We start from the raw sequence: 72,089 nt of genomic DNA on the forward strand, positions 1-72,089 counted from the left end.
TTATCATGGTTAAGAGGACGTGGCGAAGATTCAATACGACTACATACTGACTGCCAGACGCTACAACGCTACCTATGCGCACCGAATACCCCGTCCAGGTCATATGTTGGATATGCTATCGATAGTTGCAGGGATTTTATGTCTACTTTAAGTTTTTGCTCAGTCAATTTTGTTCCTAGACTACAGAATTTATTAGCACATACTTTAGCTACTTTAGCTTTAAATTCGACTACAACTATGTACTGGGACGATGTCCCACCAGACTCTATTTCAGTTTATCTATAAATACAACCACATTGGTTGACCTTCAAAAAAAAAAAAAAAAAAAAAAAAAAAAAAGAAGATACTTCATAAATTATTTTCAAAAAAAAAAAAAAAAAAAAAAAGATACTTCATAAATTGAGGTATTTGACATTTAGTGCAAGTGTTTCTATTCGTTGTCCCCTTGTACTAAATTTTTCAACAAAATTCTTACAAGTCATATAAAAAGAAATTTGGACCAGTTCCAAAATAAATTAAAGAGTTAATAACCAAAATGGTCCCTCGACTATGTCATAATTACCAATTTGGTCCTTAACTATCATTCTTACCTGATTAAGTCCTCAACTATGCAATGTTTACCTAATTTAGTCCTCAGTTAATTTACATGTTTGTTGACCGTTAAAATTGGGGACAAAAATGTAAATCTACCCGCTTTCTTCCTCCTTCCTCATTTAACATGCCATTAGCGGTGCCAAACCTTGCAACAAATGTTCATGGCTTTTATCCCAAGCTACTGCAACCATGCATGACATTCCGGCGACCTCAAGCTTACTCTTCACAACATCTATAGCAGATTTGTAGGCTGTGGAGATCCTCGCTCAACCAAATTTTGTATGAAGCTTTGGAGCCTAAATCTATTCCATTCCAGAAAATAGCATCACCTTGCGTTACGATTTTACGACTTATTAAATTTGGATCAGCAAAAGCTTTTACTGTCAAGAATTCTATGCATCTGGAGACAAAGGTGAAACACTCTGCATTAGGATGAACCTCTGATCTTCATAACTTTGAAGGGCTTTGATTGTGTCCACCCAGAAACTGAAAACTTCATTCAAGAAGTTCTCTGTCTGTGCAATGAGGTTTAATTCCGGCCTTATCCAAAATCTTCATTCTTTTGCGGTTGCTAGTGAGGATGTTTGAAATCACAATCAAATACACAAACTTTGGAAATATTGCGTAAAATAAAACTACTACCATGGGATTATTATTAGGAAACCAGCATGCTAAACTAAGAATATGTGCATTGGATTTCAATGAATAAAGCTCTACAAAAGGACGCATTTATATACACGTACTGATGAGACCCATCTGCCACATATTTTTAATTTGAATATATGAGTGAATTCCTCAAGAATTCTCTTGACTCTCTGATCTCAGTCTCTCTACCCTAGCAAATTACAAATTAAAGGTGAATAATAGAGTTTGTTTAACAGCATTTTGACTGAGACAAGAAGGATTGGAAGACTATTTATTTGGTTTTCAGATTTTCTTTTCATGCTAATACTTGTAGGATGAGCATTCTCATCTTTTACCCAGTACTCCGGCGTGACCCCAATTCCAATTGGTATTACACAATAAATTACTCTGAAGAAAATCAAGGAAAGCTCCAAGCCAATCGTCTCCAGTATTTCGACGACGACGGTAATCTCTTTCGAAAGGTTTATATAAGCTCCTCCTTGAAAGACCTGATTTGTTTTTTTTTTGTTTTTTTTTTTTTTTTGGAATAAGGGTCAAATAGGCCACTGAACGCACACAATAATGCAATTAGGCCATTGAACTCAAAAAAACAACAATTAAGTCCCTAAACTAACCCATTTCAAACAATTTGTTCAATTTGCAGGTTTTCCCCTTTCTAACAGGTCACCCAATTTAAAATATGTTTAAAAATATTTAAAAAAAAAATAATTAAAATAAACTAAAATTATTTATTAAAAAAAAAAAAAAAAAAAAAAAAAAAAAAAAAACTAACTAACTTCGTCTCCGCCGGAGACGAAGAAGGTATCATCATCTCCGGCCATGGAGACGAAGATCCGTTCTTCGTCTCTGGCCGGAGACGAAGATCCGTTCTTCATCTCTGGCCGGAGACGAAGATCCGTTCTTTGTCTCTGGCCGGAGACGAAGATCCGTTCTTCGTCTCTGGCCGGAGACGAAGATCCATTCTTCGTCTCCATGGCCGGAGACGAGAGACTCTTCGTCTCCGGCCATGGAGACGAGGAGACTCTTCGTCTTCGGCCAGAGACGAAGAAGGGATCTTCGTCTCCGGCCATGGAGACGAAGGGATCTTCGTCTCCGGCCATGGAGACGAAGGTCCCTTTGTCTCCATGGCCGGAGACGAAGATATGTTCTTCGTCTCCGGCGGAGACGAAGTTTAAGTTTTTTTTTTTTTTTTTTTTTTTTTTTTTTGTTTTTTTTGTTTTTGTTTAATAAATAATTTTAGTTTATTTGGATTAAATTTTTTTAAAAAAATTATTTTTAAAATATATTTTAAATTGAGTAACCTGTTAGAAAGGGGAAAACCTGTAAATTGGACAAATTGTTTGAAATGGGTTAGTTTAGGGACCTAATTGTTGCTTTTTTGAGTTCAATAGCCTAATTGCATTATTGTGGGCGGTTGGATGGCCTATTTGACCCTTATTCCTTTTTTTTTTTGCAGATACTCACAACGCAGAGACGACATTGCTATTCACAACCTTAGTACCCGACAGCATATTCCTCTCCCACCAAGCTGTCATCGTGTGCGGCGGCGCGACTCTGGGAGCTGCAAGATGAACGTTTTTGGATTGTTGGGTTTTGATTCAGTTTTGAGAAGATACAAGGTGTTGAAGTGGATAAAGTTTACTGCTAATGGCACTGCTAAATGAGGAAGGAGGGAGAAAGTTGGTAGATTTACATTTTTGTCCCTAATTTTAACGGTCAACAAACAGATAATTTAACAGAGGACTAAATTAGGTAAACATTGCATAGTTGAGGACTTAATCGAGTAAGAATGATAGTTGGGGACTAAATTGGTAATTACGACATAGTCAGGGGACCATTTTGGTTATTAACTCTAAATTAAACAATAATAGTATGTATGTATAAAAAGTTGGCTAATATACCTTGAGAGAAACAAAATCCAAATCAAGAGTAAAAATAGATCTCATTTTTAAGTTATTCAGGAGAAAATCACCCAAATCACATTTCACACAAGATTTGGGTGTCAAATTGACAAGTTTTAGAGCAATAATGTTAAAAATAACAGATAAATAAATAAAGAATAAATGAGAGATTCTCAAACATATATAGGAAATATATAAACAACAATTAGGGATGACAACAATGTGAAAAAGTGTCGGGGAATAAGGTCATGTTAAAATTATAGGTAAATAAACAACAGATAAATGAGAGGTAGTTCTCGAGCATAGGAAGTGTTGACAAACAACAATTTGGCATGGCAACGAGGTGTGAACGAATGTGGAATAAGGTAATGTTAAAACCACAGATAAATAAAATAGGGGTAGATGAGATAGGGGTAAATGAGAGATTCTCGAGCATAGAAAGTGTAAACAAACAATAATTTGGGATGACAACGAGGTATGGTGAGACAGGGATGGGGAATAAGGTCGTCTTCCTTGTCTTGGTCCAGAAATCACCCCCCATTCCTCTACACTGCCAAATTCCCTAGTGGGGATGGGGAATTGCTCACATCCTCGTCCTTGTGGGAATTTTTTTGGGGATGGAGATAACTTGCACCGGCTTTTTTACACATGTTCCAATTTTTTGAGTGTACTATAAAATAATACATTATTTAAAATATACAATTAATTTACAAAACTTATATATTTAAATTTGAAATGAGTCTAGCATCCCATTATCTCAAATACAACTTGAATTGACTCCAATGGAGATTTCTTGTTTTTTGTGACAATTTTAAATTTAGTCTCAGACTATCATTTTTGCTATTTAACACCCTACACTATCATATTTTGGACATTTTTGGTCCTTCCAATGAATTTTCCGGTGAAACCCTATTTTAGGTAATGTTATTTTCATCTCTTCAATTTTTTATTATTTTCGCAATGAGTTATTTCAGCGGAGGATCACTGTCTTTGGTGACAATTCCAAATTTAGTCATAGACAATTTTTTTTTTTTTTCATTTAACAACCCCGACTATCATATTTTGGACACTTTTGGTCATTCCGATGACTTTTTCAGGTGAAATCCTATTTTAGACAATGACATTTTTGTTTTTTCAATTTTTTTTTGTTTTTTTGCGCTAATTTTTTTTTTCTTCGTCTCTTCAATCGTGGATTGCACCATCTCCTTCACCCGTCTCTTGTCTTCATCTCCTTCAACCCGATTTCAAATCGTTCTTCGTCAATTGCGACACTGAGTATGTGAGGACCTCAAGGTGCGAGAGAATCATTTTGCAATACAATTGAAAAGCTCAGGATATCGTCATCTAGTCAACTTTAGTCGTCTGATCACTATTATTTTAGTCCATGATTCTATTAATCATATATTATAGCTGTAGAGCAAAAAAGAAAAGAAAAATAAGGAATGAAGTCTCTTCTTTGTCAAATAATGTATTTTCTCTAAATATAAGGTATATTTTTAATTAATATACTAAAAGTACATTCTTTGTATGAGAAAATTTCAATTTTAGTCACATGACTATAAGGGCTTTGTTAATTTCAGCACCTAATTTTCAAAAGTATCAATTTAGTACCTTGACTATGTAATTTTTATCAATTTTGGTCACTCCGGTCAAATTACCGGCCAAATTTGGCCAGAAAACCTTAATCCAACATTTAGTTTATAATATGATCAAAAGACCATTTTGCCCCTCAGATTATAGATTACGTGTTGGATTAAATTTTTCCGGCCAAATTTGACCGTCAATTTGGCTGAAATGACCAAAATTGACAAAAATTACATAGTCAAGGTAGTAAATTGACACTTTTAAAAGTCAGGTATTGAAATTAATAAAGCTCCTATAGTCATGTGACCAAAATTGAAATTATCTCTTCTTTGTATGCTGAATATACTTTATTTCATAGTATACATAATAATGTATTGAGTTCTACATAGACTCCCAAATCTTACTCCCTAAATTTTACTCATGATCTTGGAGTAAAAATTGAGAGTAAAAAATTAAAGTACACATAATATTTTTCTAATGTATTATCACTATTCAAATAATATACTTCAAAATAATGTATTTTACTGAATGAGTTAATACCATCCGAGGTCCTCCGAGTATAGTGATTTTGCCACGTTTAATCCTAAACTTTCAAATTGATCATCGGTGGTCCTTCGACTTTCAAATTTAATCATTCGTGGTCCAAGTTAACCAACCACTCATGGTCCTTCAACTATTAAATTTTAACCAACCATGGTCCTTTCAAAGCACCACGACTGGTTAAATTTCGAAACTTGAAGGACCATGGGTGGTTAACTTTGACCACGAATGGTTTAATTTGAAAGTATAGGACTAAACGTGGCAAAACCACTATACTCGGAGGATCTCAAATGGTATTAACTCTTTAATGAATTTATAATTTTATTTATAACCCACACCTGCACCAAGTTTTCATGTATTCTTCCAATTTCAAACTCAAAAGTCAAAATATCCGGTCAGTAGACAGTGGAACAGAGAAGGCGAGGGTTTCTGACACTTCTTCCCTAATCTCTTTTTTTTTCTTCCCAAATTCTTCGAAATCTCTTTTGTTTCCAACATCTAGTGAGCTGAATTGGAAAGGGGATCGAGCGATTTTATCTTTCGTTTCCAGTTTAATGGCGAGTTGTCGTCGAAGAAAATCCGAAGCGGATGCAGGAATGGATGCAATAAGTGAACTGCCAGCGGAAGTGAAGGAAAGGATTTTGGAGTGCTTGCCTATTCGAGACGCGGCCAGAACTGCTCTGCTCTCAACTCACTGGAATCATGTTTGGTTGCGGCATGCCCAGCTTGTGTTTGATAAGGACTTCTTCGAATGCTTCTCAAAGTACGAATGTGAGAAAGGTATGGCTCAGATTAGCACAATAAATGATATTCTCATGCTCCGTGCTGGACCCGTTAAGAAATTTACTTTTCACCTTCGCCACGCATCCGATCCTAAGCCCCAGCAGTCTGATTTAGATAGGTGGTGTCGTTATCTTTCCAGGAATGATGTACAGGAACTTAACTTGTTTATTTCGGGTAAACATAAGCTGCCATCTTGTATATTCTCTTGCTGGACAATTAAGCAACTGTTTCTGGGTGATTTCATTTTTGATTTGCCGATCCCTTGTTGTATATTTCCCAGCGTCACTTCATTAGTTTTCAAGATGGTTGAATTCAGTGATAATCTTAAAAGGAATTGTGTACAAAATTCCTAATCTTGAGGAGCTGTCTTTCAGTTGTTGTAAAGGGATCACTAATTTTGAGATCAGCAGTCCAAAACTTGAAAGCTTGAAGGTTATTGGTGCTCTGAGTTGGAGGCTTGATGAATCCAGATGGTTTACCCTTTATTTGAGAACAATTAAGACTCTTTGCTTGATTGCCAGTTTGTTGCCTGTGAGAATCTCTACTTTTGCATTCTTTTCCTTTATGCAAATTGATTGATTATTAGGATTGACAGAGTTCTTTCAATGCTCATATAATCTTTTTTTTTTTTCAAGTGTAAAGATGCAGAAATAGCAACAGTGACATTCCCAACGGCAATAAATTTGCGAGTGATTGAGCTGTATGATTTAAGTGTTGCATGTGCAGAGCAGCTTGCCTTTGTTTTGCAGTTGCTTCAACATTCCCCCAACCTATGCGAGCTGAAGATTACGGCATTAAATGCTGTACGACACGAAACCAATGGACTATATATTTGGCAATCATGATTGTTTCTTTTCTTCATGGTTGTATGTGTTATTCACTTGTTCATTTCTTGTTGTGTGATAGCAGTGTATGTGTGATATTACAACGGGTACAAGACTTTTGGAGGATCCAAACAGTTGCATTTTAAAGCAAGATCTGAAGATTCTTAACACAGTCATGATTGAAGGGTTTAGTGGATCTATACCCGAAAAGCTTTTTGTGAAAATGCTGCTCTCGAAATCCCCTGCACTAGAGAGATTTTTAATTATGGAATATGTTGATATTGATACCTCCGAAGCTGAGTTTTCCTCGTACATCTCCGAAAGCCTAAAGGAGTTGTTGCGTTTTCCTCGTGCATCTCCGAAAGCCCAGATTGTTTGCGTGGAACACGACGACACCGTGATTGGACTATTTGATTATATATGGTTTTAACCTTTTAGGAATTTAGTATGATGAAGCTCCATGGGTTCAGTTTGGATGCAACATAGATCTGCAATGCCATGTTTGTGGTGGAAGTTGAAATATTAATCTTGTAAGATGAGGATGGTACCTTGTTTCCTATGTTGTTCAGTAAGTATTATGTTGTTAAATATTTTGAATTACGAACAACTCAGTTGGTACTTACGTCGTGGTAGATTGAAGGTTATGATGGACTTAACTTTTATGAGGGTGAAGTATTTTGAATCCGCAAGCAGGAGACTCTCCAAGAATGTTTCTCTTTTTGCTTCTGTTAGTTGTACTAGATTTTTACATATGCAAGTGCTTCTTATGACTTCATTTATAATTACCCAAACTTGTTTATTATGTTTCAAAACAATTTTAAAATGTCACTAACAATAATTGATTTGTGTATTTACAGTAGGGAATTTATGTACTTACAATAGTAAATTTGTGTATTTATAGTAATAATTTATATATCTATGATAATGAATAATTAAGAAGGTAAAAATTTTGAATAAAGTCTACATTGCAAGGTGGACACTAGTCAATGGTAAAATTACAGGATAAAAGGAGATCTATACAATAGTTTAATTTGGGTCTTCTTTAAAATATTCAATAAATAAATAAAAAAAAGTACATCTAGACTTGACTTAAAATGTGACATGCATAAGATATTACGGCAAAAACATGTATTTAAATGCAAAAAAAAAAAAAAAAAAAAAAAAAAAAAAAAAAAAAACACATGTGTTTGGATTAAAATTATGAATGTTGTTGAATATATGCTTAAAAAAATTGATCAGATTAAATATAAACTAGATTATTCTAAAACTGTATCTTCTTTGAATTATATCATTTTACTTTTTCATATTTTCCTTTGAATTATATCATTTTACTTTCGCAGGGAGTGCACAATTGGTAACTAAAAGCTAAGTTTTAATGGATTAATGTATAATGTATAGGTTAAAGGCTAGACAAAACATAATGTTTTATATTACTTTTTTATTTTTTTTTCTCTCCATGACGTGAAATGCTCTCTCCCGAAGATCGTTCGGTCGCCGGCTTCCAATCGCCGGCGGTTCAAGAAGTCCTTGAACGCAATCCGAAAAAGACTAAGCGTGATGACCGACTACCAGACCTTACCACCGCTGACACCTTGCTGGAGTTCGTTCCGGAAACACCACTGGATGCACCGACGGAACACCCCAATGGTAATATCACTATGCCACCGCCGGGAAGCTATAGGCAGAGTCTGACGGGTTTCTTGAACCGCAAGAGCACAGAACCTTCTCCCCGGGACGAGGACGTCTCAGATGATGATGAACCAGTCGAAAACGATGATCCTGACTGTCCAAGAATCTTGGTGACTAAAGAGGAAAAGAAGAGGCTAAGACGCCCGTGGCGCAAAACTCTCATCATTCATCTTCTTGGGAGAACGGTAGACTACAACCTCCTTCTCCGGCGCCTGCAAACGCTATGGAAACTTGAATCCTCCTTGGAACTGATCGACCTTGTTCATGGATACTATCTAGCGAAATTTGAGTCTCAAAACGACTACGATCACGTCAAGTTAGGAGGTCCTTGGATGTTGCTAGACCACTATTTGATCGTCCAAGAATGGGAACCCAATTTCAAACCCAGGTCCAACGTAACAAGAAAGCTCTTAGCATGGATCCGCTTACCAACTTTGCCGATAGAGTACTTCGAGGAAGAATTCCTCATGAAGATTGGTCGCCAACTGGGCAAACCAATCAAAGAGGACGTGACAACATGTTTAGCGTCAAGAGGAACTTTTGCCCGTGTCTGCGTTGAGATCGATATCTCAAAACCATTGCGAGCTAAATTCACTCTGGCGGATGAAGTATACCCTGTTGAGTATGAAGGCATCCACATGATATGCTTCAAGTGTGGATTATATGGCCATAAGCAAGAACTCTGTGGCTTTGATGGGAGGACCCATGATCCTCTGAATTTGCCTGAAGCAGCAGAAGTTGCAGAGATGGAAACAGAGAATGCTCAGCAGAAAACAAGAAATACGCCCAGTCCCTACACTGACAAATTTGGCTCATGGATGATTGTCAAACGCAAGGAACGAAGGAATCCAAAGAAACCTGAGAGGAGGCCAGTCCAAGATTTGAGGACGGCCCCAGATCAACCGCGAGATCCCGACCCCAAACCCGTCTCCCACAACATCCCGCTCACTACCCGATTTGCACCACTGAATGACTTGACCGATGATGTGGTCATGGATAATCAACCCAGCTCGCCTAGATCCCAGAATCTTCAGACAATGGCCCCTGCGACAATCCATCCCCGAGTTCATATTAGCAACAAGGAACCTGAATCAAGCTTTCAACCAGACTTCCAACCAAAGGAAGTCAGATCTCCACAGTTCACCACCGCTAGAGGTCGAGATAGCAGAACCAGTACACCAAGACGAGCTGCTGCAGAGGAAGAACACGTGCTTGTCCGCGGTTCCTCTAGGGGGAGCATTATCAGATCCATTGTTCATCACAGTACTAGACCCCCGGAGCTAGGACCACCTCACCACACTACTGCCCCGATCTTGAACGTCCCTCCAGAAGATGGGGGAACATTTTTTGATTGTGACACACCAAAGGACACGATGGAAGAAGATAACCAGGGCGCGGCCAACTTTGGCTCTCAGGGGGATCTTCGCATGCTCTTTTGAGCATGCTTCTTTTTCTCTCTTTGTTTTTATGATAGTACTCTCATGGAATTGCCAAGGTGCGGCGTCACGAAAGTTTCACTGCACCCTTAAACAATTAATCCGAGATCACAAGCCTGATATCCTTTGTCTCTTCGAACCAAGGGTATCAGGCGAACATGCTGATAAAATTTGCGTTTCCATCGGCTTCGATGAATGGGCTAGGATTGAAGCATTTGGCTTCTCCGGGGGCATTTGGGTGTTCTGGAAAGCCACCTCTATGGTTGACATCCACTTCACCCATCCCCAGTTCATGTTGCTTAGGGTCTCACACCTGAATGAGCAGCATTGGTACCTGGTACCTATCACTGGTCTATGGTAGTCCAGACAATTCACTCAGAAGGGAGCTCTATGCTACTCTTTCCCAGGACTCTATAAATTTTCATGGGGATTGGCTTTCCATGGGGGACTACAATGCAGTTCTAAATAAAGATGAAGTATCAAAAAATAACTCTTTTTCCTCTACTCGCTGTGCAGACTTCGGCAATTGGATTTTCAGAGAAGGCCTCATTGATTTGGGTTTCGTAGGAGCAAAACTCACTTGGTGTAGAGGACTTGAGTCCTCCTCCTTCAAAGGTTCTCGGCTAGACCGCGCACTCTGCAACACTGGATGGAAATCTAGATTCCCAGATGCCGAGATCACTCACCTGCCAATGATTAGCTCCGACCATGCTCCTCTTCTGCTGAGAACTACTGCCAGAACTAATGGAAACAATGCTAAGAAATTCAGGTTCAATGCTATGTGGACCACCCACCTGGACTACCTGAACATGGTGAAAGATGTCTGGGACCCTGCGACTGGGATTGAAGCTAACAAGAGACAACTAGCACAAAAGTTTGAGTCCTGGAATCGTGACACTTTTGGCAACCTTTTCCAGCGAAAAAAGTGGGTTATTGCTGTTGGGAAAAATCCACCACCTGTGACAAATAAAATCACAGGACCGACAAGAGCGCAAATACGAGATGGTGCAAAACAGCCAAAATAAATAACAGACACAAGGGACACAAGATTTTCGTGGAAAACCCCAAAACCACGGGGAAAAACCACGGACCACCACCAACACAATATTCCACTATAACAAATCTTGGGTACAAATTTGCTAGCTACCACCCGAGCCAAACACCCTAAAAATCATCAAATACAACAACTAGGCCAAATACAATATATCACGTTCACAGGCCTAAAAAGGGATATCAACTCGTACTCAAAATATTCAACCACCATGAACAAGGTGAAAAGAATACAAATATTACGAGCTTACCCAAAACGATGATGCCTGGAACAAACACTGACCTCTACAAATATTTGATGAAGAAAAGTACCCCAAAGATCTCCGGCAAACTCACGGTAAATTCATCAGACGTGCGACAAAACCTGCCGACACACGCCGCCACCGTGCCACCAAACAAGCTAGGCAAACCCACGACAAAGTAGCACAAAAAGAAGAAGAAATAGATGTTGCTCCTTCAACTGCTGCATACGGCCGTGAAAAGGAAGAAGAAGAAAAATGAATTTTTCTTCTCTCTATGCCTACTGCTTGTGCCGAAAAGAAAATGAATAAATGTATAATGTAGAAGTTTATGGAAGTGTGTGGTGAAATGTGGTGGTGAGAAAACAAATGGGTTCACCCCCTTTTTATAAGCATACTGCCGACATGGGGAAAAGAGGGAAGAAAGCAGGGAAGTTATCTCATCATCTTTGTTCTCCAACTTCAACCCAAAAACTCTTCTCTCCAACTTCCACCCAAAAGCTCTTCTCTCAAACTTCCACCCAAAAACTCTTCACTCTAACTTCCACCCAAAAACTCTTCACTCTAACTTCCACCCTTCAACTTCTACCCAATAACCCATTCTCCAACCCAAACAATTGTCAGCAAACTTTCTCATCAAGCTAACAAATATTGCAGTGGAATAGACTTGGTCCAAAATGACCTATTTACCGCATAGGAGGGATGCCCCAACCCAACAAATCTCCCCCTCCCGACTATGTGGAGGATATCGCCGTCCCGGCGATACAGCAACAAACCTCAAGTGACCTAACTTCCATTGGTCCATACACATCAGAATGTATCAACTCTGATGCACATTCCTTTGTTGCCACATTCACTGAACCACCAGAAATAGAGCCTTGCAAAGAGTACAAGTTAGAAAACTTGTTACCTCGTGCAACAACCAGCGAGCCTTGAGCAATTTTCCACTGTCCATCACCAAAGAAACAGCAGAAACCATCATCATCAAGATTTCCAGTAGAAACAAGATTCAGTCTGATACCCGGTGCATGCTTTACATTTTTAAGTACCAGTTTCGTGCCATTGCTGGTCTCAAGACAAACTGTACCGGTACCAATCACCTTCACCTGACCATCATCACCCATTCTTAGCTCTCCAAAATCACCTGGAGTATATGAAGCAAAGAATTCCTTCCTTGGTGTAACATGGTAGGCTGCACCTGAATCCACAATCCAAGTTGTCTCATGGCAAGCAACATTGTTGGCATTCTCATCGCATACGACAAGTAAATCTCCTCCAACTATTGCAACTTGGTTCCCGGTGACATCATCATCATCTTGCTCCTTGTCTCTTTTCAACTTGAAGCAATGTTTCTTGATATGTCCTTTCCTGCCACAATAGTGACATTTAACATCTCTACCCTTCTGACCCTTTTGCTTGTTTCTCCCCCTATCTTCTGTAACTAAAATCTCTGACTGAGAAGTGGAGGTGTCTTAAGATCTTCTTCTGGCTTCTTCATTCAAGATACCACTCTTGACATACTCCATGGTCACAACACCGTTGGGAGCAGAATTGGTCAAAGAAACCCGAAATGTTTCCCAAGAATCAGGTAGAGTGTTAAGTAACCAAAGACCAAGTACCTCATCCTCAAATGTGATGCCCATGCTTGACAACTGATCAAGAACACCCTGGAAATCATTAACATGATCATTGATCAACGTACCTTCCCTGTATCTTAAATTCACCAACTGCTTCAACAAGAACAACTTGTTATTGCCTGTCTTGGAAGCATACAGGGTCTCAAGCTTATCCCACAGGCTCCTGGCATTTGTCTCATTAATAACATGGTTCAGAACATTGTCTTCGACCCATTGTCGAATATAACCACAAACTTGTTGGTTATCAAAGTCCCACTCCTCGTCTGACATATTTGTTGGCTTTGCACTCGCAAACACAGGTAGATGCAATTTCTTCACAAATAGGAGATCCTTCATATTGGCCTTCCAAATGTGAAAATTTCTACCGTTCAACAGGACCATATTTATCGTATTTGCCTCCATGTCAAATGTGCCCGACCAACAACCAGGGCTCTGATACCACTTTGTTGGGAAAAATCTCACCACATGTGACAAATAAAATCATAGGACCGACAAGAGCGCAAATACGAGATGGTGCAAAACAGCCAAAATAAATAACAGACACAAGGGACACAAGATTTTCGTGGAAAACCCCAAAACCACGGGGAAAAACCACGAACCACCACCAACACAATATTCCACTATAACAAATCTTGGGTACAAATTTGCTGGCTACCACCCGAGCCAAACACCCTAAAAATCATCAAATACAACAACTAGGCCAAATACAATATATCACGTTCACAGGCCTAAAAAGGGATATCAACTCGTACTCAAAATATTCAACCACCACGAACAAGGTGAAAAGAATACAAATATTACGAGCTTACCCAAAACGATGATGCCTGGAACAAACACTGACCTCTACAAATATTTGATGAAGAAAAGTACCCCAAAGATCTCCGGCAAACTCACGGTAAATTCATCAGACGTGCGACAAAACCTGCCGACACACGCCGCCACCGTGCCACCAAACAAGCTAGGCAAACCCATGACAAAGTAGCACAAAAAGAAGAAGAAATAGATGTTGCTCCTTCAACTGCTGCATACGGTCGTGAAAAGGAAGAAGAAGAAAAATGAATTTTTCTTCTCTCTATGCCTACTGCTTGTGCCGAAAAGAAAATGAATAAATGTATAATGTAGAAGTTTATGGAAGTGTGTGGTGAAATGTGGTGGTGAGAAAACAAATGGGTTCACCCCCTTTTTATAGGCATACTGCCGACATGGGGAAAAGAGGGAAGAAAGCAGGGAAGTTATCTCATCATCTTTGTTCTCCAACTTCAACCCAAAAACTCTTCTCTCCAACTTCCACCCAAAAGCTCTTCTCTCAAACTTCCACCCAAAAACTCTTCACTCTAACTTCCACCCAAAAACTCTTCACTCTAACTTCCACCCTTCAACTTCTACCCAATAACCCATTCTCCAACCCAAACAATTGTCAGCAAACTTTCTCATCAAGCTAACAAATATTGCAGTGGAATAGACTTGGTCCAAAATGACCTATTTACCACATAGGAGGGAAGCCCCAACCCAACAATTGCAAGGCTGAATGGTGTTCAGCGTGGTCTAGCAGCTAACGCTAGGTCTGATCTCATCAGATTGGGGAGAAAACTCCGCGATGAATACGAATTGATTTTGTATCAATAGGAAATGCTTTGGTTTCAAAGGTCTCGAGAGGATTGGATTTCTTCAGGTGATCGTAATACGAAGTTCTACCACGCTGCTACAGCCGTGAATAAATCTAGATCATCAATCAACTCACTGAAAGATGACCAAGGACATCCCTTTCCCAACGAAGAAGCAGCGCTTGATCATGTTAGTCAGTTCTTTAAGATGTTATTCACAGCAGATCCCTCCTGTCCAGAGAATGTTGATTTCATAGGAAAATTTCCCAGACTCAAAGAGTCTAACTGGCAACGACTTAACCAACCAGTTACTTATGAGGAAGTGAAGAAGGCAGTGTTCGACATGTCACCTTTTAAATCTCCCGGCCCGAATGGCTACCATGCGGGATTCTACCAACATGCTTGGCATGTGCTTGACCAAAATCTGGTTGATTATGTCGTGGAGTTCTTCGGCAATGGTGTGTTGCCGGAAGGAAGTAGTGATACGATAATCTCTTTGATCCCTAAAGTAACATCGCCGGAATCTGTTAAACAGCTTAGACCGATTGACCTCTGCAACACATCCTACAAATTAATTACAAAAGTCATGGCATCTAGATTGAGGCAAGTAATGCCCAAATTGATTAGCCCCGCTCAATCTAGTTTCATTCCAAGAAGGCAGACGACTGACAACATTATTATCTATCAAGAACTACTGAAATCCATGAACACGAAAAAAGGCAGCACTGGTTGGATGTTGATAAAAGTCGATCTTGAAAAAGCTTTTGACAGAATATCTTAGAACTTCATCAGATCGACGCTGCAAGTAATTGGTTTCAATCGGGATTGGATTAGGAACATCATACACTGTGTATCATCCTCCAAACTAGCTGTATCTTTCAACGGTAGATGCTCAGAATGGTTCAATCCCTCCCGAGGGCTTAGGCAAGGAGACCTGATCTCACCTCTGCTTTTTGTACTCTGCGTTGAAAGGCTGAGTCACCTCATTGATGATATGAAGAGTAAGGGTCTATGGGAGGGTATAAGAATATCAATGGATGCTCCTTGTCTCACGCACCTGTTCTTCGCAGATGACATGATTCTACTTGGCCAAGCCTCAACCTCCCAGGCCACCCTCATAAAACATTGCTTAGATTCCTTTTGCTTTCAATCTGGACAGCGAGTAAACTTACTCAAATCATCTCTTTACTTCTCTAAAAATACACCCTTGACTATTCAACAGGGGATCTCGAACCTCCTTGGCATTCCAATCGCAAATGAATTAGGCAAATATCTTGGTGTTCCATCCTTGCATTGCGGTATCAAAAAAGGAACCTTTAATGAACTCATAGGGAAGGTAAAAAACAAACTAGCTGGCTGGAAGATGAAAACGCTCTCCTTTGCAGGTAGAAGGATTCTCATTCAATCTGTCCTGACTGCTATTCCTCAATACTCCATGCAATCCACCCTTCTACCAGTAGGCGTTGTCAAAGAATTGGACAAATTGCTCCGTGCCTTTCTCTGGGGTGGCTCGGAAAATAATAGGAAATGCAACCTAGTTGCATGGGATTTGGTTACGCAAAGCAAAGAGCGAGGTGGTCTAGGAATCCGTAGATTGGAAGATATGAACATCGCACACCTTGCAAAACTGGGTTGGAGGATTCGATCAGGAAAAAATTGCTTATGGGCTAATATTCTAAGAGCAAAATACAACGTACACCCTTCGGATCCTTTGCTATGGAGATCGAAGGCCAACATGTCAAACGTGTGGAAGGGAATAATCAAGGCAGTTCCTCTGCTTGTCAAAGGCACTAGGATCGTAATCAGAAATGGCAAAAGGACTAAGTTTTGGATGGATGCATGGCTTGGTCACCGGCCTCTCTACGAGCTTTGCTCTCCTTGCTTACCACTGCCGGAACTCTACGCTTCTGTTGCAGACTACTGGCTTCTAGAGATTGGATGGGACTGGGAAAAATTGGCAGCAATCTTCCAGCTAGCCTCATAAGCCGTCTATCTGCTATTATTTTGAGCGAAGACACAGAGGATGAGGATTCCTGGGGCTGGGGGGACAACGGCTCTAATAAATTCTCAACAAAAGCTGCCTACGAGTTAAACACAGATTGTAGCCTGCCTATCACTAATCCAATCTGGAGCAGCATCCGGAGTCTCAAAATTCAAAGTAAAATTCTCACTTTTCTTTGGATGGCAAGGCACGACCGCATCATGACCAATGTTAACAGGAAAAAGCGTGGCCTTACGGACTCTGCAGTATGCTCGGCTTGTGGAAATAGTGAGGAAACAACAGAACACATACTCCGCTTCTGTCCAGAGACGAAACGGATCTGGCAAGACATCCTCCCGAGGCTAAAAAACGATCCAGGAACGACCTTTGATAAATGGTTCGATGACGGCATTAGAGGTCTGTCACCGGGTAATCGTATTCACACCTCACGTGTTTTCTTTGCAATTACAGCGTGGATGTTATGGATTTGGAGAAATGATAGGATATTCAACAACGTAAACACTGACATAAGGCAGAAGATCTTCCTTATCCATGCCAAAGTTGCTGAGGTTGGCAGAGCTTTTGGGAATATTGAGGGCATTCTGAATGGTGCAGCCCCTACCAAGTGGAAGCTTCTTAGATGGAATAAACCGCCATTGGGTTGGATCAAAATCAATATCAATGGGTGCTGCGACATTGCCACGTCCAGAGCCTCATGTGGAGGTTTGGCAAGAGATGACCAAGGCAAATGGATTAAGGGATTCACTCACGCCATCGGCCTATGTACACCAGAGGTGGCAGAAGCATGGGCTTTGCTTAAAGGAATTCAATTCACAAAGATGCTTGGGAGTTCTCAAACCTGCTTTGAAAGTGACTCAAAACACATTGTGGATGCCATTAACAATGGATATAAAGTCAGCAGTATTGCAGAGAATATTCTTCATGCATGCAAAAGGGAGCTTCAGTCGGCAGGCTCTTGGCACTTATCCCTCATTTCAAGAGATCAAAACCATCTGGCTGATAGTGTTGCTAAGCTTCATCCTGGCCTCCATCGGACGACAATCCTAGACAATCCCCCTGAGGATCTTATTAGTAGACTTGAAGACCATCAATTTGGCGTTCCGGTGTGGCGTCTTGCTGCCACTTAAACTTTGTACTTTTGGGTTACCCCCTTCCTTCTAGATTAAAAAAATAATGTTTTATATTAATCCTTTAAAATATATATACAGGAAACAAAATCGACTGCACAATCGGCCTAAAAAGCGGGCTAAACAGACCCAACCCAATGGGTTGAGTCAGTTTTGATAGCTCTAAATTTAAGGCTTTTATTTTCTACAGTATTAAATTTAAGGGGATATAAATTATATAATTTTATATTTTTGAAATATCACTTGGTATTCCAAGCATTGAAATTTACACATTTCAATGAAATTTAAGAGCAAAAGAAAGTATGGAGGCCAAAGGTACGCTGCATGGCAACATAACTCTCCATGTCTTTGTCGTTATGGTGTTCTTGACAACAGGTGTTCCCACCATATGACAAGAAATAGGGGATTTCTCAAAAAATATCTCTAAAGAGTATGTTGGTCAAGTCACATTCAGTGACAGTGAAAAAAGAAGAATATTCATTGGGCAAGTAAAACTAAAAGCTCTTTATGATGCTAGATTTGAGAACTTCAGCACAAACATGGTTTGTGCACTTTGAAATGATTTTTGGAGTAATTTTTTGTGTAAATTATGCTTTACTCTTTTTTTTTTCTTGAAAGTTTGTTATATATAAAGATGAAGAAGTTTTTTAACCATATTTATGGTTTATTAGTGATGTAAGATTTTTAGAAGAATGATGATGAATTTTTTGGAAAAAAAATGACTCAAATATGAACAAACAAATGTGTATTTCTAAAATTATGACACTGTTGAAAGTTGGACAAAAATATGAAAAACACATTTGGGAGATGTGTTTGATGTCAGAATTGGTCAAACACAAACGTAATTTGCGTTTGTGTGTTTTTTATTTATTTATTAAATTTGGTCGTCGGCAACTAGCAGCTTCTCCGCCGGCGACACCGGTCACCGGTTTCTCTAGCGAAGGAGAAGGCCACTGGTTGCCTTCTCCTTCGTTGGAGAAGCCATCGACTCGCCGATTTCTCCAGCGAAGGAGAAGGCCACCTCCTTCGTAGGAGTCGCCGGTGGAGAAGCCGCTGGTTGCTGGTGACCAAATTTAAAAAAAAAAAAAAAAAAAAAAAAAAAAAAAAAAAAAAAACAACCACAAACGCAAGTGGGACTTGTGTTTGTGTTTGACCAATTCTGACATCAAACGCATCTCCCAAATGTGTTTTTCATATTTTTGTCCAACTTTCACCAGCGTCATAATTTTGGAAATACACATTTGTTTGTTCATATTTCAGTCATTTTTCTGAATTTTTTGAGGAAGAAATTGAGCTAATCAAAGAAGATTATAGGCTATTTCTTGATCCTCGTATAGATGACACTGGAATTCAAGACTCTCAAGCTGCTAATACACAGTCAGATTCCAAGTATTCTCCTTCCAACATCGCACTAGCGTTTTGAGGTGTCTATGGGTAATCTTCTTACTGTTTTGGGTTATGCATACTTAATTTTTGCTACATGTCTTTTCTAGGGTACTATCGCTATCTTATGTGGGTAGTAGTAAAGTAGATATCTGGGTCTTTGCAAGCTTGTGGACAAAGTGACAATTTGTTTTGGTACTCAAAGTGATAACATTCTAGCATATATATCAAAATGATGTAAACACTCTTGTCAAAATTGGTCAGCAATCTACACAAGTCAAATACATCTCCATCCCAAAAACACACCCATATCACTCTTGGTGCTAAGCTATCTTGCTATTATCTTTGCACTGATAAGGACTTATAGTACTGCATGTGTATTTCTGGCTTCCCACATATGGTGGCCTTATTGCTCACGATAAAGATATTTGCAAGATCTTAATTAGGTGTGTATGACAGAATCGTAGGATATTTACCTTTGGTCTATGTTAATCAAAAGAGGGAGAAGTGTGACAATTCAGGGGGGAGCATTGAGTACTTTGTACTGAAAATTTTGTAAGAATTTTGTGTGAATCATGTCTTGGTTTGAGGGAGAGAACATTTGTAAAATCTCAGAGGGACACATGTACATATTTAGGGGAAGTTGTGTTGCTGTGATGAGAACTGATAGAATTATGTTGAATAAACTTGTAATTACAACTGTATAGACAAGGGGAATATATACAAGAGAAATCATAGGGAGACTATGATAGGTAGTCATATAATGACTCAAATACAAAGAGTCCTAATACTCACCCTCAAGCACATGGTAAACTTGTAACTTGTAGTTTGTCTCTAAGAAAAGAAAATCTAGGACTAGGCAATGCTTTGGTAAATATGTCTACAAGTTGATCTTTTGTTGAGATGAAATTGACTTGAATTTCTCTACCAGCAACTCTATCTCGCACAAAGTGATAATCTATCTCCACATGTTTGGTGCGTGCATGAAAGATGGGGTTGGCACACATATATGTAACTTCAGGATTATCACACCATAATTTGGGAATCGAAATACCTGGGACGTGAATCTCTCGTAGAAGGGACATGATCCAAATTACCTTAGCACACACACCTGTTAGAGCTTTATAATTTTATGTTGTACTTTTGTGCAAAAACTCAAGAAATTCGAGTTAGACATAATTTGTACTTTGTTGGAAAGTATAATTATTACAAAATATAAATGTTTGATATTAATTTGATAAATTTTAGAGATTTTGAGATAATATTTATGCATAATTTGGTACAATTGTCAGATGTTCTTTGCACAAAGTTTTTAAACTTTCGATATAATTATCACAAAATACATTTAGCTTTTTTTTTTTTTTTTCAGCAAAAAAAATGGTAGAGTGTGTAGTATACAAGCTACTTAGGTAAAGCTTAGTCCGACTTACGGCTTAGTTGGGGCCAATTGTATTTAATATAAAATTGCTAGAAAACAATTATATTTAAACTTTTAATTTTTTTAATTTAATACAAAACTTTGGTAGAGTTCCGTGCTAAAGAAAGAATTTTTTTTTTTTTAGTATTACTGACTCTATTACAATTTAGTATACTAGAACTCGAATCAATGATCTCCCATTTAAAATAGTCACTTCATGCAACTAGAACACAAGGTCTTTGGTTAAAAATGTAATTAATTATAAAAAATGTAAGCTGTTTTGTCCCTTAATTCACTATTTCACTCTACACGTAATATAATACCAAGAACAAACAATTAATTCACCTTAAACCCAACTACGTACATTCAAACCTAACTACAGTTAAAAGTTGTGATAGTACATTCAAGCCATTACACAAACCAATCACACAAACCATTACACAATACAGAACTTACGTACTAAGGAAACGGCATAAAATTAAGATTACTTTTATGTAAAAAAATTCTGCTTTTGAGGCACGAGGGAAACGTAAAAGTTCCTGCATAATTTTAAATTCTTCATTAGAGCGAATCCAACCTCGAACAATGACAACCTTCTTAATTCCTAGAAAAAAAAAGCAAGTAACACTTTAATAGACTGCATTTCAGGCCTCCACCCATTAAAATGGCTAAACTTCAAAGTGCGAAGCATTTTCAATGTTCGAGCCACACTGCTGAGTTCCTCCATAAGCACAAAATCCTCTGGATTTAACTTCAAATACTAATAACAGAACATAAACATAAATAAGCAATTAGTTCATAATACATAACAAATTTGCATTAAGAAATGCAACAATAATGGAATCAACCAGAATTTTATGGAACGTATCCATACATATAAAAATGAAGATTACCTGTAGACCCCATATATCAAGTTCGCATAATTTTGGGCATGCTTGCAGCAGATGTATGAATGCAGAATTATTTATATTTTTTGGCGGAAAGCTATAACTTGATATATGTAGCTTGAGGAGTTCAATGTTTAGTGTAGGTGCATTTCCCACTCTAGTAAGTTCTTCAATAAACATCTTGGAAATCAAGAGAAAATGCAATTAGATCAGTTCCTAAAAAATATTTTATAAAAACAGAATTAAACAAAAAAAGAGTCAGGCCAATTTACCTCAAAGCAACAAGTGGAACAATCCAAATTAAGACTTGATATAGTTCTCAAGTCCAAGTTAGGTGGCAGAACACCAAATCCTTTGTAATAAAAACAAAAAAACTTTGGCCAGGATGATTTTCAAACTACCAAGTTTTGGTGCAACAATGTTAAAATGAAATATGAAAGTGCATTCGACAAATGAGAGATCCTCAAGCATAGGAAGATAAACAACATAATCCGAACAATTTCTAGGCTTAAAGTTAACAAGGTCAAGACAAAGTGATGTAACATTCAGAAGTACAAGAGAGGCATTCATTAGTTCAACAGAGACATTAAAAAGTTTCAATCTCTTCAGCGTTGGGCAAGAAAATATGCAATTCGGCACCCTCCATCTTGTTTCTATATCTATACTACAAGAAATGTCAATTTCTTCAACACCATTCTGGGTGAGAAGAAGAAACCATTGATTCAAGTTGTCCGACATCAAATTAGCTATATACTCATAATCAAATTCTTCAAGGAAATGGGATACAGAATTACAGATACATCTCCGCAAAAGCAGAAGATAATTTTCTGAATAGGTCCATTGTGTTGAATGAGAATTTTGTTGATTACTTCAAAAATATGAGATTCCAACCTCCCACCTCCAGCATAGGGATATTTAAGACATATGTAATCAAAGAAATCAGGGTCAAAGTTAAGCTTTGTCAAACTAAACCATATATCCTTCCAAATGGAAGATAAAATTGTAGTTCTAGCAACTTCTTGAATCGACAAAAATCCCAAAATATTGTCAAAGTATATCAGCTGGGAGTTCACTAATTCTGTCTCTTTCTGCCATAATTCATATAACTGTGACAAACAAATATTGGAAAACGAAGAAATTAGAACATAGTTCTATAATATGAATTCAAAACAAACCTATTTTTGACATTCAAATTTTGTAGACCTATAACCACTAATTTAATCTGCAAAATATAATTTATAAAGCAGAGAACACTTAGATCCAACTACTAGCTAATACAATCTGTGATTGCACCCAAACTCAAATTATTGAAAGATGCAACTTCAACATTCCTACACTACGCCACATCACTTAGCAGTAAATTAAAAGATAAAATTAAAAAAGGAAACTTAAGGACTGGGAATAAACGGAGAAAGAAAATGGCTACTCTTCTGCAGTTCTGCGTACGCCGTACAGAGAAAGAAAATCGATGATGGAGTGAGGGAGGGAGGGAGCGTTCCATAGATTTCAACGAAGAAGAAGAAGACTTACCCAAATTCGCAGATTCGCAGGGGAGGGAGGGAGTGTTCTGCTGGATTCTGGAATCTGGAATGCTGGTCGCTACATTTAGGAATTAGGAATTAGGAATAGGGATTAGGGTTTTACTGTCTGTTTTAGTTGAATTTTGCATTTTTGCATTCGCCCATAAAATTTGTACATGACTTGTCAAGATAAATAGATTATTGTGGGATCTTGGTATATATTGCTTCCATTTTAATGAAATTGTAACTTTTTAAAAGGTCCAATAAATTAATTCATTTATATATAAACTCCCACAACCTCCTACTTAAGGGAATAAACTTGGTGTCATTAAACCACAAAGTCTTGGCGAGTTGAATTATTTAAAATAGAACAAATTGCAATTTTGGTCCTGTGACTATTAGGGTGCTGATAATTTGAGTACGTGACTTTCAAAACTCCCAATTTAAACCTTTAACTATGCAATTATTAGCAGATTTGGTCCTCCCGGCCAAATTGCCGGCCAATTTTGACCGGAAAAACATTTAATGTTTCGAATTAATTTCTGATGAGGGTAAAAACGTCATTGCTAGTGTATTTCACCACCGAAGTGACGGCGGCGAGCTCCGTGTCCGTGAGTTTGTTGTACACCAACTCGAACTCCTGCACGATTTCATTGATTAGCTCGATGCGGTCCATGTCCACGAGGATGTTGAGGAAGTTGACCACGTGCGGCTGGAGCTCAGACGACTTGGCGATCTCGGCAAATACCTCCCGCTTCTTCTCATCGCTCATGATAGGGTTAGTGAAGAAATCGAACACCGATTCCTCCGTGAAGACTTTCTCGATCTTCTCCAAGTCGCCCGTGGTTGTCTCCATAGTTCCGTTCGACTTGGCGACGACGCAGAACGCGACGGCGTAGCTTTCTGCAGGCGAGTCAACCATTTTGGCACCAAACACCCCGCCGCGAGAGAGTTTCTTCGAGGGGGCCCTGACGTTGAACTTCGGAAGCTTAAGGCCTCCGGAGAATGAGAGCTTCGCCGTTGGCGAGACGATGATTTGAGTCGACGGCGGGGAGCGCGACTGGATCACTGGAATGTGGTCGGAGTTTGTTGCAAAGCGCGACTGGAATGTGATCAGAGCGCGACTGGAATGTGATGATTAGTGGAAGAGTTTTGAGTGGGATTTGAAGGTGAGGAATGAGGAGCAATGGTTTTTTGATGGGAACGGAAGGTTCTCTACTGTCCCCCAAATAAATACACTAGCAATGATGTTTTTACCCTCATCAGAAATTAATTCGAAACATTAAATGTTTTTCCGGCCAAAATTGGCCGGTAATTTGACCGGGAAGACCAAATCTGCTAATAATTGCATAGTTAAAGGTTTAAATTGAGAGTTTTGAAAGTCACGTACTCAAATTATCAGTACCCTAATAGTCACAGGACCAAAAGTGCAATTTGTTGTTTAAAATATTTCAATTAGAGTTTAATGATATTATATATATATATATATATATATATATATATATATATATATATAATTAAATTCCCGTGCGGTTGTGCGATGAGTAGTGTGCGTGAGTTTTGTATAGGGGTGGGCACTTCAGTTCGGTTTATCCGAGTCGAACCGAACCGAATCGAACTAGTAATAGAAACTCGAACGGTTCGGGATTTTGTAATCCAAACGGTTTAGTACCAAATTGAACCGAAACCATACGGTTTGGCAAAAATCGAACCGAACCGAATGCTATATAAATTTTTTAATAAATAATAATAATAATAATAATAATAATAATAATAATAATAATAATAATAATAATAATAAGTAAATCCAAGTTCCTTGATGCTTGCTCCGCCGTTCAGCAATCGTTATGCTATGGAACCGTGTTCACCATCCATGGTAAACACGGTCCCAACGGTAACAGTGCACCGTTATCTTTTTTTTTTTTTTTTCCTTAATTAATCGCGCGACTTTTCTTATTCATTTTCACATTTTGCGGTTTCACTTCCTCATCGTGCAAGCTTCTTCAACATAACCTCATAAAAATAAAATTCATAATTTCATAACTGCACATTCATAATTGCATGGATTTATGAATGTGCAGTTATGAAATTATGAATTTTTTGTTATGAGGTTATGAATTTTCTGTTATGAGATTATGAATTTACAGCAAATTCATAATCTCATAACAGAAAAATCATAATTTAATAAATGTTTTTCTTTTATGCGATTATGAATTTTCTATTATGAGATTATGAATTTACAATACATTCATAATCTCATAACAGAAAATTCATAATCTAACCAAACGCGCGCCATTAACACCACATTAGCTAAAAAAAAATTTCCATAAAAACGGCGCCGTTTGGACCCGTGTTCACCATGAATGGTGAACACGTTTCCAAGGCATAATTTGCAGCCGTTCAGTTTTCATTCTTACTGGTACCGAACCTTAAAATTTTTATTTTATTTATTTATAGCTTGTTTTCTACATTGCACTTTTGTTGTTTGTCGCAATTGTTCTTTACCTCACAATTATATCTAACTTGAGTTATATTTACAATATTCAGTATTTTTCTTACTTTCATGTTTTTCTATAAATTTAATGTGCTTTACAGTCATTCTAATTTTGATTTCCAGTGCACTATAATTATTTTCTAGTACTGGAATATATTTCGAGTGCACTAGCAATGACAGATTGTGTCCAAAAATTAACAATATAGTAATTGACACTTGTTCTTTTAATATCAACTATACAGATAGATGATTATTCATCTTATCAATAAAAATATTCCAACTGAACCAACTGAAGAGTCGGTTTTGCAAAAACGTTAACTGATGTTTGGTAATTAGTACTTAGTATTGTGTTTGAACTTTGGATTGTTATTTTGTTGTATAATGTTTAGAGTTTGAATTTGGATTATGTGAATATGTATTGTTTGGTAGTATGTTCGAAAAATTAGGAAATGTTGAAATTTGGAGATCTTAAATCGAATCGAACACCGAACCGAATTAAATCTGAACCGAAACCGAACCATTTCAAACCGAACCGAAACCAAACCGAACCCTAATGTTAAACCGAATGGTTTAACTTTTTTAAAATCAAAAAATCGAAACCGAAACCCGAAACGCCCACATCTAGTTTTGTACTTAAGATGCGTGAAGCTTGTGCTTAAGCTGCGTGAGTTTTGTGCTTAAGGTGCGTGGGTGTATACTCAATGTGAGTAGTTGTGTGAAACTTAAGTTGCATGAGTTGTCTTTTAGATGATAACAAAGACATGGCCCAATTGCTAAGAAATGGAGTCAGAATCAACAGCCTGAAGCTCTATTATTGGGAACTACGGGCTCAAATGCAATTATCCCAATCGTGCCTAATCTTCGAAGGCTTAGTTCCATCAGAAGTGGAAGCTTTGTTAGCAACTATTTAAATGATGATGTGGAAGATCTGGAGATGTTGCTGGAGGTTTACTTCATGCAGTTGGAAGTAGGTATGACCACGGTTTCGGTTTCAGTTCAAAACCGTCGGTTCCGGTTCTGAAAATGATCGAATCAAAATCGAAACCTTAATATACAGTTCCGGTTCTGGTTCTTGAACTGACGGTTCCGGTTAGAACTGTCAGTTCTAACCGTGATTTTTTTTTTATTTTTTTAATAAAATTAATGTATGGTTGTGTTACACGCCAGCAAAGCCTGGCCCAAAGGCCAAGGCTTGGCCTTTGCGCCAGGCCAACTGGCGAAAGTGGCCAGTAGGCCACTGGCCTAGTGGCCTACTGGCCATTTTTTTTAAATAGCCAAACTTTGGCAGTTTGGCAAGTTTTTGATTTTTTTTTTTAGAATTTCACGGTTTCAAACCGGAACTGGCGGATCCGGTTTCTTAATTACCAAAACCTTAACCGAAACCAGAACCTTACGGACGATTCAGTTTCAATTCCGGTTGTACAGTGCACGGTTACGGTTCGAATCTCCGATTCGAACCGAACCGTGGTCACCCCTAGTTGGAAGACACCCGTAATAAGATATTATCTAGCAGCAATAGATATGTAGTTCTCTGTAATTATTATCTCAGGTGCGTGAGTTTTGTACTTAAGGTGCGTGAGTCTTGTGTTTATGATGCGTGAGTCTTGTGCTTAAGGTGCGTGAGTTTGTGTTTAATGTGAGTAGTTGTTGAAACTTAAGGTGCATGTGTTTTGTGCTTTAAGGTGCGTGAGTTTTGTGCTTAAGATGCGTGAGTTTTGTGCTTAAGGTGCGTGTGTTTATGTTCTGAATGTGTTTTGTTTGTGTGCTTAATGTGCTTCCAACCACACGGGAAGCCCTCACCCGCACCTGATTCCTTTTATATATATATATATATATATATATATATATATATATATATATATATATTAATTATTTGTATAAAATGAAAAAGAAAAAAATTAAGGATTTAAAATTTTAAATTAGGTCTACATGAAAAGGTGGACTTGGTCAATGGTATAACTACTGTATAAAAATAATCATTATTGTGTGGATCATGCTCCACATAAGTTGTGTGGATCATATTTTGTATACTATAAAATAATGTACATTTAGTACACAAATAATATACTTTTAGTATATATTAAAAATGTACATTATGTTCAGAGAAAGTACATTATTTGAATATTAAAATATATTATTTCTTTCCAAAAAATACATTATTTTATTTAATGTATATTAAAAATGTACTTTCTTTTATCGTTTATACAACATTGGTCTTGTTTGGCAATCAGCGGTTAGCGGTTAGCGTTTGCGGATTGTATTAGCGGTTAGCGTTTGCGGATTGTATTAGCGGTTAGCAAATAACGGATTATATTAGCGGGTTTGACCAGCAGATTGTATCAGCGGTTTGTAAAAAGATGTTTGGTAGAATTAGTTGTTTAGATTAGCGGTTAACATGTAAAATGACCAAAAGGGTATACATATAATAATAATATAATATAATATAATATAATATAATAATAATAATAATTTTTGAAATAATAATAATAATAAGAAGAAAAAAAAAATCAAAAATGATGTGGGATAAGAATCCAACATCGATAGTTTAGAAAATAAATGGCGTTGAGCTCCCTTTTGTTGAGCTCCCTTATAAAAGGGAGCTCAACGCCATTCAGTTTCTCTTGCCCATCCCACATCGGATGGGCAAGAGAACAGAAGCGTGAGGCTTCTTTATTTAAAGAAGCCTCAGGCTTCTTACAAGTTAGTTTAATTTTTTATTTATTTTTTAATATATAAAATGGAGGGTGTTTTGGGGAAGGATTTTCCTTCCCCAAAATGCTAACCCCAAATGCTGCTCTTAGCAGCATTTGGGATTTCAGTGGTTTGGAGCAAACCGCTGCTCCAAATCGTTGAGTAGTCAAACATGGTTTTTGGCGTTTTGATGGAAGTCAAAACGTCAAAATGGTAGATCCGTCAAAAATTTGACAGATTCGCCATTAACCAAACAAGGTCATTATGTGGACCATAGTTTACACAATAATTTGTCGTATAAAGGAGCTTTGTATAATAATTTAATTAGGTCCTCTTTAGAATATTTATTATCTTAGCATTGGCTCCTAAGTCCTAATACTAATTGTATTATTAATTTATTTTGTGAATAAATAGGAATGCTCCATATAAAATGAGACTCCACAAATTATTTGTGCTTTCGGAGGTGCACATACTCAATTCTTATCCCAAAGGTTGAATCCCCAACCCTAAGGACCCTCCAGACTCCGACCCGACAGAGCATGTGAGAGGATGTAAATCACGGTGACTCAATGGGTTAGTAGATAGGGCTAAATGCCGGTGCGCACAAGGAATCTGCCCACTTTAGACATAATTCCCACACTGTCGCCGCCAAAGTTCGAACCTTGGTCTCTTATCCCAAATACTGCCCAGTAAACCATTGAGCTAAGCCCGTGTGGGACACATACTCAATTCTTAAAACTGTGGGTGGCACGCCAAGTCGCCAAGTTATGGCAAATTACATCGTGCATCGTGGTGCATAATCGATTATGCACCGCGCATGAAAACGACGTCGTTTTGTTTAATGAAAAGAAACGACAATCGTTTCCCGCCGTTCCGCACCCTTCTGCAAAAAGTAACTCTGTTATTCAGTTTCATTTTGTATACACTGTAGTTTCAGTTCAACACAACTACAACTTCATTTCGATATAACTATAGTTTCATTCGATATTTATAGACTCAAATATGTGAAAATGTTATTTAATTTTATTTTATATATACTATAATTTTATTAAAATACAACTACATGATCATTTTGATATAATTACAGCTTCATTGTACAATATACACTCAAATATGTGAAATGTTATTCAGTTTCATTTCACCGCAACAACAATTTTATTTTGATATAACTGCAATTTCATTTGATAATATAAAAATAATACGTGAGGCAGTGTCGGTTTAAATATACTGTAGTGTCAGTTAGTAATTAACATACAAAAAAAATGCGAGCTCCGTTAAAACTAACGGCGCGCCGTGCACCGCGGCCCACGATATAACGACACCCAAGTTATGCCTAGACTTCCTATCCATGCAAATAATTTGTTATTTCAGAGATGCACGAGGGAAGTAATTAATTTTTAATTGTGTTTTATATTATGAATTTATGTGTTTTGTGTTATGAGTTTCTGTGTCTTGTGTTGTGAAATTCTATGCTTATGAACACAAATTAATAAGTAAATATATAACATGAGTATGTGTCTTGTGTTATGATTTTTTGTATCTTGTGTTATTAAATTCTGTACTTTACGAGTATGAATTATGTATCTCATCATTTCAATTCAGGGTCCATAATGCAATATGTCTGTGATGTGATTTTTGTATTTTGTATTATAAAATTATATACGTTACAAGTATGAGTACATGATATAATTTGCCAAAAAAAGAATAATGCCTCGCAGTATTCTGTTCTTCCAAACGCAAAACATCTAGGCAGAGTAGACAGTAGAGAAGGCAAGGGTTTCTAACACTTTTTCCCTAATCTATTATTTCCCAAATTAAACCAAATTTCTGTTGTTTCCAAAACCTTGTGGGCTAAATTGGAATGCAAATCGAGCGATTTTAACTTCAGTTTCCAGTTTAATGGCGAGTCGTCAGAGAAAATCCGAAGAGGATGCAGGAAGGGACGTAATAAGTGAACTGCCAGTGGAAGTGAAAGAAATGATTTTGGAGTGTTTGCCTACTCGAGACGTAGCCAGAACTGCTTTGCTCTCTACTCACTGGAATGAGGTTTGGTTGCGGCATGGGCGTCTTGTGTTTGATAAGGACTTCTTGGAATGCCTCTCAAAGTACGAAGGTGAGAAAGGTATGGCTCTGATTAACACAATAAATGATATTCTCATGCTTCGTACTGGACCCATTAAAAAATTTACTCTACAAGTTCACCGCACATCGGATCCTCAGCCCCAGCAGTGTGATTTAGATCGGTGGTGTCGTTTTCTTTTGAGAAATGGTGTACAGGAACTTAACTTGTATATTTCGCATAACCATAAGCTTCCATCTTGTATATTCTTGTGCCGGACAATCAAGCAACTAACTCTGGGTGGTTTCATTTTCGATTTGCCTGTCCCTAGTTGTATATTTCCCAGCGTAACTTCATTATTTTTGGAGAATGTTGAATTTAGTGATAATGTTAAAGAAATTGTCTACAGTGTTCCTAATCTTGAGGAGCTGATTTTCTGTGGTTGTAAAGGGATTACTAATTTTGAGATCAGTAGTACAAAACTTGAAAGATATATTGTTATTGGCTCTCTGTTTTGGATGAAGCTTGATGAATCTAGATGGTTCACGCGTTGTTTGAAAACAATTAAGACCCTTATCGTGGGTGCCCGTTTTTTGCTGGTGAGAATCTCTACTTGTCTTTTGCATTCTCTTTATGCAAATGGATTGATTATTAGGATTGAAACATTTCTTTCAATGCTCATATAATCTTTTTTCTTTTTTAAGTGTAAAGATGCAGAAATAGCGACAGTGACATTCCCTACAGCAATAAATTTGCAAGTGATTGAGTTGTATGATTTAAGTGTTTCATGTGCAGCGCAGTTTGCCTTTGTTTTGCAGTTGCTTCAAAATTCCCCCAACTTATGCCAGTTGAAGATTATGGCATTGGATTGTGTAAGACACTTGAAACCTAGGGACTTTTGCACTTGAAACCTAGGGACTATATATTTTGCAGTTGTTTTCTTTTACTTATTAATTTCCTCATGGTTATGGTTGTGTTGTAGCTATGTTCTTGTGATTTAACAACGGGCACACGACTTTTGGAGGAACAATACAACTGCATTATTAAGCAAGATCTGAAGATTCTTAACACAATCATAATTGTCGGGTTTAGTGGAGTTACACTTGAAATGCTTTTTGTGAAAATGCTGCTCTCGAAATCTCCTACACTAGAGAGAGTTGCTATTATGGAATATGTTGATACTGATATAGAAGATACCTCCGAAGATGTCAATAGCTGGTGAAAGGAATTGTTGTGTTTTCCTCGCGCATCTCCGGAAGCACAACTTGTTTGCAGTGAAATTGACGACTCAGTGTTCGAACTATTTGATTATATGTGGTTTTAGCCTTAGCTTGTAGGAATTTAGTATGATGAGGCTCCATGGGTTAAGTTTGGATGCAACCTAGAAATGTAATCAATGGTTGTGGTGGAAGTTGAAACCTTGTACCCAAGTATTATGTTGTAATTAAAGTATTTTGAATCTATAAGCACTAGATTCCAAGAATATGATGTTCTTATGATCTTTTTACTTATGTTAATTATACTAGATTTTACCTATGCAGGTCTTTTTTATGACTTCATTCAGAACTACTCCAAGCATGTTTCAAACTCATTTGTAGTGTGTAGGATACCAATATTAGGACTAGTATTATGACTACATAGAGTCCTAAAAGTAGTCCTAATAACCAAACTTGTTTAATATAGAGTAAATACCCAAAATGAAGGTGCATGGCCGCCGCTCTACCCTCTTCGTCTCAAAAATTACATATATATTCTCAGAGATAACGGTCAACAAACGGTCAAATAGACGGAGGACTTAATTGGGTCACAATTGAAAAGTTAAGGACTTAATTGGTTGAAATCAATAGTCGAGGACCAATTTGTGAATTTAGCTATAGTCGATGGACCATTTTGGGTATTTACTCTTTAATATATTCCAAAACAACTTTAAAAACGACACTAACAATAGTGAATTGGATTTGTTTAGTTATATTAGTAAATCTATGTATTTATAGAAATGAATTTATGCATTTGTAGCAAATTTATTTAAAGTAATGATTTTATATACTGGTTGATTTATTTGAAATAAATAAATAAATATCAATATGAGTCATTTATAAATAAAAAAAAATTTCTAACTTATACTTTCACACAATATAATAGTCATTATTTAGTATATATAAATGATGAAATTTTTTTTTAAAAAAAAAAAAAGAAAGAAAAGAAGACTAGTCTAACAATATGATTTATGAATTATAAGTTTATAACAGTATGATTTAAACTAGTCTAACCGTATGGTTAATTGTACTTTCAAATCTAATTAACCATTAACTAAAATTTTTAAAAATTCCATTAATCGAATCAAAATATTTCAATTAAAAAATGACTAATTAAAAATTTTCAGTTTCATCGGTTAGTCGTTTTTTTTTTCCCACTAAATTGTGTACACCCCTAATCGAGGTCTAGAAATCTTGCTTATGAATTTTAATTATTCTCATAATCTAATTAACTTTTGGGCCTCAATTTCTTGTACTCAATTGGCTTTAGACCTGGAGTCCATTCCGCTTACAGGTTTGGCAAATTACACAGTCCACATAGCTGTGTAGACCACAGTCCAAAACGACGTCGTTTTTACAACTAAAAAATTATGTTAGTAATAACGACGTTTATTCAGCCGTTATGTGTGAATAATGAACCTCCTGGGGTTAGATGATGCATTTATGAGTTAGAATAATGTACTTTATGAGTTATAAAAATGTATGTTGCAGAATTGGAGTTAAAAGGAAGAAGCAATGGAGAGGAAAAACTAGGTCGCGTGAAAATTTAAAAAAAAAAATTGCGACCCACGTCTCTAACTTAATGGCGTCATATCTTCATAAATGAGAGACGATATGATATCATTTTGAACTGTGGCCCGATCCACAAAGCTGTGTGGATTACAGTCCATTGCACAGAATAATGATTGCACAGGTTTAAACCAAGATGAAAATTGATGAGCAATCATCATTTAAACCCAAAAAGATGAATAACATTTCAGTTCCCTTCGGTTACTGTAATTGGCAAAGGCCCAAACCAAACATCAGAGTATAGGGGTTCCGTAATCGGCAAGTCATTAAGCTGTATGAGTTAAGTGTTTCATGCATGTAGAGAGGAACTTGCCTTTGTTTTGCAGTTGCTTCAAAACTCCCCCAACCTATGCAAGTTGAATATTGCGGCATCAGATGGTGTAATACACGAAACCTATGGACTATATATTTGGCAATCATATATGATTGTTTTCTTTTCAATTCTTTGTTAATTTCCTCATAGTTGTGTTATTCTTGTGATATAATAACGGGGTACAAGATTTTTGGAGGATCTAAATAATTACATTATTAAGTAAGATTTGAAGACATTTAACACAATCATCTCTCAAAATCTTCTATACTACAGAGACTTGTTATTATGGAATATGTTATTACTGTTATAGATACCTCCGAATATGTCAATTGCCTAAAGGAATTGTTATGTTTTTCTCTTACATCTCTAAAAGCACAAATTGTATGCACGGAAGATGACGACTCCGTGCTCGAATTATTTGATTACATATGTTTTTAATCTTGTCTGTATTTAGTATGATGAAGCTTCATAGGTTCAGTTTGGATGTAAAGGATGCACCTTGTATAGACTCCCAAGAATGTTCTTCTTTTTGCTAATGTTAATTGTACAAGATTTTACATATGCTCTTGTTTCTTATTATTTCATTTAGAACTACCCAAGCATGGTTCAAACTCATTTGTCCATTGTAGGATAATAAAGTTTAACAATTTTCAAAACAACTTTACAAATGACACAACAATAGTAAATGTATATACTTCCGATAGTAAATTTATGTATTTAGGGTGTGTTTGATTCATGGATTTACACACTAGGTGATGATATGGAAATAAATCAAAAGGAATATTGCAGTGATTTATGGAAATAAATAACAAGGAATATTGCAGTGATTATTGAGTCCTGTAGTATTATTCTGTATAGCTAGTTTTATTTTCTTTCCTTTGTTTTATTTCCTTTCCTTTTGAATAGTCTTTTGTATAGCTTTACCTTCATTATGTTCTTGTATATATTATGGACTTCACCAGTAATGAAAACTACCTTTTCTCCTAATATTCTTCCCACGCATAATAGTCTTGTAACCATATAGTGCTGTTTTCATCATGGCATCAGAGCTTGGTGACGACAAGGCGAACAAGGTTACGCCAAAGACTTCAGATGAGAGCAGCGAAGAAATAGAAAGGGCCCATCAAGATAAGGTGACATCTCATAATACTCCAGGAGGCATCACAGAAGGCCAATCCGGGCACCTGGATGTTATGTCACCTTATCTTTTGCATGCTTTGGAACCTCCGGAGCAGATTTATGTTACCGAACTTCTTCGAGATGGAAACTACGGAGAATGGGTAAACGACATGCGAGATGCTTTGTTTGCCAAAAACAAGATCGATTTTGTTGATGGATCCATACCCATGCCAAAACCCAATTCACCATATTTACAGCAGTGGATGCGTTGTAATGCCATGGTCAAAGGTTGGTTAAAGAGCGCCATGGACAAAGACATTAGAAACAGCGTAAGGTATGCCAATACTGCTAGGGACATTTGGGAGGACCTTGAAGAAAGATTTGGAAAAGGAAGTGCACCTAGAGCTTTTGAAATTAGGAGATCAGTTGTTTTGTTGAAACAAGAAAATACTTCTGTCTCATCCTACTATGCAAAACTGAAGAGCCTTTGGGATGAGATGATGGCCATTTCGCCATTGCCAAGATGTGTTTGCAGTGGATGCACTTGCAATATTTCAAAGCAACTTGTTGATATGATTTTCTCATGGGACTAGGTGAAGAATTTTCTACTGTTAAGTCACAAATCTCAGTGCCAAACCAACACCAAGTTTGGGCCGTGCATATCACATGGTTTCCGAAGATGGGCAACATAGACAAATCTCAGCAGCACACGAACCAATGGTTGAAGCTGCAGTATTTCAAATGCAAAAGGGAGTTAGTGAAAAGGATGCCAAAGGAAGGAGAGAAAGACCCATATGTGGGCATTGCAAAAAGACAGGACATACAGAAGACCAATGCTATGAAATAATAGGCTATCCTACAAATTGGCGAAAGGGTCCACGTGACAAGAAAGGATGGCAACATGTAAACCAGAAGATAGCGCCGAAGGCTGCTCAAGTTGATATAGACATGCATCCCCTTCAAAGTCTCACTCAAGCTCAATTAACAAAACTTGCTCACTTTCTAAACACAGATGGGGACAAATTGAGGCCGGTAGAGACAAATGAAAAATCATCATGCAACATGGCTGGTAAGATCAACAGTAAAAATTTGTGGGTGATAGATTCTGGAGCCACAGACCATATTGTTTGTGATGACAGTTTGCTAAATAAATTGGAGAGCAAATATGGTGAATTCCCTGTTACTATACCAAATGGAGACAAAGTGGCAGTCAGGAGCATAGGGGGAACTAAACTCCCCAATGGGATGCAAATAAGTCGTGTCTTGAACATACCTGATTTCAAATGCAATTTAGTTTCTGTTGGCAGGTTGACAAAAGACTTTGATTGTGCTCTGACTTTCTTTTCTGACTTCTGTATAATGCAGGACTTGCCTTCGAGGAAACTGATTAGAGTGGGTAGGATGCATGGTGGTCTTTATTACATGGAGCCGGAATATCGTGAGGGTATGACAATGTCTGTTAAGAGCAAAGATTCAAGTGTTTGGCATAGGAGGCTTGGGCATGCTTCTAGTATGATAATTCAAAAAATCAAGTCAGATTCTGTTACTTCTTGTGAGAATAATTTCTTTTGTGATTCATGCATACGTGCTAAACAAACTCGATTACCTTTTCCTATTAGTGCTATTAAAACTCAATCATGTTTTGATCTCATTCATTGTGATATTTGGGGTGGTTATAAAACACCTTCGTTTTCTGGAGCTCACTATTTCCTCACCATTGTAGATGATTTTAGTAGGGGTGTCTGGATATATTTAATGAAACACAAATCTGAAGTCAGACACCACTTAGTTTCATTTTGCAACATGGTTGTTACTCAATTCGGAAAAAGGGTTAAGACAATTCGAGCTGATAATGGTGCAGAATTCCTTTCAACTTATATGTTGGAATATTATAAAGAGCATGGTATTCTTTTACAAAGATCCTGTCCGGATACCCCACAACAGAATGGGGTCGTTGAAAGAAAGCACAAACATATCCTAGAGATAGCACGGGCGTTGCGATTTCAAGCCGGCTTGCCAATCGAGTTTTGGGGAGAATGCATCTTAACTGCAGTTTACATAATTAACAGATTGCCTTCTAAGGTTCTCAAGCACAAAACACCTTATGAAATCTTAATGCAAAAAATACCAAATTATGATCATCTACGGGTATTTGGTTGCTTGGTGTATGCACATAACCGAAAGGGTGACAAGTTTGATGAGAGAGCAAAGCCATGCGTTTTTGTAGGATACACCCGTGGGCAGAAGGGGTATCGAGTCTATGATCCAAATGACCAGGTTTTTCACATACTACGAGAGACTTGATTTTTTTTGAAGACAAGTTTCCTTATAAAAATCATGTTCTGGACTCGGAGTCACAAATTAAAAAAACATACTCACATTTAGTTGATGATGAGACTGAAGAAATCATGAAGATTGTACAAACCCAGGAAGCTGACTATAACAGAAGAATAGAACCTAGTATGCCTGCGGTAGAAATGGATTGTGGTGAGATAAGTGAGATTATTGAAATAGTAGATGGGAATAATGTCGAGGATCGAGGGAGTGTTGAGCCTTCTATGGTCATTCATGAAATGCAGCAGCGAAGAAGTCAACGTGAAAGACGCATGCCAAAATACTTGGAAAGTTATGAGACAACATTGCCACCCTCCATATCGCCATCACCACCTACCACTCCTTCAGTATCCTCAACGGTACATCCTATGTCACAGTATGTTTCATATAATAATTTTTGTTCTTCTCACCAAGCTTTCTTAGCAACCATCACTAGCCATGATGAGCCAAAAACCTTCAAACAGGCAGTTAACTACAAGCATTGGCGAGATGCAATGCAAAAGGAAATTGCGGCTCTAGAAGCAAATGGAACGTGGGACATTGTTGAACTTCCATCAAATAAAAGAGCCATTGATTCCAAATGGGTTTATAGAGTGAAGTTCAAGCCTGATGGAACGGTAGAACGATATAAAGCACGGCTCGTTGCAAAGGGTTTCACACAAATAGAAGGGATCGACTTCCATAAAACATTTGCCCCCGTTGCTAAACTAGTGACCTTGAGATGTCTACTCACAATTGCAGTAAAAAGAGGTTGGGAAATTCATCAACTTGACGTGAATAATGCATTTCTTCATGGTGACTTGCATGAGGAAATCTACATGAAATTGCCTGATGGTTTTGCAAAGCATGGTGAGACGAGAGTTTGCAAATTAAAGAAGTCCCTGTATGGATTGCGACAAGCTTCACGCAACTGGCACCAAAAATGCACTAAAGCACTCATCAGTGTTGGTTTTCACCACTCCAAAGCTGACCACTCTTTGTTTTTATACAATGATGGTACAAAATTTGTTGTCGCCTTGATATATGTGGATGATGTCATTCTTGCTGGGAATGACCCTGACAAGATTCACAAGATTAAATCCTTCTTGGACTCTGGATTTGGTATTAAGGATTTGGGACCTTTAAAGTACTTCCTTGGGATTGAAGTAGCACGAACTACGCAAGGTATGGTTTTGAGCCAACGAAAATACGCATTGGACATTCTTGGTGAAAGTGGTTTACATGGTTGCCGCCCTAGTGACTTCCCCATTGAACAAAACCACAGGTTACGGGCAGATAGTACAGGTTCTTTGGTTGATGCAGCTCACTATCGTAGATTGGTGGGACGCCTCTTATATCTCACAGTTACGCGTCCAGATATCACATATGCTATTAATACCCTTAGTCAATTTGTTGCTATGCCACGACAAGAGCACATGGACGCTGCCACCCGAGTCCTGCGTTACCTTAAAGGGGCACCAGGACGAGGTTTATTACTTCCTAAAGAAGGTAGTTTGAATCTCACAGATTATTGTGATGCTGATTGGGGAGGATGTCTTACTACGCATCGTTCGTGCACGTGTTATTACATTTGTCTTGGAGGTGCTCCAATTTCTTGGCGAACAAAGAAACAATCTGTGGTGTCCCGGTCATCTGCAGAAACAGAGTACAGGGCAATGGCAGTTACTGTAAGTGAGTTACTATGGTTGCGTTGGTTATTGTTTGAACTTGGTTCTCAACAAAAGCATGCAACACCTTTATTTTGTGACAATCAAGCAGCATTACATATTGAGGCAAATCCTGTTTATCATGAACGGACCAAACATGTGGAAATGGATTGCTATTTTGTTCGTGAGAGAATGCATTCCAATGAAATAGCTCCACGAAAAATACATACGAAGGTCCAACTTGCTGATTTATTCACCAAGGCGCTTGGAAAAGATAGGTTTCATCTTTTGCTTGGCAAGTTGGGCGTTGTGGATCTCCACACTCCAACTTGAGGGAGGCATGGTGATATGGAAATAAATCAAAAGGAATATTGCAGTGATTTATGGAAATAAATAACAAGGAATATTGCAGTGATTATTGAGTCCTGTAGTATTATTCTGTATAGCTAGTTTTATTTTCTTTCCTTTGTTTTATTTCCTTTCCTTTTGAATAGTCTTTTGTATAGCTTTACCTTCATTATGTTCTTGTATATATTATGGACTTCACAAGTAATGAAAACTACCTTTTCTCCTAATATTCTTCCCACGCATAATAATCTTGTAACCATATAGTGCTGTTTTCTTCTTCCATGCGAGTTTTCATCACTAGGAAGTAGGAATGAGAATCAAAATCACAATTAGTGTCTAGTTGACAACTTTATACAGAACCACAATTAGTAACCTTTTGAAACTTTAGAGAAGAACTGGAAAGAAAGAAGATGCATTTGCTAGTACAAAGGCTAGATTTTCACTTAAAAATGGAAGAATAACATGAATGACATTTTTTCCCTTCATTTACATGGTGCAAACTGAGCAAATTAATGGCTGGACCATCGTTGGTAACATTTTGAAACTCAAAGCACCACAGTTGGTAACATTTTGAAACTCGGATGGAAAATCAAAAATGATCAATTTTAAAATTTAGGACTATAAGTAGCAAAACCAGCATACTCGGAGGATCCGGAGATCACAGATAATATAAATAAATAAATATGTAAATATATAAGGTAAAATCTAGATGCAAAAAAAATTAGAGGAAATTTCAATTTTGGTCATATGACTATAGGGATCTTGTTAATTTTACTCCATGACTTTTAAAGTGTCAATTTAGTACCTTAACTATGCAATTTTTGTCAATTTTGATCACTCTGGTCAAATTACCGGTCAAATTCCGCCAAAAAATTTTAATTGTTAAAATAATGAGGGTATTTTGATCATTTCACGTCTCTTTTCTTCTTCCATGCGAGTTTTCATCACTAGGAAGTAGGAATGAGAATCAAAATCACAATTAGTGTCTAGTTGACAACTTTATACAGAACCACAATTAGTAACCTTTTGAAACTTTAGAGAAGAACTGGAAAGAAAGAAGATGCATTTGCTAGTACAAAGGCTAGATTTTCACTTAAAAATGGAAGAATAACATGAATGACATTTTTTCCCTTCATTTACATGGTGCAAACTGAGCAAATTAATGGCTGGACCATCGTTGGTAACATTTTGAAACTCAAAGCACCACAGTTGGTAACATTTTGAAACTCGGATGGAAAATCAAAAATGATCAATTTTAAAATTTAGGACTATAAGTAGCAAAACCAGCATACTCGGAGGATCCGGAGATCACAGATAATATAAATAAATAAATATGTAAATATATAAGGTAAAATCTAGATGCAAAAAAAATTAGAGGAAATTTCAATTTTGGTCATATGACTATAGGGATCTTGTTAATTTTACTCCATGACTTTTAAAGTGTCAATTTAGTACCTTAACTATGCAATTTTTGTCAATTTTGATCACTCTGGTCAAATTACCGGTCAAATTCCGCCGAAAAATTTTAATTGTTAAAATAATGAGGGTATTTTGATCATTTCACGTCTCTTTTCTTCTTCCATGCGAGTTCATCCCTTCCTCTCCCGTTTTCGGCGAATGCAATGAACTAAGAGGATGGGGAAAGGATGCTTGATGATATTAAAGATAGGGTTTACAGGGAGAAAGAACGCCGGAAACGGTAGAGAAAGGGATGGACTCGCTGGAGAAGAAGAAAAGAGGCGTGAAACGACCAAAATATCCTCATTATATTAGTTATTAAAATTTTCCGACGCAATTTGGCCGGAGTGACTAAAATTGACAAAAATTGTATAGTTAAGGTACTAAATTGACACTTTTAAAAGTCAGGGAGTAACAAGACCCCTATAGTCATATGACCAAAATTGAAATTTCCTCCAAAAAAAATAAGGTAAAATCTCTAAAACTAAAATGAAAACCCTAGACTCTAGTTCAATACTCAGCCTTCGCCCTTCAGCCCTGCGACTCATCTGTCTCTCTGTCTCTCCACCGCGACTCTCCACTCTCCACTCAGCTCCACCGGCGGCCGGCCTTAGTCTTCTCTGTCTGGCGTCTGCAACTCTGATTCGTTTCCTTTCGGCTTTCCTAACCCGCAAAGGCCCAGACCAAACATCAGAGGTCAGGGTTTCTCTGCTTTTCCCCAATCTTTGTTTTCTTCCCAACTCTTAGCTTCCGAATGTCCTTTTTATTTATGAAATATGGAATCTTGCAGTTGAACAATAGAATGATTTTAGGTTTCGATTTCGACCGACGCCTCATTGTTCTTTCAAATTAATGGCTCGGCGACTCAAAACCATACCGGATGCAAGTAGGGATTTAATAAGTGAGCTGCCCTTAGAGGTAAAGAACAGAACTTTGGGGTGTTTGCGCACCCCAGAGGCCGCCAGAACTGCTCTGCTCTCAAGGCACTGGAATGATGTTTGGTTGCAGCATGGGCGGCTTATGTTCGATTGGGAATTCTTGCAATGTGTTGAAGAGTGCTATGATGATGAAGGTAGAACTCTCGTGAACATAATCAATAATATCCTCTTTTTTCGTGATGGGCCGGTTAAGAAATTTACTCTACAGATTTCATGTGATGATCCTACGCCGCAGCAGTCTGATTTTGATAGGTGGTGTCTTTTTTTGTTAAGAAATGGTGTGGAGGAACTTAACATATGTTTAGATACTGATGTGCAGGAATATAAAATGCCATTTTGTTTACTCTCTTGTAGGACAATTAAGGAACTGAAAGTCCGAGGTCCCTCTATTGATTTGCCTGTAAATGCTTGTGGTATATTTTCCAATGTCACTTCATTAGCTTTCTACAATGTTGAATTTAAGTGTAGTGTGAATGGAATTGCTTCTAGTATTAGTATTCCTAAACATGAGAAACTGGCTTTCGGATGTTGTCAAGGGATCCATAAGTTTGAGATCAGTCCTCCAAAGCTTGAAATGTTGTCTGTTGTTAATTATATGTATGATGATGTGGTTGAGTCGAGATGGTTGGCGCCACATTTGAAAGCCATTAAGACTCTTTGGTTGTGTTTTGTTTTTGTGCAATCTTGGCATATGAATGCCTCCGAGGTGAGAAACTTCCAAAGGAAGTTGGAATGCTTCCCTCGTGCATCTCCAAATGCACAAATTGTCTGCACGGGCAATTACTATGCGTCTATGCGTGATGACTGGTTGGATACCCATGGTTTTATCCTTTTAGAACCTTAGTATTTTTAATCTCCATGGGTTCTATTTGGGTGCATGTAGCTTAGAAATGTAAGCAAAGGTTGTGTTGGAAGTTGAAATGTTTTCTAAGTTTAGCATGAGGTATTTGTAATCAGCAAGCAATGTGGGCAATTAAGAATGTTCATATATTTGCTTTTGTTAATAAATTACTTCAATTATGCTGGCTTCTTTTTTTTTTTGTTTTTTTTTTGTTTTTGTTTTTTTGTTTTTGTTTTTGTTTTGTTTTTTGTTTTTTTTTTTGTTTTTGTTTTTTTTTGTTTTTTTTTTTGTTTTTTTTTTGTGCGCGCGCGTATATTTGTTCATCTAACAATGTTATGGCATTTGATAGTCAGAAAAATTCATGCCAGGCCAATTACTATTTACTAGTCATTAAAGAATTTTCATATAAATGAGAGGTTCTCAAGCATAATATCATCAATCGAAAATTTCACTTGTAGGATCAAAATCAATACAATGAAATGACATTTGAAAATATGTAATGATTAATAGATATAGATCAACATATAGTAAAGATGCAATCTCTCCGGTGTAAGGTGCAACAAAATGTTACAAGTTTTCAGCGTTATACAATGGACTACTATCCTCCATATCCAAACGTGCCTTATCATCATCAAGAAATTCAAATTTCCAAATAGATCCATTGTGCTACATGACAATTTTATTGATTACATAAACCCCATCAAATGGCCACATGTACTTGAGTCGTGTAAGACTGGACCAAATATCTCCATCTAGTGGACAATACAACAGTTCTAGCATCTTCTTGGCAAAAATTCCAAAATATTATCAAGAATCTCTACCATAGAGGGACATCATATTCTTTCACTCTCCATTTTTGTGATGCAAGTATCCAACAATAATAGGAAAGGAGGAACTCCATATCCAATCGTTATACCCTGCACCACGGCGCACACAGTACTGTGCGCCCCGCGCCTCCTAAAACTACGTTGTTTTGATAAGTTATGTAGGTAGTTGACGTGATTATGTATATTATGGTATACAATTATGTGTATTTGTTTATACAATTATGTGTATTTGTTTTTACAATTATGTATATTTTTTTTTATACAATTATGTACATCCGAAACAGAAAATTTATATGTATTATGTTAAGAGTTTATGTGTATTATGTTAAAAGTTTATGTGTATTATGTATTAGGTTAGATTATGTGTATTATCTTTTATTTTTTTAAAAAAAAAGTATGTGTATTTTGTTATACAATTATATACATTCATGTATACAATTATGTGTATTCTAGTATAAAATTATGTATATTTTTGAACATGAGATTTTTTTTAAAAGAAAATTAACCGCCAACACAGGGTAACGAAATTTCAAAAAAAAAAAAAAAAAAAAAAAAAAAAAACTGAAACGATGTCGTTTTGCATCAGAGCGCACAAGGCAATGCGCGCCCTGGTGCACAATATAAATTGCCCTCCTTATCATCCCTCATTATTCTCAACCTACAAATCCACACCATATAAAATAAGCTAAAATGATAACCACAGGACATATTAAATACACTATAACTTTAAAAAAAAAAAAAATACACTATAAAAATTCAAAAAGCAAGTTCATAACAATACCAGAGAAAAATAAGATATTGCATCCCCTAGAAAGAGCTTTCTTCAATTTGGCATCATATCATGCCCTTCCATCATATGCAATAGTGTTTAGCTGCAGTCATGAAAGAACATATATTATCAGGATTGCCAACAACAAAGGTTAATTAATATGGAAGAACTAATTATGCATATTCTACTTAAAACTCAGTGGAAATAACATCTTAGCTTGATCTCACAACCTTATGACAAGTTAACAAAAATCATATGCATAAAAAATTTGGCTGCTTTAATTTATTGACTAATTGGAGGAATGGACTTTCAATAGCAAAGTAGAAGGAATGTAAGAAAAATATGCATACTATGGCCTTTGCAGTTTAAGATAAGCAAATGGTGCCAGATTTAATTACCTCTCAGAAAACTCTATAATTCATAAGAAAAACAAATTGCCTCAATAGACTGCCAATAGAAAAAGAAAGAGTCAGGAAAGAACATGCCATTCTTTTCAGTTTTCAGCATATATTTCCCTTGACTCTTAAAAAAAAAAAAATTTACTTTTAACCAATAAAACAATAAAAACAATTAAACTTTATTAAAATTTTATTTATTACATAGAATTTTAGTGCTTTTTAATATTTCTTTTTAAATTATAATATTCTTTAGTATTGATATTTCATTTGTAAAAGAGAAAATAGTCAAATAGACCCTTAAACTTTACTCAAAAGGGCAATTCGGCCATTGAACTTTAAAAAAATTCAATTAAACACTTGAACTTGTCATTTTGTGTCAAATAAGCTTAATTTACCTGTAACCAACAGGTTACCGGTAAATTATTGATGTTAATCACCGGAAATCACCATTGACTGCCGAAAATCACTGTTGACCGCGTCAAAAAAAAAAAAAAACACCGGAACTTGGCCATTTCCGGTCATCTTCTCTCGGAGAAGACGACGTCCGATCGTCTTCTCTAGGAGAAGACTACCGGACTGGTCGTCTTCTCCACTGGAGAAGGCGACTGCTAGCAGAGGTCACCTTCTCCGGTGGAGAAGGCCTTTTTTTTTTTTTTTTTTTTTAAATTTTTATCGTAGCCATAATTTTTTTATTCGCCGGAATTTTAAATGACCTGTTATTCTAGGCGAATAACCGGCTAATGGGTTTAGATGCCCCAAAATGACAAGTTCGAGTGTTTAATTGAATTTTTTTTTTAAGTTCAAGGGCTAATTGTCCTTTTGAGTAGAGTTTAAAAAATTTAATTTTAACATGTTTGTGTACGAAAAATATGGACACTGTACTACAATTGAAGATGACACACACACACACACAATATATATATATATATATATATATATATATATATATATAAAAGGAAGAAGGTATCAATTATATATTTTGCAAATTAAATACTAAAATTGAAAAGTCATAAACAATAAAGATAATAAAATTATAAATAGTTAATACCCATTTTGGTCCTTCAACTATTAGGTAATGCGTAATTTAGTCCCATACTATTAAAAGTACCCAATTTAGTCCTCTAACTTGTAAATCATATCCAATTTGGTCCTCCGTTACAATTGTCATCCATCCACTGTTATAGAGAGGGGCAAAAAGTCCTTTTATCTAATTGTCGAGGGACCAAAATGGGTATTAACTATTATTATCTAATAGTCGAGGGACCAAAATGGGTATTAACTATTATTATTATTATTATTATTAATAGTATTATTATTATTATTATTATTATTATTGATAGTGGGACAATGTCTCTTGCCACCGTATTACTTCTTATTATTTTAAAAACTAAAATGTACCATAAAAAATCATGCGCGGTCTTTCCTCCATTTTTTTCTCTCCTAGGACCTACAAAAAACCACTATCTCGAGTTCAAAATGCACTCTCTCTCTCCTTCTTCTCTATCCTCCAACTCATATTGGACCCCACAAAAAATCATAGATGGGGTTGCTCTTAGTTTAGTTTTGTATATCAAGACTAGGAGTGTGCAAATCGGTTAACCGAATCATTTTAACTGAAGTTTTTAAAACTTTAACCGTTAACCGAATCGAACTTTGTATTACTGAATTAACCGAATTGAAATTATTTCAATTAATCGGTCGGTTAAATCCTAAAAATAATACATATAATAATAAATCTAACTAAAATAATACATATAATAATAAATCCATAAGAAATATACAAAAACAATACCATAACAACATTACAAATTTATAGGAATTTTACATATTAGATTATTTATTTATATATTTAAAATTTTGGTTAATCGAAAATTTCGAACCAAATTAACCGTTAACCAAATCAAATCATCAAAAGATATCACTATGTTCCGAAAGGACTAAAGAGTGGTCAAGTGAGTGAAGCATTATTTGAAGATCATTATAGAGTTTGATTTTTGTCAGCACTCTCTCGAGTTTTGGGCACATATAAAATAATGATTGCAAAAATTTCTCTTCACAAAAAAAAAATAAATAAATAAATAAAGAGAAGGCATCTTGATAGTGGATTGATCGAGATCAGCCTAAAGGATGTTTCGTGAAAATCATTTTCCAAGAACAAAGACCACATTAAACAAATTAAAAATGGGAGAAATCTTAGAATACATCATATGATGTCGTAATGGATATGCCAACTCTAGGAAGCAAATAACAATTATAACTTATAAGGTTAGATTTAAGAGGATAATAATTAGTGTACTCTAATCATATATATTTATTTAACTAAAAGAAAAGAAATTGAGATTTCATTAATTTTTTTTAGTCAATTAACTCACTCCACATTTAAGGACAAACAGACTGATGGTGGTGGGAGGTAGGGGTGTAAACGAGTCGAGCCGAGCTCGAGCATGGGTATGCTCGAGCTCGAGCTCGTTAAATGCAGCTATGCTCGAGCTTGAGCTCGAGCTCGTAACTGGATGCTCGAGCTCGAGCTCGAACTCGATCTTGAGCTCGAGTTCGAGCTTGATTTTGAGCTCGAATTCGAGCTCGAGATTAGGCTCGAGCTCGGGTTCAAATGCGTGCTCGATCTTAACCTTGAATTTGACGGTTTAACCTATTTGATTTAAAATTTAAACTGCTCTGTTTTATCCATACATAAATAATACAAACTTCAAATCAAAACACTCAAAATAATTTCGCAACGAAGTAAAAGATAGTGAAGACACAAGTCTGTTTGTTCAAACTTCAAAACATTCAAAATAAGTTTGCAAATCACAACAAAACACAAGTCAACAGTAGTAGTCCTTGATTCCTTGTACATATATATTTCGTCCCGGATATGTTCAAAACAATAGGGCTTTTAAGTTTTGACTTTTGAGTTTTAAATTTTAATTATTATTTTTATATATTTTAATTATATAATATTATATATTATATTGTATATTATACGGCTCGCGAGCCGGCTCGACGAGCCACGAGCCTAGAGTATCTAGGCTCGGCTCGTGCTCGTTTATTTGACGAGCCGCTCGAGCTCGGCTCGAGCTCGATTTTGACCGAGCTCGAGCCGAGCGTTGACCGAGCCGCTCACGAGCGGCTCGCGAGCGGCTCGGCTCATTTACACCCCTAGTGGGAGGCATATGGTGGTGGACGCATTGTCCCAACAACAACAACAACAACAACAACAACAACAACAACAACAACAACAACAACAACAATAATAATAATAATAATAATAATAATATAATAGTTAATACCCATTTTAGTCCCTCGACTATTAGATAATACGGAGTAATAGTTAATACCCATTTTGGTCCCTCAACTATTAGATAAAAGGATGTTTTTGCCCTTCTCTATAATAGTGGATGGATGAAAATTGTAACGGAGGACCAAATTGGGTATGATTTTACAAGTTAGAGGACTAAATTGGGTACTTTTAATAGTATGAGACTAAATTGCGCATTACCGAATAGTCGATGGACCAAAATGGGTATTAACTCAATTATAAAATATCCATGTACTAAGTAAAATTTGAATAGAGTATATGGTCTAATGGTACCCGGGTTGGACTTCCATTTGGAAGGTTGTGAGTTTGAGCCTTAGTGGAGGCGTTATTGGTTCTTTGTGTTTCAGTAGGTTGAGAAAGTATATGAACATTTACTTCATTGTAATAGAGCCAGTAGCATTCAAAAAAAAAAATTTGAACTTCTTCTAGAAGTTAAATTTGTAACTCTTTTGAAGAGTTAGATTAGTATATTACAACGGTAAAAGTTAAGAACTAAAATAACTAACAATGAATAATTAAGGGATGAAAAATAATTTTTTTCAATTATATATTTGATAGTGTAAGTTGTTGAATGTTGACTATGATTGATAAATGACTTTCATTGGAATTAATTCATGGAAAAATAATAATAATAATTGAAAAGATGAAAATAACCTTGTCTAAAATAGAGTTTTACTAGAAAAAGTTATGAAAAATAATTTTTTTCAATTATATATTTGATAGTGTAAGTTGTTGAATGTTGACTATGATTGATAAACGACTTTCATTGGAATTAATTCATGGAAAAATAATAATAATAATTGAAAAGATGAAAATAACCTTGTCTAAAATAGAGTTTTACTAGAAAAAGTTATCCAAAGGATAAAAAATCTAAAATATAATAATTTAGAGTATTAAATAACAAAAATAATATCAAGGACCCTGTGATCCACTGGTATCCTATTGCTCACATTGTATGTATGTGGCTATGTGCGTGTCTCCCTTCCTTTGTAATAACAAAAATAATATTCCAAAATTAAATTTGAATTATCAATATATCATATATGTGGGTGTTAGCTTAGTATTATTTATAAATTATTATTATATAAAAAAAATATATTTTTTTTGTTTTGATCACTATATTTTTCAAATATACGATAATTCAAAAGTATCATCACTTTAAGGAATTGCGAAATATAATTAATTTTAACGTAACTAATTTTTAAACTTTTGTTACATAACAATATTTTAATATAGGGCATAGATTTTCACGCAACGCGCACACAAAATGCTAGTAATAATAATAATTGAAAAGATGAAAATAACCTTTTCTAAAATAGAGTTTTACTGGAAAAAGTTATTGAAAGGATAAAAAAATCTAAAAAATAATAATTTAGAGTATTAAATAACAAAAATAATATTCCAAAATTAAATTTGAATTATCAACAAATATAAAGGACTTCTGTTAAGAGGAATAGCAATTCCGCAAAGGCCCAAACATCAGAGTCAGAGGTGAGGGTTTCTACTTTCTAATCTGTCATTTCCCCCCGGTCTCTCTTCGCTCCCTAATTTCCGTTTTTATTTACGAAGTCTTGCAGTTGAAGACTAGAATAGAACGATTTTAGCTTTTGATTTCGACTGAGGCCTCAGTGTTCTTTCAATTTAATGGCTCGACATCGGAGACTCAAAACCCTACCCGATGCAAGTAGGGATTTAATAAGTGAGCTGCCGGTAGAGGTGAAGGACAGAATTTTGGAGTGTTTGCCCACCAGAGAGGTCGCCAGAACTGCTCTGCTCTCAAGGCACTGGTATCATGTTTGGTTGCAGCATGGGCGGCTTGTGTTCGATCAGAAATTCTTGGAAAGTGTCCAACAGCGCAAAGGTGATGGGCGGGTTAAGAAATTCTGGTTGGATGGTAGAACCTGCCGGAACATAATCAATAATATCCTCTTTCGTCGTGTTGGGCCGGTTAAGAAATTTATTCTAGAGCTTTCACTTGCTGATCCTAAGCCGCAACAGTCTGATTTTGATAGGTGGTGTCGTTTTCTGTCAAGAAATGGTGTGGAGGAACTTCACATATTTTTATTTAATTATCCACAGCCAGAATATCAGCTGCCATTTTGTTTACTCTCTTGCAGAACAATTAAGCAACTGATAGTCCAAGGTCCCTTTATTGATTTGCCTGTAGATGCTTGTGATATTTTTTCCAATGTCACTTCATTAGCTTTCTTTCATGTTGAATTTAAGCGCGGTGTTAATGGAATTGCCTCTAGTATTAGTATTCCTAAGCTTGAGAAGCTGGCCTTCAATTTTTGTAGCGGGATCAATAAGTTTGATATTAGCCCTCCAAAGCTTGAAATCTTGTCTATTATTCATTCTATGAATGATGTGGTTGACTCGAGATGGTTGCCACCGCATTTGAAAACCATTAAGACTCTTTGGTTGAGTGGCTCTTCGTTGGAGGTGAGGATCTGCCTCGTTTTACTTTATGCAAATGGATGGATAGATACAATTCTTTACCTTTTGGCTTGTTAAAGTTCTTGTGGTTGTTAATTTTGTTTCTTTGTTGCTATTTTTCAAGTATATGGATGCATCTATGTTTCCAACTGCAATAAATCTGCAAGTGATGAAGCTATATGGATTAAATTTTTGGTGTCGGAAGCAGCTTGCCGTTGCTATGCAATTGCTTAAAAAATGTTCTAACCTATGTGAACTGCATATTTTGATGGCCGAGGTAGAGTATATATTTGGCAATCATGTGTGATTCTTCTTGTTTTGCTTTTTCAAATGTCCTCACTGTTGTGCTTGTCTTTCATTTCTTCTTGAGTTATAGTTCGGTTATGACAAAGAAGCTGCTTCAAGGCTTTTGGAGGATCCCGATAGTTGCTTTGTTATTCATGAGCTGAAGATGCTTAAGACAATCAAGATTAAATCAAACTGTTCCACACTCCAAATGCTTTTTATAAGAATGTTGCTCTCAAAATCTCCTTTGCTAGAGAGATTTATTGTGAAGTTTTGGGGTATGAATGCCGCCGAGGTGAGAAAAATCCAAAGGAAGTTGGAATGCTTTCCGCGTGCATCTTCAAACGCACATATTGTCTTCACCGACAATGACAATGATTCTATCGGTATCGGCTGGCCGGTAACATTGGTTTAGCCTTTCACAAACTTGGTGAATCTCCATTGGTTCAATTTTGGTGCAACTTAGAAATGTAAGCAATGGTTGTGTTGGAAGTTGAAATGTTTTCTAAGTTGTTCAGCATGATCGAGGTATATTTGTAATCAACAAGCATTGTGGGTAATTAAGAATATTCCAATATTTGCTTTTGTTAATAAATGCTTGTCCTGAAGGGCTTAATTTCAGCCTACATTGCATGTTTTTAACACTAAAATTTGACTGCCTCATTATATGTCTTAGGTTCAGAATTAGAAGAGATGGCAGCGATGAATACTCTGTGGCCGTAAAGAGTGTGGAGAAGACCTGCCATGTATCAGAATAATAATCTTGTAATCGAACAGGAATATAATATACCTTTGTCTTGTATGTAGATCTTCTAGGCTGAATATTATGAAATTCATTTTTGAGTTTCATCTGGCAAACCAGTCAGTGTTGCTGAATTTTGAGCTGCAAGTGAAGGTGCTATATGGAACACCTAAAGTGGAATGAGCATCAGTAGCTATATCACCCAGGTTATAATCATCTGAAAATTAAAGTATATCACTGGTAGAGAGGGATTAAACAAATCATGCATGTGCCTTACTTGCTCAAGGATTCTTAGCATCATTTTTGATATAATGTTGTGGCTGCCTTGCTACTTGTAAGCAAAATTAGAAACGACTTCTGATCTTTTGAATCTATAAGTTATATTCTTCTGGTCTTCTGTTAATTGTACTAGATTAAACAAAACAAATCATGCATGTGCCTTACTTGCTCAAGGATTCTTAGCATCATTTGTCTTCAAGGGAAACACTTGTTCATAAAAATGTACATCTCGATCTAGATATGAAAACTGAACCATTTTGTGCATCATATAAAATATTTCCTTTTACATTATTAGCAGGATATCCAATGAAAATGCACTTCCTTCATCTTGATGCCATTTTTTATGTCTTAACTGTGGCTGTGTGGATGCTGCATAACACAAACAACCAAACATGCACCTTCAAATGAGCATAATCGGTAGGCTTACCATATAACCTCTCAAATGGAGTGTTGTAAAATGATTTTATTTCTATTTTTCTTGGTCTTATAGTCTTACTTTATAGAGAGTGCTAGTAATTATTCATAAGTTATTGAATCCTATCATTCTCTTCATATAAAATTAATAATGAAATTAGGAGGCGCAAATGATATTAAATCTTTTGGAATTAAAGGAATATAATATTTTTTTGAATGACAAGAGAAATTTGCATCCATTATCCCGCACTCAGTTTAGGTCATTGTTACTACGGAGTATTATATATCACAAGAGTGTGAAAATGTTGAAGTAGTCGTATTGAAGTTTCCAACTGCAATAAATCTACAAGTAATCAAGGTTGGTATAATGTTCATGCTACTTTGCCTACTTGTAAGCAAAGTTTATGAACTTATTTTGTATTAGTTTACCAGTTGAGTTGTGTTCTTGGTCCGGACATGATAGCTTATTTATAATTCAAAGGAAAATTGTCAAAATAACCTTGGAGTACTAGAGTGAATAGTAAGGCTTTTAATTTTTTTGTTTTCTTTCTAAAGGCTCCATTAAGGCTTTCTAAATTGACGAAAAATGTAATTGAATCGTAATATTAAACAACCTATTAAGTGTTACTATTGATGTGGTTAACAAATGACCTCTGACTCTGTGGGAGCAACCTCTCAAAGTGAGAGGGCTCTTTGTGCGCAGTAAACAAAAGTCTAGCCTCTATATTCAACTGACTTACCATGATTTATATCCTCTTATCTAGATGCTCTGTCGAGCCGGGGCATGTGGGATCCTTGGGATTGCGGATTCAACCTTTTGGGAACAACAACAACAACAAATGACCCCTGGATGCTTATTTGGATTTGACGTGTACAAATACATTGAGCAATCATTTTCACAAGCCGTAAGCTATTGGCAGTTTAATGTAATTGCCACACATTATAAAAATTTAATATTGATATATTTGTCGCTAGCATAACTTTTTATTTTATTTTATTTTATTTTATTTATGTTCAACTAGTTACCACACAGGCATTGCGCAAATAATTTGATGTCTAATGTGTAGATCAAAGTACCTACGAGGTCCTTGTACTATAGCGTTTTGTTCAATTTAGTCCTTGTACTTTAAAGTAGAGGGACTAAATTAAACAGATAAAGGTACAAATACTAAATTAAACAAAACACTATATTAGGTACTTTTACCCCAATGTATATTTTTAAATTAGTGATTCAGAATTTGTCAAAGTATCATTCGATATCCTGGTGTATATCAATGCAAGATTATCAAATTTTTCATGAAAGAATATTTTAAGAATGCATAACTATGACCAATGACAGAAATGTTAGATTAACTATGGTGCAATAACAATTTTAGAGGAGAGCACCCTCATTGGATATAGTACCCTAAACATAGTTTATATTGACCGAAATATATACCAGGGTATCTAGAAAAAGTAAATGATATGATAGAGGGTAAAATAGAAAAATAAAAATAAAAAAAACTAAAATCAAGATAATATGAAGAGTTAATTCCCAAAATGGTCATCCGACTATTGCCTTTTTCTCAAATTGGTTCTTTGACTTTTAATTGCACCAAAAGTGGTCCTTCGCCTATTGAATTTTAAACCAAAACGATCATCCGTTAGCTTTGGTGTTAAGTGTGTGTTAAAATGAAGGGTACAACTGGTAATTCAAGTTTTCACTCCAATTTAAAACAATTTGTCACCCCCTTTTATTGTGCTTTGAGACCTTTATGTTGTTGGTATAAAATGTGGAATAATCAAATTAGAATGTTTTTTTTTCAAGGAGTTACCATTCAATATGTTGAGTTTTCACAGGTTGCATTATTGTAATCAAAATTGCTTGGAAAAAAAAAAACGTCATGTCAACTAAACTACTGGATTAGTAATCTAAAAATTGCTTGGATTTTTATTATTGTTTGAGTAAACTACTTACTTCCCCACCCCACCTTAAACATAATAGGAGATTGTGCTTTTCCCCCATTTTCTGTCTACGGGAAAGGAGGGCCTTTTGGTAAATTCCCACTACTTATATCAATACCAGCAGTTTGCAGCATAGCTAAGTAGGAGCCTTTGATTTTATATATATGCAGTGAATATTCTGACATTACTAATACAAACATTTATACTTTTGAATTATACTAATATTTCAAAAACATATAAGCATTTGCATCTTACTAGTCGTTTCAAATGGATCTTCATGGATAAAAGTTAATTTAGGTCTAATATGAAGCTAAAAGGTTAAACAGGAGATCGAAACTAAACTATTCACTTCCAAGTTAATGTTTAATCTTTAATACTTATCAATAGAACTAGTATTTTATATGCGCGATGCGCAGAAAATATATGCCCAATATTAAAATTAAATATTAAAATCTTAGTTATTTTAAAAAAATATATATATATATATATATATATATATATATATATATATATATATATAATTCATATTAATATTATTGAGGTAAGAATTATAGAAATGATAATTTACTAAATATAACTATGGTAACATTTTAATTAAAACCTAAATGAATTCAAACTTACCATTGAAGGATGTAAGAAAAAATATTGTGTATGCATGTACATGGTAATAATAATGTGGAAAGATAACAGGAGTTATAACGACAGGGATATTTTTGTCTAAAAAATTATGTAGTACAGCTTTTATAGCACAAGGTACAAACAAAATTAACAGAAAACATGGACATAAACCAGGGGTATAACCTGGATTGAAGCTTATTATGTTTTTAGATTTTTATTCTATTTGCAATGTTGATCTAGCAATGGTAACTCCTTGGAAAAAAAACATCCTAATTTGATTTACTCCGCATTTTATACCAATAACGTACACGTCTCAAAGCACAAGAAAAGGAGGGTGACAAATTGCTTTAAATTGGAGTGCAAAACTTGAATTACTATTTTTTTTTTTTTTTTTTTCTTCTTTTTAATAAAAAAGAAGGGGGATACCCACTTTATTTAACAAACTTAATGGTTTATGTTATACACATAGTGCCAAGCTGGGAAGCCATCTAAGTCATCCTCAATTAGGCCTAGTACAAAATCAGGGGGATTTTCTAATACATGCAAACCTTAGGGGAAATGCTTGGCTTGTTTGGCAATTGCATCCGCGACACTATTTTGCTCACGAGCAAACTCAACCACATGCCAGAACTCAAACCTGCGCAGCTCTTTCTTACATGACTCCAGGATGTTATATGCTGCTATAGAAGGGTATAAGTCACCATTGACAAACTTGACAATCAAACTAGAATCATTTTCAAAAATTACTTTCTTAAAACCCTTTTTTTATTGCTAGTTGAATGCCCTTGAGTAAAGCCCAGGCTTCGGCTTCAAGAGGAGAGCAATTGCCAATGTTAAAAACGAATCCTTGTTTCCACTGGCCCATGTGATCACGCATCACCCCTCCGCACGAAGCTTTATTTGACTACAAATCTACAGAGCCGTCAACATTCACCTTAATGACATCTTCTGCTGGTTTAGACCAAGCAAGCTGCTTCCATTCTCTAGAATTTCCATCAGTCAGGGGGCCTCCGGCTCTCGATAAGGCTCTGTTTATTTCATCAACCTTGGATCTAATCCATGTTGTCTTGAACTGCAGAACATAAGTTTTATCGTTGAACACTTCCTCATTGCGCCATTTCCAAATCCACCAAATGGTTGTGGCAAAGAGTATACTGTTCTTGGAAGGATTACTGTTCCTCCCTCTATTTACCAATCCTTGATCAATCCATTTAGAGAAGGTAAAGTCCTGTTACCTGCATGAGAGGATGGCAAGATTGCTCCCCAAACTTCTAAAGCTTTAGGGCAATAACGAAGAACATGTTCAGTATCTTCAGTTAATTCATTACAGACCCAACACTTATCATGATCCGCCATACCCCTCTTAAATATGTTACTATTGCACATAATTCTTTCATGCCTTACCATCCAAAGGAAAGTTCTAATTTTGTTGGGGACCCTCAGTTTCCAGATGCAGTTCCATTTAGAAGGACCACAGATTGAACCTGGTTTGATGTTAGCATGTAAGCCGCGCTGACTGAAAATTTGCCTGATGCTTCCAAATTCCATCTTATGACATCCTTAGTTTCCGGATTGTCATTAACCATAATTGCGGCCAACTTGTTCAAAGTATTCTCCGGCAGGTAGCAAACCAATTCGTCCCAAGACCATCAATCCTCCCCCCAGTAGCTAGCGACAGTCCTGCTAAGCTCCGTTATTGGTAAGGCAGAAGTTACATATTCTAACAATGGAATTTCTTCAAGCCAAATGTCCTTCCAAAAAAGAGTGCCGCTGCCATTCAATATGTGTTTACTGCTACCCCTTTGAATGAGGGGGACCGCTTTAAATATCCCTCACATAACATTAGACATATTTCTCTTTGGTAGCCATGAACTGCAGTCCGTTGGGGATAGTTCATATTTTGCTCAAAGAACTTTGGACCAGAGACAGTCTTCATCCTGCAACAGTCTCCATCCTAGCTTAGCCATAAAAGCTACATTCATAAACCCAAGGTTTCGAATACCCAATCCACCTTGAGCCTTATCCTTAGTGATCTCCTCCCATCAAAATGTCACGTCATTTTCCACATAGGATGCTACCAACAATTATCAATAATTAATAAGGGAATCCCTCCTGAATTTTCCTTTCTAGATTTACTTCCTCATGTGACTTTCACTCATTAGGTGTCATGAATTGGCTAACTCATCACTAATTTTTTTTTTTAAAGTAACCAATTAACTAATGACACATCATAATGGATGAATTGCAAGCAATATGATGTATACAAAAACTTTTCATGTACATGTCTTTGCATTTTCTTCTAGTGCATTCTACACAATTCATCTTGGAGGAATGATGCCACTATGTCATTATTGAAAAACAAATCTTGTATTTTTTTAAAGCACAAGAAAATAGCTTCATTCCCTTTGGTATATTTAATTTGTAAATAACTAGCTAGCAACGTAAGATTAATCCAAAATCAAAAAAGGGTTGTGTGCTAGAAGATTCAACTAGTAAGGATACTCGAGCTAACTATTAGTACATTAAATAATATTGAATTTAAAGAGTGAATCAAGGAGATGCATGAATTTAATTTAACAAAAATATATGGAGTAAAAGATGCTTATATGTAAACAATTTTTGCTTTCTTTGATGCACGAGGAATATGTAACAGTTTTTGCATGATTTTAAACTCATTGGAATCAAACTTCATCCGACGAATAATGACAACCTTCTCAAGTGCGGGAAAGCAAGCAAGCATCATCTTGATGAATCACAATTTAGACCTCGACCCCTTGAATGATCTAAGCTTGAAAGTGTGAAGCATTTTAGCCGCACTTTGTGTAGGGCATGACGCCCAGGAATTGTCTAGCTTTTCACACGGTTACAGGTTGTTTGCAGTATGGGTGTTGGGCCCACTTTGTAGTTTAGAGTTTCTCCTTTACTTATTTGCCTTTTAGGCCTTCTTGCTTTACTTGTAGACTTGGTCACTTTTGGGCCTTGTCCTTTTCTTTTTTCTGTAGCCTTGGTCACTTTTGGGCCTTGGCGAGACTTTGTTCGGTTCTGTTTGTTTATAAATAAGATGAACCTTTTTTGAAAAAAAAAAGTCCCTCCCAAAGTATAGATTCACATATTCTTCCATCAATCTTCAAAAAAAAAAGGCTCAATAAATTCATCTTTTACACAATAACCTTGTATTAAGTAATGCGAAACAACAATAGAAACAACTATAATTTCATTAAATAACTTATCAATGAAAATGAAGATTACCCATAAATGCATTATGTCAAGCTTGCGTAATACTAGACATATTCGTAACGAATGAATAAATGAAGAAAACTCAAAATCATCATGAAAATAGAGATATGATAACTCCAGGCATTCCACATTTAGTTCACGTCCCCATCTAGTAAGTTCATTGACAAAATGCTTGGAAATAAGAAAAGATATTAAAAGGGGTTAGTTCCTAAAATATATTTCAAATAAATAATAGTCCGGAAAAAAATTACTAAGCTATTATACCTTGAAATTAAAATCCAAACAAAGAGTATGAATAAATGACAAGTCTAAGTTAGCCGGGAGAATAGGAAGATAAACGTGGATATTGTCTTCAAAGAAATAATTCTTGAGTGTTAAACTTCAAAGCCTTGGAGCCTTAATGTTGAAATATGACGCATTTTCACATCCACTAAATGAGAGAGTCTCAAGCATAGGAATATCTCTAACACAATCCAAATTAATAGCACCAAAGACAACACCGTCAAAACTAAGTGAAGTGACATTTGGAAATATGCAAGGGGCATTTATTGTTGGTGCAACTAATACTCCGATGAGATCCAACCTCTTGAGAGTTAAGCAAGAAAATATGCAATTTGGAAGCCTGAAGCATTTATTTGGTTCTAAAATTATTGGAAAAGTAATGTTCATTTCTTCAACATTTTTTTGAGTGATAAAAAGGAACCACTGATCGAAGTCAAACTTTCGAGAAGTCGGCTTATCACTGATGATTGATAAGTCACCATCAAAATCCAAGGCAAATTTCCGAATAGGTCCATGGTGCCGCATGAGAACTTTGTTGATTACATACATACAGGTTGATGTGCTATTATAACTGTCAGAATATTTTTTTTCCCAACATAATCAAAGAACTGATCATCGAAGTTAAGTTGTGTGAGATTGGACCAACAATCTCTCCAAATGGTAGACAAAACGGCAGTTCAAGCTGCTTCTACAATCGGCAATAATCCCAAAATATTGTCAAGTATTTCGGTTGGAAGTTGACTGATTCTATCTCTCCTCCTCCCCGACATCATCATTTACATAACTTCAACATATGAAAATTAAAGAAAAAATAAATTAAAATTAAAACAAAATCCTAAAATGAGTGTACTTGGTGATACCGTGATAGTAATTAAATTGCAACACAAAAGGATGAGTACACCCGGGGCAAATTATACCATGATCAAAGTGCACTATGGATCCTGGTCTTTCTTTTCTCTTGTTCTCATTTCTTTTGTTTTGCATCAGGGACGATGCAAATTTTTAAATGTGGGGGATGCGTGAATAATTTAGGGATAATTTTTAAAATTTTTGTTTTTACTTGGATGACTCATATGCTATTTTTGGTGAATAAGTTACTTGTCTTAGCATGCAATTGCAATTACTCTCTCTTGTTGGTTTGTGGTTTGTTTTAGTGGTGCTTGCTGCATCTCAATTTGTGATTGATGTTTTGAGCTGTAACACATAATTGGTCTATTCCCTTGCCAATAGCTTTGTTAACCACTTAATAATTGGATTAATTCTTGATCTTGTGTGTTATGCATTACTAATGAATGCTTATGTGAGATTCCGGTCATGGTATTTTGCTAGAACTTGCCTCATTACTCCCTAAGTGAAGTCTAGGTTTTGGATGGTTTGAAGTGATTTAGGCTTTTTTTTTTTTTTTTTTTTTTTTTTTTTTTTTTTTTGTTTACCCATAGCAAACTTGTCCCTATATATGTTTTTATCCTTTGTGTCCCCATTGTGCCACTCGTTTGTTTAAATAAGTGCTAAGTACTTATCCCCTCATTGTGATTGCACCTAACTGTTAGGGAGTTTTGTTAGGGAGTTTAATTCTTGATTATTGCACATCGGGAGATGGTAGTAGTTAGGAATTTATTATGATGTTTGTTCTTGTTTTATTGGGTGTTTATCTCACGGGAGTGGATATTCACTAGTGTTATGGACTACGGGAGTACGTATCTCTATACCACCTTGCATTATCACACTTGTTAAACCCAGATTTTAATATTGTTCTTAGGATTGGCACTAGGGGATTAAACACTTGAATCCCGGAAATCTCATTCTCTCTCTATGGTTTTCATCTCCCTGAATCATTGCTTTATTTTATTTATTTATTGCAACCATCCAAGTTAATCGTTAGGATTAGCTTCATAGAATAAATTAGTAGCTAGTGCTTAATAAAACTACTTCCCTGTGGATCAATAACCTGATACTCCATGTATTTATTTTTTTGAAAATATACTACAACCAGTGACATTGCAACACGCTATGAGGTTGCAGAAATAATTAAGAAGGTGAGATTGCAACCAGATATGAGGTTGCACATATTAATTACGGAGGAGAAATTGTAACAAGAGGTGAGGTTGCACAAATTAATTAAAGAGGTGAGATTGCAACAAATATGTGAAGTTGCAATAAATTAATAAAATGCATAAGAGATTGCAAGTCGCTGAAGTAGTAATTTAATTAAAAGACATCAGAGATTGTACAATTAAATAAGCAGGTAAGGTTCCATGCACAAAAATTAAGGAAGCAGATGAAGTAGTCGTGCGCTCAAATTAAATTGGAAGGAGGTAAAGTTTGAGAACAATTTTTTTTTTATTGAAAGAGCTAAGGATATGATGGATCTAAGGTTTATTATGGAAAGAGCTAAGGTTGGAGCTAAGGTTTATTATGGAAATTAAAGAGCTAAGGTTTATTATGGAAATTAAAGAGCTAAGGTTGGAGCTAAGGTTTATTTTGGAAAGAGCTAAGGTTGTTGTTCAAGTTTAAGAGAAAATTCCAATTTTGTAAAGAGCTAAGGATCGGCTTGAATATATATCTGCCAGAATATAATTAAAAAGCTAATACTGCTTGAATTTATGAAGGAGCTGAAGTCCACTACAGGATTCCAAAATAAAAATTACTCGTACTGCAGAATTATTTCTAGACGCCAACAGCAAAGTCGTAAAAGTCTATAAAGTTTTTATATAAACTAATAAGAAGCAAGAAAGGCTACAAGATATGCTGACAACATTTGAAATTTGAGATTGTCTTTTTGCAACGGACAAAAATTCAAACACTTATATAAGGATGGAGATTTGAAGCAGTTGAGAAGAACACACAAAGCATATGAACACGAGAAAATTCAAGTGAAATTCAAATAGCTTACATAGATCCTCATCCAGAAAAGAGACTTAGCAACATACTGATAAATTCTTCTATAAATTCTTGTTTTTTAGTAAGTGTTTTCTCTACTGGAGAGTTGTGAAATCCTGGTGTTAGTGCTAGAGGCACTACAGTTGTGTAATTAGCGCTGGCTTGATGATCAAAGCATTAGATCACTAATTAATTATATCTTGTACCAGGGTGGTAGATATAATGAATTCCTTTTAGAGATAGAAGTAAATTAAAGTGGAGTAGAATGATTACATACACCTTATTCGAACCACTATAATTAGTATGTTCTTTATTGCTTTATTTATTTTTGCATATGTGTTACACATGAACTACACACTACACTAGTTTTAAATTCTGTTGTGCACAAGACACTGCTAATTAATTTTATCAAGTGTTTTTAACTCTATATCGTCTAAGCATATTTTGAATTATTTATAATAATCCATTCACCCCCTTCTAAACTTTTATCCTATTCTTTCAAGACCAACATAAAACTCTGTCCAAAATTTCTGGGAGTACACAAGTCTTCTTAAAATTCTATCACATCATCACAAAAGCCAATACGCTCTTCCTAGCAACCCCTCGCTTTATCACAAATGCCAATAACTTTCCCATTGCCCACAATATCATCACAAACACCCATTAAAGCCTATTAGGACATTTGTTTGGAGGAAGAAATTATGGGGGGAAATGAATTGTATATCGGTGAGAAAAGAATAAGGTGTAAATAAAGTAAGAATCCAAATTACATTGTTTGGTAGGGATGAATAGGATTATTGAGAATGTGAAGGGGATAAGTGATATAAAAACTAAAATGCCCTTGTATAATAATAATAATAATAATAATAGTAATAATAATAATAATAATGGGCAATTTAATCATCTTCCTTAATTTTTTATTCCTTTCGCAGCAGCATCGAATTAGAATTTGTAGGGATGATAATTGCAATTGTGTGGAATTGCAATTCTCTCCAACCAACACTGTAATTTAGCATACCAAAGAATTATGTTGTAAATAAAATGCAATTCATGTCAACTACACAGGCTGTTAAGCTATCCATAACTTTGCAACACACTCTCACTTTTAAAAATAAATCATATTTCTACATTATCAAATTTATAAGTCACTTATGACCCGTTTGGTTCATAAAAAATATTTGGGGCGTTGAAATTGAGAATTTCATGAAAAAGAAATTAACAAGAAAATAGATTATGTTTGTTTGGTTGGTAGAAAAGAAATTATTATGAACGGTAACAAATAATAAGTATAAAGACTAATATACCCTTACACAACAATAATAATAACAAAGGTAATTAAAAAAACTTTATGAGACGTTGGGCTTATTATTAAAATACCTGTCGCGACTGATTATGATGATGAGTGGTGTTGGCGTGGAGATATTAGAGGTACATATTCGGTGAAACATGGTTATCGCATGTTAACTGAATTATATGTTGCTGGGCAGGTGGTGAGCGGTGTGTGGAGCTGTATTTGGAAACTGAAAATACCAGCAAAGGTCCATAATGTTATCCCTACGCTTGTTGCACTTCAAAGCCGGAGAGTAGAAGTTGAGGCTGCTTGTCCTTTATGCCAGCAGGAGCCTAAAACCTTGAATCACCTGATGTGTGATTGTGAGAAGGTGAGTCCTTTGTGGCATGATCTGCTTCAATTCATCAACCCCTCTCTCATAATGATGATTTCTGTGCGTGGTTGACTGGGATTCTGATATCCAATGATACAGAGAAGAAAGTGTTGGTTGCTGCAGTCTGTTGGTGCATATGGATGGGGAGAAATGCGTTGGTTTGGAATGCTAAGCAGTGGCAGTGTTCATATATCAAGATGGAAGTAGCACGGCTTGTGAATGAATGGAGTGAGCTGCATATGTCTTTGCCGAATGGAGAAGCTGCTCCTGTACCACATGTTTTGAATATTCCTAATTTAGGGGATGTTTTTAGAGTTTTTGTTGATGCTACTGTTTATGAGGAGGGTGGTCAGGCTTTGTCCTTTAATTATGTTTCTAGATTAGTTAATAAGTGTGCTCCCGCTGTAACACGAGCAGCTTATTCCCAATCTGGTCCGTCTGTTTGGATTTCATCTTTACCAGATTGTATTCAACATTTAATTTAATAAAGCACTTTCTTCCTTAAAAAAAAAAAATTATATGAGGGTTTTCAAAAAATAAAGGGAAAAGGGTCAAATAGGCCCTCGAACTTTGGATTAAAAGTCAATTAGGTCTCTAAACTTTTTGAAGGTGCAATTACACCCAGCAACAATTCATTTAGGTGCAATGAAGCCAAAAAACAAGTTAATGACTTGCTATCACAAGTCATTAGGGTTCAAGCCACCTTCCGACGAATTTTCCGATAAAAAAAGTGACCGGTGCAAAAAGTGATCGAAAATTTCGTCAGTCGCCAGTCACTTTTTTGTCAGAAATTTCGTCGGTCACTTTTTTTTTTTTTTTTTTTTTTTTTTTTTGCCGGAAAATTCGTCAGAAGGTGGCCTGAACCCTAATGACCTGTGATAGCAGGTCATTAACTTGTTTTTGGGCTTCATTGTACCTAAATGAATTGTTGATGGGTGTAATTGCACATTTAAAAAGTTTAGGGGCCTAATTGACTTTTAAGCTAAAGTTCGAGGGCCTATTTGACCATTTTCCCAAAAATAAAATAAAAAACTTTATGATTGTCCTACTAGCAAATAAAACTTTTTTTTTTTTTTTTTTTATGGAAAAAATGACCTATTTTTAACCCCAAAAACCAAAACTTTTTCCTCAAATGTGAGGAATTTTACTTTGGAAATGAATTCCATGAACCGAACAAAGAAAAATAGTATTTTTCTCAAAGTAACTTCATTGGAAAATGTCAATGATCTTGTAATACGTTGTGCTTTAGTAGGTTTTTAAGCACAAATGGGAGGAGGTATTATGTTTAGTAGGTTTTTTAAAGCACAAAAAGTCAATACCACCTCCACTAAAGCTCAAACCAACAACCTCTTATATGGAAGAGTAACTTAGTGCCAATAGACCACAAAGTCCTAGGCATGCTTCAATATGTTAAGTAAAGTAATTATGAACAGATATTACACTATACCACAAGGTATTAGTACTCAAAAAAACTTCCTTGAGAAATATTGTTCATCCAACCAAACATGCTCTTAATATTTTTTCTACATTCTTACAATACTTCATTACTTTAAATAGTATTCATAATTTTACATTACATTATAATATAATAAAAATAAAAAATGAATTTAAAAAAAAAAAAACAAAACAAAACAAAAAAGTCAAAGGACTGTCAAATGATGCTTCAACCTTGGGCATGAACTTTTAGCCCAATGATTTATTAGTATTAGGCAAATTATTGTTGGTGATAATGAACCAAAATTGATTTAATATCTATAAAATAATATTTATATATGAAAAAACACGTGAGTCTTTGAATGCAAGATAAAGCCTTTAGAACATTTAATTTATTTCAATTATAACGCTGGACTAGATGAAAACACATTCCAGATATAATAAAGAACATGAAACAAATAGCCGTAAAAGAAAGCATGCACCAGGATATGTTCACGCAGTTCGGAGCCTCACTCCTACGTCTGCGAGGCCACTCACATCAACCCAAATCCACTATGATGAAAAACGGAGTACAAAAGGGTAGTTAATTACACTCTACAGTATAACCTATAACTACTCCAGAACCTACTCCAGTGGATCCGATGTGCAGGCGTTCTTCATTGCTTCATGATCTGATTGCAAGATCTTCTTCACACACAACAGTACAGGATATATTTGGTATAGATGCACCAAGATTTCAGTGTAAGACTTTGTGAAAGAGTGCGCAATTTGAATGCTAATTAAGGTAGCATTATATAGGTTGTAAAAGCTGTTTTGATCCTCAAAACATGCACTCTTCCATTCCTAGAATTCGGCTGCTCCATTAGATGTAGATCTCCCTATTTATAGGGTCTTGAATAAGTACTTTTGAATAAGCTTTATATCTCCTGGAATACTTCCTTGCGCTGATCCAGTCAACTGCTCCAGACGACGTGACTAATCCAGGACTACTTTGACAACTAATCTAAGCCAATAAAACAGAGGTTTAAACGTGCAATATATTTACACTTACAATCTCCCCCTTTGGCTATTAGTTGACAAAACTACTAAAAATTATCATCGGCTTTAAAATTCATTGCCAGATGAATAATTTATACAATTGAGATCGGATTAGTCACTTAGTCAAGAGAGCTAGACACATACCCTCTTTAAACTTAACCAATGTTGTGCCAGAGAAGATCAAACACAATTAAGGCATACAAACACATGAGCACAAGAAAACACAGATCACATATATGTCACATAATATAGCTGCATATCATTTACCACATAGTCAAGATAAACACGTAGCACATTAACACATATAAAAGCAAAAACAACCAAAGAAAAAACAACCAACGGTAGAGCACACCACATTATTCACTGGCACTTATGGCTAAGTTCAAAAAAACCACAAGGCTACTCCCCCTTACTACGTGCACTCCCCCTTTTTGTCAATCTAATGGACAAAGAGCAACATTACGACTGGGTGGAGGAGGAGGAGGTCTCCAAGTCTTCGTCATCATCAGCAGGAGCATCAGTAGGAGCAGCTTCAATGGCGGCAATCTGGCGAGTCACACGAAGCAGCTGAGCCTCGGCAGTAGAGATTGAAGATTGAATGGCAAGAGAGGCATCTTTCATCGTGGCAATGTGTGAAGCGAGAAATGTAACTTGCTGTCTGAGAACAGCCAGAGTTGAAGCAGAGTCAGCAGCAGAAGCAGTCGACGCAGAGGCCATGCCAGTTGCAGGAGTATCCACTGGAGCAGGGGCAGGTGGAACTGAGGAGAGAGTGGCCCGATCATCATAGTGCGATCTCTGGAAGATGCGAGAGTCCATAGAAGTCTTGTGTGTAACATGGCAGAGCTCTTCATTGGAATAGAGTTGAAGTCCTTGTTGTTGCAGAATCCCGGTGATAAGACATGGAAAAGGGAGATGAATCTTGGCTTCCTTCTTCTTAGCGAAACTCATGATGTGATGATAGATGAGGTGACCAAGATCAATAGGCAGTTGATGTTGAACTTTGTATAACAGAGAGGCCATCTTCTTATTGACAGTGTGCACAGAGACATTCGGGATCCAATTGCTAGAAGCTAGGCGAAAGAGAACCGAATAGACTGCAGTAAGTACATTCGAGGGCAGACCATCCTTTGGCCAGATGTTGATCTCGTTGTGGGTAAGATGTGAAGCAAGAAAGTCCCCAGCAGGCTCAAAAAGATCATCACATGCATCACGCTGAAAATAAGCATTAATAATAGAGGGACTAAAATCATACCAAACATCCCGAAGAAACACCTGATGATGATGCGGAGAGGCCAGTCGAAGAGAATCAGATGTGAGATTGGCGTAGAATTCCAGAATAAGCCAGGCAGAGTAGGCTCCCACATTCTGGATAGTCTGGAGAAGGTTTTGAGCCTTAAGAAGAGGAATAATATTGCACACGCGAATGAGGTACTCAATACTGAAATTCTTCTCAACCAAGATATCGCGATTTGAGTGCTGCTGCCATACTGTTTCCAATGCAGGGGAGAGCAAGATAGGTCTGAACAAGGTCTCCTTAGACACCTTAGCAGTCTTGGACTTGGATGATGCAGCTGCCTTCGAAACAGGAGCAGAGGCTGGAGCAGAAGCTGGAGGAGGAGCTGGAGTAGACACGCCAGTTCTCGATCGTGTACGCTGAGCAAGACCCGTAGGCCGATGTTCAGACCGTTTGCTAGGACGAGATTCAGAGACAAATTCAACATCATCGGACATGTGAAGCTTTCTCTTAGCCACTGGAGCTGCTGCAGGTGCTTCATCTGGATCAGTAATTTTGGCTTTCCCTTTGGCCTTCGTAAACGGCACCCTGATAACTGGAACAGCCGTTTCAGCACGGGCAGTGTTTGGCATATTTGCAATGGTGTCTGAGATGATGGCTGCTTGAATGGATGGATCCTCAGGCTCAGAGACTATGTCCCGAATCGAAACCACAACATCCTCTGGAACAGATCCTGGGACAGAAACTGGATCATCAATAACTGGATCCGAGGCTGGAGCAGTGATTGGATCATGCGAATGCTCAGCCTTTTTGGAAGTGGCCTTGTCCGTGTTTTGAGGTTAGGAACCTGTGAAGGGAATCGCAGACAGAGAGGGATCCTAATTTCACAAGGCAATATCACAATCTCAAAACAAACATACCATAAATAATCAAAGCAAGAAGCAGTTTTAGGCATAATAAACTCGACCATAGATAATCAAGGCTAAAAAGCAGATTAAAGCATAAAAATGCGATGCATGCCTAATTAACAAGCAATAAGATATTGCTCCCTAAGAGATTAGAGAAATCAAACTGTAGATTGAGCCCGCAGTTGCCGAGCCCGAAGTTCTCCTTGAAGGATTTCATCGTCTAAGATTTCATCAAGCGGCCATGGGTCATCCGTGATCCCTGATGCTCTGGAAAAGATCTCCTTTGAGTCCTTCACAGACAACTCCTCCATCAGAGATGGGTGTCGAAGAAGTGTTACAAGAACCCGGCGAGCAGAGATGACCGAGATCGGAGCTGTTCCCCGTAGAATTTGACGATAGAGATCTAGGCGCTCATCTTCCGTGAGGTAGAAAAGGAATGGGTTAAGATCAGAATGACTCGCCATAAGAGAGATAGGTGCAATCAGATCGATTGAGTAGAGGATTTTTGCAAGGATTTGAAGAATTGGGTAGAAGAGATTTTAAAGGTAAATGAGAGTAATTGTAGGGATTGGATTCTATAAATTTGGGGAAGAAATGGTGGTGTATAACAACTAAGCGAGAGAAAGAATTAATAAAAAATTCTGATTATTTAGTGCGGTCAATGAGGCTTATTTTCCAGTCTGGAGAGCGTACTGGAGCAGAGATCATATCTGGAGGATTTTCTGGAGTAAATCTGAAAAGGAAAGAAATAACACAAAACAAAAAAAAGTTATTTGAGTCATAAAACAACCTTAGATTGAAAACCTGCACACCCCGAGAGCAGCTCGAAGTAACTCAAATCTTGTGTTATCAAGAGGCTTTGTAAATAGATCCGCTAGATTTTTCTCTGTTGAAATGTACTCCAGGTTGATTTCCTTGTCTTCTACTAATTCTCTTATGAAATGATGCCTTATTTCAATATGTTTAGTGTGGGAATGTTGAACTGGATTTTTGGAGATGTTGATCGCACTAGTGTTGTCACAATAGAGTGTCATGTACTCTTGATGTAGACCATAATCTTAAAACATCTGTCTCATCCATAGGAGTTGAGTACAGCAGCTACCAGCTGCGATGTATTCAGCTTCAGCTGTGCTGAGAGATATCGAGTTTTGCTTCTTACTTAGCCAGGCAACTAAGTTCTTTCCCAAAAAGAAACAACCACCGGATGTACTTTTGCGGTCATCTGCATTTCCGGCCCAGTCGGCATCACTGTATCCTACAAGATTCAGATTAGTATCATTCGAAAACCAAATGTCATAATTGAGAGTACCTTTGACATATTTTATTATTCTTTTCACGGCTTTAAGATGTGATTCTTTAGGAGCCGCTTGAAACCTGGCACATATTCCAACACTGAGCATAATTTCTGGACGGCAGGCTGTCAGATACAGTAGACTCCCGATCATGCTCCTATATAAAGTAGGATCAATTGGCTTCCCTGATTCATCTTTGCTTAATTTTGTAGTTGTAGATATTGGCGTTCTTGCTTCTTTGGCTGACTCAAGTCCAAACTTTGTTAGCAGGCCTTTTGCATATTTTTCTTGAGATATAAAAATACCTTCATTGGTTTGTTGGACTTGTAGTCCTAGAAAATAGGTTAGCTCGCCGATCATACTCATTTCAAATTCCTGTTGCATGACTTGAACCAGCTGATCTGTAGCACCTGTTTGAGTGGAACCAAAGATAATATCGTCAACATAAACCTGAGCAATTGTAATATGCTTACCTGACCTTTTGATAAATAAGGTTTTGTCGACTCCCCCTCGGTTGTAGCCGTGCTGGAGAAGATACTGGGATAGTCTTTCAAACCAGGCTCTCGGAGCTTGTTTTAGACCATATAGAGCCTTGTCCAGTTTGTAGACATAGTCAGGATGATGAGGATCTTCAAACCCTTTAGGTTGAGCAACATATATATCTTCGGACAGATATCCATTTAGAAAAGCCATTTTGACATCCATCTGGAACAATTTTATTCCTAGAGCACACGCTATACATAGAAGAAGGCGAATAGATTCTAGACGTGCTACTGGTGCAAATGTCTCTTCATAATCGATACCTTCAATTTGAGAATAGCCTTGTGCAACCAGTCTTGCTTTGTTGCGAGCAATGTTTCCAGTTGAATCGGTCTTGTTGCGAAAGATCCACTTTGTTCCATCTTGGGTTCGATCTTTGATGTGTAACACGTATACCCTGCAAGCTCGAGGTAATTTCGTTTAATCCCTCTAGTCCTTACTCCAGAGGATGGATCTCCTATGATATTTTGAGTAGGGTGATCTTTGTGAAGTCGTATAGTTCCGTCGAGTGCTCTAGCATCTGGGTCTGGACTAGGTTCTGGACTAGTATCTGGTGGAGATTGAGTAGAATCTGATGATGTAGTTTCAGGGGGTTCTGGATTATTTGTGTCAGGTTCTGGAGTAACTTCTGGGTTAGAGACGCTTATAACCTCAGTTATTTCCTCAGGTTGATCATCAACCACCACGTTTGCCGATTCCATGATGGATTTTGTAACTTTGTTGTAGACACGGTAGGCACGACTATTCGTTGAATACCCAAGAAAGTACCCTTCATCACTTTTAGGCTCGAATTTTCCGGTTGGGTTTCGGTCCTTCAAGATAAAACACCGTGAGCCAAAAATATGAAAGTAATTAATATTAGGCTTCTTACCTTTCCATATTTCATATGGAGTATGATGCGTTCCGGGTCGTAGATATACTCGGTTTATCGTGTGACAGGCAGTACTTACTGCTTCAGCCCAAAATCTCTGAGGCAAGTCTTTTGCATTGAGTAGAACCCGAGCCATCTCTTGAATTGTGCGATTTTTCCTTTCAACCACACCGTTTTGTTGTGGTGTTTTAGGTGCTGAATACTCATGAAAAATACCGACTGATGCACACCAATCATCAAATACTTGGTTGTCGAATTCACGTCCATGATCACTCCTAATGCGTATGATTGGTTCATCTTTCTCTTTTTGGAGTTTTAGGGCCAGGGCTTTGAAGGTTTCGAAAGTTTCTGACTTTTCTCTGAGAAAACTGACCCACGAAAACCTAGAAAAATCATCAACACAAACTAAAATGTACCTTTTACCTCCAATGCTTTATGTTCGGGTAGGTCCAATGAGGTCCATGTGAATGAGTTCCAGGCAGTGCGTGGTATTGATCATATTTTGAGAGGTATGCGCTGCTCTAGTTTGTTTTCCAGCTTGACAGGCACTGCAAACTCCAGCTTTTTCTACCTTGATATTGGGTAGACCTCGGACACCCTCAATCTTGATTAATTTTTCAAGTGAGCGATAATTCAAGTGACCTAACTTTTGATGCCACAGTTTTGATTCTTTTATGCTGGACCTGTAACAATAAGAGTCGTTAGTAAGTATATAGCAATTATCAGAAGAGCGTTTACCTTCCATGACACAGTTCTTTTTGTAGTCTGTAACATTGCAGCTGTCTTTTGTAAAGCAGACTTTCCACTCCTGATCACATAATTGGCTGATACTAATCAGATTTGCATGCAGACCTTCCACCAATAGAACTTGTTGGAGTTTGGGTAGACCTGTGACATTTAGAGTGCCAATTCCAGTGATCTTTCCTTTAACACCATCGCCAAACGTTACTTCTCCTGTACTTCCCTTTATGTTGTTTAGGTACTTAGTATCACCCGTCATATGCCGCGAGCATCCACTGTCAAAGTACCATCTCTCTTTTCTGTTAGTACTCGTAGAGTGGAAAGAGACATGACATACAAAGTCGCTTTTCTTCACCCAAATTTGCTTGACAAACGGGGTGATAGATTTGTTTGTGTATTTCTCACAACGTTGGTCTTTGTAGAAGTAGAAGCACTCCGGTTTTGTATGTCCGCGTACCCTGCAGTAATGACATATAGGATTATACACTCTAACCTTTATTGATGTTTTCCTTGGAGCAAAGTTAATTTGACGCCGAGCTGTACTAGTTTCTGGACGATCTTGATCTGCTCCAGAGACTGAGTCAGAGCCCGAGGCTTTGACGAAAATTGTAGTAGCTTTGTCCTTTCTTCCAGAGTAGCCTAACCCATATTTTGTAGATGTCTTTCGACCAGAATCTAAAATTTGATCTAAGGTGGATGTGTTGTCCATCATTTTTATCTTGCGTTTGAGTTGCTCCAGTTCCTTTTTGAGATCTTCTAGCTCATGTTTGAGATTTTCTTCTTTCTTGTGACTGTCTTCAATGATGCTGTCCCTGTCAGATATTTTAGATAGATACACTTTTTTGGCATTTTCTAGAATGCTAACCTGACTAGACAGAGACCTATTGACTTTTACAAGAATTTCCCATTTAGCATACAATTTTTTATATTCTACTTCAAAAGAAGGTGCAGGTAAATCTTGGTCTTCTGATGACACATACTCTTCAATTTCTGATTCTTCGCCAGTTGTAGAAGCAGATGCAGTAGTCGTAAGAGCTGTAAAGGCGACAAAGTTTCCGGAGATCTCATCTGGATCAGAACCTGGATCAGTTTCTGGTTCATCATCATCACTCCAGGTAAGGGCAACTTTCATTGACTTCTTCCTTCTCAAATAGGTTGGACATTCAGCCTGCACATGGCCATACCCTTCACATTCATAACATTTGATCCCTTTGCCTCCGGTTTTGTCTTTAGATTGAGAGTTCCGAGAAGCACCTGGTCATTGGCTGGATGAGTTTGATCTTTAATTGTTTCGATTTGCACTTGATCCTGATCCTTTTTTACCTTGAAACTTGCCAAGCTTTCCTATTTGTCTTTGTTTTACCTGTTGCAACAATTTAGAAAAACCTTTAGTTAAAAAGACTACTGGATCATCACTTACCTCATCTGGATCAGAAAGAGCTCCAGCGTCTTCTACAGTGAATGCTACGGTTTTTCCTTTTGTTTCAGGTCCACCTAAGATTTCCATCTCATAAGTTTGTAGGCTTCCCATCAATTGTTGTACCGTTTTCTTTTCCCATCCATGTTGCTCCTGAATGGCTGTAACTTTCATTCGAAACCTTGGAGGGAGTGAGCGAAGAATCTTTTTGACGAGTCGTTCTTGAGTGATTGGTTCGCCTAGAATGCTTGCCCTATTGGCTAGTTCTTGTACCCGAGCATGAAAATCCACTATGGTTTCATCATCTTTCATCTTTAGATCTTCAAAGTCGGTTTGAACCATTTGGAGTTTGGATTGTTTAACTGATGCAGTTCCTTCATAGGTAGTTTCTAGGGCATCCCAAGCTTCTTTGGCCGAATCACATCCTGCGACAATGGTAAATTGACTCTTATGCATTAAAGAAAATATAGTATCTAACGCTTTATGATTGAAGCTTGCGGTAGTAATCTCAGTCTCTGTCCATTCCGCTTCTGGTTTGAGGACTGGAGGATCTCCTGTATTATCTCCATCTTTGGTGGGACGAGACCAACCA

General features: G+C 36.7%; 4 protein-coding genes, 2 long non-coding RNA genes and 1 pseudogene across 10 annotated transcripts; 5 read left to right on the top strand and 2 right to left on the bottom strand.

Annotated features, from left to right (window-relative positions):
• Positions 1 to 5,657: 5,657 nt before the first annotated feature.
• LOC109147250 (F-box/FBD/LRR-repeat protein At1g13570-like) lies at positions 5,658 to 7,656 on the top strand. Of its 5 annotated transcripts, XM_019294900.1 has the most exons (5): positions 5,658 to 6,035; positions 6,422 to 6,578; positions 6,683 to 6,850; positions 6,954 to 7,312; positions 7,374 to 7,656. In XM_019294900.1, exons 1-4 carry the CDS (start codon positions 6,016 to 6,018, stop codon positions 7,299 to 7,301), a joined length of 693 nt encoding a protein of 230 aa, XP_019150445.1. In that variant the 5' UTR covers positions 5,658 to 6,015; the 3' UTR covers positions 7,302 to 7,312; positions 7,374 to 7,656. The 5 variants fall into 5 exon arrangements, with proteins under 5 accessions (XP_019150445.1, XP_019150447.1, XP_019150448.1 ...); XM_019294899.1 differs by having other exon boundaries at positions 5,659 to 6,035; positions 6,954 to 7,656; XM_019294901.1 differs by having other exon boundaries at positions 5,661 to 6,035; positions 6,957 to 7,656.
• Positions 7,657 to 20,879: 13,223 nt separating this feature from the next.
• Positions 20,880 to 22,395, bottom strand: LOC109147256. The gene is made up of 3 exons (XR_002048603.1): positions 21,615 to 22,395; positions 21,349 to 21,522; positions 20,880 to 21,215 (listed from the first exon to the last, which is right to left on the bottom strand). It is a non-coding gene; the product is annotated as an uncharacterized LOC109147256 (long non-coding RNA).
• A 1,002-nt stretch (positions 22,396 to 23,397) lies between these two features.
• On the bottom strand, positions 23,398 to 26,617 carry LOC109147215 (annotated as a pseudogene).
• Positions 26,618 to 29,777: 3,160 nt separating this feature from the next.
• LOC109147245 (F-box/FBD/LRR-repeat protein At1g13570-like) lies at positions 29,778 to 31,569 on the top strand. The gene is made up of 3 exons (XM_019294890.1): positions 29,778 to 30,705; positions 30,811 to 30,978; positions 31,089 to 31,569. Exons 1-3 carry the CDS (start codon positions 29,947 to 29,949, stop codon positions 31,326 to 31,328), a joined length of 1,167 nt encoding a protein of 388 aa, XP_019150435.1. The 5' UTR covers positions 29,778 to 29,946; the 3' UTR covers positions 31,329 to 31,569.
• Positions 31,570 to 32,125: 556 nt separating this feature from the next.
• Positions 32,126 to 39,923, top strand: LOC109147259. The gene is made up of 3 exons (XR_002048608.1): positions 32,126 to 32,136; positions 39,095 to 39,315; positions 39,901 to 39,923. It is a non-coding gene; the product is annotated as an uncharacterized LOC109147259 (long non-coding RNA).
• Positions 39,924 to 40,629: 706 nt separating this feature from the next.
• LOC109147217 (F-box/FBD/LRR-repeat protein At1g13570-like) lies at positions 40,630 to 53,072 on the top strand. The gene is made up of 5 exons (XM_019294848.1): positions 40,630 to 40,851; positions 48,830 to 49,683; positions 49,802 to 49,954; positions 50,054 to 50,308; positions 52,998 to 53,072. The coding sequence occupies exons 2-5, from the start codon at positions 48,886 to 48,888 to the stop codon at positions 53,070 to 53,072; spliced, it is 1,281 nt and encodes a 426-aa protein (XP_019150393.1). The 5' UTR covers positions 40,630 to 40,851; positions 48,830 to 48,885.
• On the top strand, positions 41,002 to 41,931 carry LOC109147216 (F-box/FBD/LRR-repeat protein At1g13570-like). The gene has a single exon (XM_019294847.1). It carries the CDS (start codon positions 41,002 to 41,004, stop codon positions 41,929 to 41,931), a length of 930 nt encoding a protein of 309 aa, XP_019150392.1.
• Positions 53,073 to 72,089: the final 19,017 nt, after the last annotated feature.

The sequence above is a fragment of the Ipomoea nil genome, unplaced genomic scaffold (assembly GCF_001879475.1).
Source record: "Ipomoea nil cultivar Tokyo-kokei standard unplaced genomic scaffold, Asagao_1.1 scaffold1978, whole genome shotgun sequence".
NCBI lineage: Eukaryota > Viridiplantae > Streptophyta > Magnoliopsida > Solanales > Convolvulaceae > Ipomoea > Ipomoea nil.

Coding starts and splice junctions, on each gene's coding strand:
- LOC109147250 (XM_019294900.1), top strand. CDS start 6,016: ATGCTTCTCAAAGTACGAAT. Junction 6,036..6,421: donor ATGCTTCTCAAAGTACGAAT/GTGAGAAAGGTA, acceptor GCTGTCTTTCAG/TTGTTGTAAAGGGATCACTA. Junction 6,579..6,682: donor TGATTGCCAGTTTGTTGCCT/GTGAGAATCTCT, acceptor TTTTTTTTCAAG/TGTAAAGATGCAGAAATAGC.
- LOC109147216 (XM_019294847.1), top strand. CDS start 41,002: ATGGCTCGGCGACTCAAAACCATACCGGATGCAAGTAGGGATTTAATA.
- LOC109147217 (XM_019294848.1), top strand. CDS start 48,886: ATGGCTCGACATCGGAGACTCAAAACCCTACCCGATGCAAGTAGGGAT. Junction 49,684..49,801: donor TGAGTGGCTCTTCGTTGGAG/GTGAGGATCTGC, acceptor CTATTTTTCAAG/TATATGGATGCATCTATGTT. Junction 49,955..50,053: donor TGCATATTTTGATGGCCGAG/GTAGAGTATATA, acceptor CTTGAGTTATAG/TTCGGTTATGACAAAGAAGC.
- LOC109147245 (XM_019294890.1), top strand. CDS start 29,947: ATGGCGAGTCGTCAGAGAAAATCCGAAGAGGATGCAGGAAGGGACGTA. Junction 30,706..30,810: donor TGGGTGCCCGTTTTTTGCTG/GTGAGAATCTCT, acceptor TTCTTTTTTAAG/TGTAAAGATGCAGAAATAGC. Junction 30,979..31,088: donor AGATTATGGCATTGGATTGT/GTAAGACACTTG, acceptor GTTGTGTTGTAG/CTATGTTCTTGTGATTTAAC.